This window comes from Clinocottus analis, unplaced genomic scaffold (assembly GCF_023055335.1).
Source record: "Clinocottus analis isolate CAN_PGR_092001 unplaced genomic scaffold, fCliAna1.0.p SCAF_1, whole genome shotgun sequence".
Taxonomy (NCBI): domain Eukaryota; kingdom Metazoa; phylum Chordata; class Actinopteri; order Perciformes; family Cottidae; genus Clinocottus; species Clinocottus analis.
This window is the reverse complement of record NW_027175820.1, coordinates 21,982,774-22,054,862: the sequence shown is the minus strand read 5'-3', so window position 1 is coordinate 22,054,862 and position 72,089 is coordinate 21,982,774. Positions and strand designations below refer to the sequence as shown.

General features: G+C 42.4%; 4 protein-coding genes across 6 annotated transcripts in view; 3 read left to right on the top strand and 1 right to left on the bottom strand.

Moving 5' to 3' along the window:
* cln6a (CLN6 transmembrane ER protein a) overlaps positions 1 to 3,128 on the top strand; it is a 7,716-nt gene extending 4,588 nt beyond the window's left edge. For 2 of the 3 annotated variants that reach the window (XM_068571222.1, XM_068571239.1), the window contains exons 5-8: positions 1,046 to 1,101; positions 1,599 to 1,745; positions 2,599 to 2,884; positions 2,974 to 3,128. In XM_068571222.1, coding sequence (XP_068427323.1) covers positions 1,046 to 1,101; positions 1,599 to 1,745; positions 2,599 to 2,869 — 474 coding nt within the window. In that variant the 3' untranslated portion in view covers positions 2,870 to 2,884; positions 2,974 to 3,128. The remainder of the gene's footprint in view (positions 1 to 1,045; positions 1,102 to 1,598; positions 1,746 to 2,598; positions 2,885 to 2,973) is intronic. The other variant, XM_068571231.1, reaches the window with a different exon arrangement.
* A 2,679-nt stretch (positions 3,129 to 5,807) lies between these two features.
* Positions 5,808 to 9,715, top strand: LOC137784364 (calmodulin-like protein 4). Its single transcript, XM_068574944.1, has 2 exons — positions 5,808 to 6,087; positions 9,258 to 9,715. Exons 1-2 carry the CDS (start codon positions 5,937 to 5,939, stop codon positions 9,353 to 9,355), a joined length of 249 nt encoding a protein of 82 aa, XP_068431045.1. The 5' UTR covers positions 5,808 to 5,936; the 3' UTR covers positions 9,356 to 9,715.
* A 2,460-nt stretch (positions 9,716 to 12,175) lies between these two features.
* Positions 12,176 to 67,786, bottom strand: LOC137782101 (A disintegrin and metalloproteinase with thrombospondin motifs 7). Its single transcript, XM_068571209.1, has 24 exons — positions 67,349 to 67,786; positions 64,424 to 64,791; positions 58,132 to 58,315; positions 56,942 to 57,141; positions 54,070 to 54,153; positions 53,529 to 53,653; positions 52,211 to 52,360; positions 50,351 to 50,494; positions 42,559 to 42,703; positions 35,932 to 36,024; positions 35,120 to 35,265; positions 34,642 to 34,811; positions 34,398 to 34,531; positions 33,310 to 33,430; positions 32,970 to 33,214; positions 32,470 to 32,608; positions 29,809 to 29,935; positions 28,314 to 28,527; positions 25,600 to 27,381; positions 25,107 to 25,253; positions 24,220 to 24,393; positions 23,564 to 23,710; positions 22,331 to 22,493; positions 12,176 to 13,137 (listed from the first exon to the last, which is right to left on the bottom strand). The coding sequence occupies exons 1-24, from the start codon at positions 67,467 to 67,469 to the stop codon at positions 12,992 to 12,994; spliced, it is 5,469 nt and encodes a 1,822-aa protein (XP_068427310.1). The 5' UTR covers positions 67,470 to 67,786; the 3' UTR covers positions 12,176 to 12,991.
* A 1,006-nt stretch (positions 67,787 to 68,792) lies between these two features.
* Positions 68,793 to 70,440, top strand: LOC137784071 (relaxin-3 receptor 1-like). The gene has a single exon (XM_068574505.1). The coding sequence runs from the start codon at positions 68,830 to 68,832 to the stop codon at positions 69,976 to 69,978; it is 1,149 nt and encodes a 382-aa protein (XP_068430606.1). The 5' UTR covers positions 68,793 to 68,829; the 3' UTR covers positions 69,979 to 70,440.
* Positions 70,441 to 72,089: the final 1,649 nt, after the last annotated feature.

The following is a 72,089-nucleotide window of genomic DNA, read 5'->3' as shown; positions in this document are numbered from 1 at the left end:
CTCTGCTTGATACGTTCCTTGTGCATAGTCTTTGTCAGGGCACTGCACACAGGAAGTTATGTAAATGCGCGCTAACCCATTGACATCATGTCAACACATGTATTGGGTGTTTGTGCATTGGTCATAATATTTGGTAAATCACTTTTAGTTTAAGTTTGTCAGGTCAAGGAATTGTAAACGTCCTACTGTGCCTCTTTTGAGGCTTTATCAAAGACATAGAGATGATGTAATAATGTATTATTGTGATACCTACACTAATCCCATATGATCCAAACTCTCTGTAGACTTGTGGAGCTTTAAGAAGTTTGTCTCCTCCACAGATAATACTGTTAGATTTCTTAAGCACTGATCCATGTGCAATAGCAATGAATATTTGCAGAGTGCATCTATTTTTTTTAAAGTGGATTAAGCACCACATCATAAAACTGCATGCAAGTGTTTCGCTTGGCTCATTCAAAAGGAATCAATACAAGAAGTTTAAATTCATACTGTGTTATCACACACAGAGCTTTTCACACTGAACTGATACTGTCGATGCAGAAAGATTTGACACAGCATTTAAAAAATAAATACATTTTCAAATCATATAGTGAACAGCAAAATGTGCTCAAAGCCTAAAGGGTTTATGTGAACGCTTTCAAATGAGAAAGTAGTGCAAAAAGCAGGTGGTTACAAACAACTTATTGTCGGAGACGATCAATATATTCCACGAAGGTCAAATGGGCTTGGTGTTAACTATAGATGGATGACAAATTTTAAGGACAAAAAAACAATCTTCAACTGCCCACGCATAATATATTATTACTGTGAAGACATGTTATGTGTCTCTTTCCATCTATTCAGGCCTTTTTTCCTCTCTTCCTCATCTGTGGATGTGTTTCCTTCTTAATAGCCACAATAAAGTGTAATGCTACTTGAACAGTAGGTGGCACTGTGGCATTGGACAAAGATACAGAACAGCCTACAGTACATTAAAGTGCCATTAAAACACAGCTGTTAATCTTGTAATGAGAACATATAATTAGTTGTTGTCCTTCCTCCACAGATTGACTCTTTTGAGCTGCTGTATTATTATGACGAATACCTTGGACACCTGATGTGGTATGTTTTGTTGTCTTTTGAAAAAGCATTGACGCAAAAAAAAAACCAATGAAAGGCTGAGACAATAATATCGGTCTAATAATGTTGTCAGTGTGCTGGAATTTGTGGCTATTTTCCGTCTTTATAGACATAACATAATTTTGGATGAGCAGACTGAGCAGGTCTGTTGTGACCGTTTAGACCAGCTTTGTGAAGCCGAGGGTGCCGCCTGGATAATGAATCCAGGGAGAATGCAGGAAAAGAGAGGCAGAATCAGAGAAACTTTGACAAAATGGGGCTACATTAGCAGCAAGAGGAGGAGACTTATCTCCCTCAATTTATTTTTCATTGGCCATTTGCCTGATATCTGACAGAATTGACCGACTCTGCCTCGGTGGACTCAAGGTCTGGACCTCAGCAAATGAGCTTTTTTTTAATCTTTATGTTTCTATCAGCTGAATCTTAGGATAGAGCCATTCAAATTGAATTCTGATGAAATCAATTAACATGTGTGTCAGGATGGAGTGTTTGTCTTATTCCAGGTATATTCCGTTCTTCGCCATCCTCTTCCTCTACTTCACCGGCTGCTTCACCAGACTAAGAGAGCACAGGAGGCTGCCTGTCTCTGGCCGTCTGTTGCTGGGACCCAGCGCTATCTACTATTGGTCAGTCGCCTTTTCACGTCTTTGAAACCCTTCTGAGTCCGTCAAGCATGAATATATGGTTTTGTTAAAGGCTACCTTTTGTAGAAGGCTGAAAAATAGGAAATTGGAACGGTGACATGAAATCTGACAGTGGTATGCAGTACCTCAAGAGCAATAGTTTTCAACAAAAGGTTAGCTTTGGCATGAATAAATACAAATATATGACGCATATCATACTATCTATCGATCAATCGATGTATCGATCGATCTATCTTGAACCTTGTTTATTTGCCAGGTCTGGCTCACATGAGGAATTTGTCTTGGTGGGTGGTGCATACATTAGACAAACAACAATCAACACAGTGCAAGAAATAGAAACATAATACATTCACAATAGAATATAAAATATGCACAGATAACCAGATATAGCGAGAGAAGCGTTAAGACACAGCCTTTCCTCTTTTTGTCAGATGATTGTCAGTAAACAGAGTTTGCAAAAATGTTGTTTACATAATGACAAAAAAGAAAGTTTGACAAAAAACAATTATGTCGTCTTGTTTACTGAATGGAACAATTTGTGTTGTTGGACACTGTGTTTTAGCACCAAATGGCTTCCTTTGTGGGGATGAAAACTATAATTTCCATCTTCATTTAGTTCACAAATTTAAACTGGAGCTGCTCTCCTTAAAAAAGGCATGTTTCTTATTGAAATGTAACTTCTATTGTAATAAGTGAAGTAAACATTTGCATTGTGCAACAGATGTCAAACATTTTCTGAAAACATACACGGCCGCATTGTGTGCTGATTGCAAAGTTTTGTAATTTAAAAGTTGGTGTTTCTCTCTGAGTTCTCTTGGGCTTTAATTTCTTCTAGGTACCTGGTGACCGAAGGACAAATCACTCAAATCTTCCTCGTCACCTTCCTTTCCATGGTAGTCACCGTGCTCTACCAATACCGTAAAGGCCTCAGTCTGGACAGCAATGGCCTGTTCCTGTTCTGCAGTTTCTCCACCACTGTTCTCCTGGTTGTACTGTGGGTGGTTTATCTATGGAACGATCCGGTATTGCGCAACAGGTACCCCGGATTCCTCTATGTGCCAGAACCTTGGTCCTACTATATCTTATACGTCAAGCGGAGCAACTGAGTTACATCAGTTCAGGTCTGTTCAGCTCTTTGTCTGAAGAAAACATATTCCCTGATTCAGAGTCCACATGTGAGCTGACTGATGCATATCTCTTCTTTCTTCAGCGGACTTTCCGTGACAGAGGCCGCAGCCGCACTCCGACGACGGTGGCGATCAATGAAGGTTGTTGATGCGGGCCAACTTCTCTGTAAAAACACAAGGTTTCTGCTGCCTTCAGCCATAAATTCAGGAGGGGATTTGTCCCCTCAGTTTTGTTCTATATTGTTTCAAAGACTTTTAACAGGTTAGAATTGTGATGTTCGCTCTGAATTTGGACAATCAGTCGGATCTGTAAAAAAACGTTTGGATCTTGTGACATATGAGACTAAGAAAGATCAATTTAAGGACATGCACCATGTGAGTGCGATGTCGAGAGATACTTATATGGGACCCGGAGGACAAGGGGGGCCTCAACATTGGGTAAAAATGCAGCAGTTAATTCAGGGCCCTTTTTAACGTTTCAGTTTCAATTTAGCTATAGTTATGGATTACAAAAAAAAAACAGTACTCCCACCCAGTACAGACTCAAGGTGAATACATCTATGGTGCATTCAAACTGTTACCTTAAACTCTCAGCACTCCATCAGTTGAAGATTTGACGATTGAATGCTTTGAGGTAGAGCTTCAACAACTCACTCTGTAAAAACCTCAAGGTTGTTTATTAGATGTGCTGTGTGTTACAGCTGCTGCTCTCCGGCTTCCATGAAAGAAAAGAAGAATGAAAAATGAAAAATACAATGAAGTTACACAACTTTTGTCAAGCGAGAGTCACGAACTTAGATAAAAAGAACAGCTATCATTTTACCAACAGCTTGAAAGTAGTAAAAAAAAACATGAATTAGATACAAACCCCCTAAAAACAATCAAGTCAAGTTCTGTACAAAAGATAAAAGAGCCAAATACAATAAGACAAAGGCAAAAACAAGGTGAGAGTGCTTGAAAAAAAGTATTAATCTCAGAAAGACAAGCGTATTAAAAAACCGAATAGACTAGAAAACTAAAGCTAAAACTTTGGAGAAAAAAATAATAATAAATCGTCTCAGGTATTTATTTCACACTTTTACAGATTTAGTGCAATTTATATTGTCAATAATTTTGGCATCGGAGCTCTGAACTATTACATTTTCCTTTTGTGGTCATAGTTCATTGACAACATATTGTTCTTTTATGGCTTTATTCTTTTATAACATGTGTAAGTTATGAACAATGTTGACAAGGAAAAGAAGCTTTTATTCAAAAACTCAAGGAAAAAAGCAAATATTTCTGAGATACAAATGAAGTAATCTCTTTGTGAACTGAATTTAACTGATAAGTTGTTACTTTGCTGATTGAGTTATTGTTCTTAATGTAAAATTTGAAATTGCTACTGTAATTGTTTTGTACAGTATTGTTCCTTTGCTTAACATCACTTTGTTCCTCATTGGTTAAATTTATCTTAATTAAAATGTTGAAATTGACCTCAAATTTCTGGCTATATTTTCTATTTGACTATGAATGCACTTTAAATCAATTATCTTTACAAAGAGTTTATAACTAATTTTCCATAACATGTAAACACAACATTCAAAGTTATAGCCCCTCCTCCACGATTCAACGGCACTAGTCGCACACAGAGCGTTGTCACACTCACAACCGACACCCGGTCTCTATCTTTATAGACCCACAAATGTCCCAAACGCACACAAAAAAAAAAGAAAATCATTCACTACCGTGTTTTTTTTAAGTAGAATCTTATTCATTCTGCTGTTAAAATTACTTAAAATCTTGCTATCCATGCGGTTCCAAACTACCTCATTTCATTATCAGACACTGTCGTGTCATACGGTGATAATTGGCCCCTCGCTACTCGCTGCGGTGGTGGGCTGGAAAGGGAAAGGACAATGCAGCCCTGTGGATCCGGTATCTGCGTTTCCACAGCAACACATACTACATTACGTGGAGGCGTTCAGGTGGTGGACTTTAAACCGAGGTGGAGGGACAGGTGACGCAGACCACAGGGAACTCTTCTTCCTGAAAAGAAACGCTGCAACCGCAAAAATGGTGAGAGAAAGCAAATCCTTTTCATTCGAACTTTCCTTTCATGCACTTTCTGATGAAACGGTATTTATTCTGACCTCACCTGCCAACCGTCTGTTGTCACCCGCAGGCTAAATTCTTCACACCAGTTCAAATCAACGGTAAGAGTATTCCACAGCACCGCAAACTGTTTTAATATTATTATAAACTTGTGTTTGAAAGGCTCTATTTGCCATTCTATCCCTTCCACAAGTAGCGCACTTGTATCTTTTAATAAGCTGTCCGTGTTGATAAAGAAATACGGAAGCACTTGAGGAACAAAGGCCGACCTCCTGCACTCTTATGAGTTCCTGTAGTGTTCACTTCACATATTTCCAAGCGCTAAGAATGACACTTGCCTAATAATACGGTGAAATAAACTACGCTGATCCTCTCCAATACTTGTTTTCATGTCTCTTCCAGAATTCAAAGAGTGCTTCTCCTTGTACGACAAGAAACAAAAGGGCAAGATTGTTGTCAAAGACCTGATCACAGTCATGCGCTGCCTAGGTACAAGCCCCACGTTCGGAGAGATCGAAAGACATCTACAAGTTCACAAAGTCGGTAAAGTACAACACAGTGAATCTGCTGTTTGTGGCCCAGTCAGGGTGACGGTGTTTTTTTTTTACTCTGTTTTATTGTCAATTAGTATGGTTACTTTGGGCGGGGCTTTATGTCCATATGTTACTATCATTGGGTTATTGTGAAATATTGAGTTCAAGGCTTTGATATGGAAATTATACATTACGCATAAAGGTAAGTGACAAAGATCTTCTCTTTCAATTCTATAGCGCCAACAAAGATGAACTCTATTCTTAGACCCTTGAAACAAATATGACAAAACTCCACACACTGAAACCTTACATTTATTGCACATGTTAAATATAATATGATATAATGCATCCTTATATGTTTTATTTTACATTCACATGTAGAAAAGGCCGGTGAGCTGGACTTCTCTACGTTTCTGACGATGATGCACAGGCAGATGCAGCAGGAAGACCCCAAGGCTGAAATCCTGGAGGCCTTGAGGATGACGGACAGACAAAAGAAAGGATACATCCAGGCCTCCGAGCTCCGGACCAAGCTCACCATGCTGGGGGAGAAGCTCACACACAAAGAAGGTAAAGCAAATACTGATTCTAGCACATGAGACTGGAGAAAAGACTGGAGGATGCTGGTGGTAAAGTCAAAGTTGTTCTGTTCGACGTTAAAGTGCACTCTGTAAATGTTTGGACGGATTGCTGCAAGAATGCGTCGAAAAATCCAGAGATGAGTCGGCATTTTGGCACGTCTGTTTCCCTCATATCAGTGGATACATTTCTCAAATGTTTTTTTGGTTAGATGCCTGAAATGAGGGCTGAGGTTTTAACGCTCTGTTCTTCGGCATGAATTACGGGCTTAGATACCCAACTGCTGAATCGTTCTGCTTTGATGGGTCTTATAAAAAGGGAGGTGGTAACAAGTGTCTAACGGAGACTACAAGGCGGCCGCACTTGAACTGTCGTCTGGCTTTAGCTGAGTTAGTGTTGGTGATTTGAAATATAATCTTCTTCAATAATTGGGAAGTAGTGCGATGCTAACTTCCAGTTGAATGTATCAAAGCTAACAACCAATGAACCTTGTTTAAATTTGTAGCACTTTCTATCCTACACTGGTGATCCTTCGAAAAATACCCTTCAGATTGAATGTCAGACTTTTAAGTTTCGTTTAAAATTCAGTGGAGAGCCAAAACAACGCATGACATATGTCTGTCCTAATACTTTATAACTGCAGTGAATGTCAAACTTCATCTGGGATTTTTTAAAGAGGGTTCAGGGGATTCAGAATTTGCATCCGAGAGAAATTGTAACTGATGTTTATACTTAAGTGACACAAACCAATAGATATTTCAGTCAAAAGAACGGGTTGTGGTCCGGCCTGCTCCTTTCCTCTCATGCATTGTAAACCCCACAAAGTCAACGATCCACTGTAACTATAATCCACAATTCTTCCCTATTCAAAGCTTTTCTTATGACCGGTCTATGTAATACCGCTTTTCTCTTATATTCAACCTTACTATGTTAGTTGGTTCAGGTGTATCCTCTTGAATGAATATATATATATACTACCGTTCAAAGGTTTGGGGTCACCCAGACAAATTTTCAGTTTCTTTGCAAGTTCTGGCATGGAATAGCTTCACTTCTAAGGCCACATTTACACATAGCCGGGTATTCACAAAAACGAATATTTCTGCCCCTCCGTTTTCAAAAATAATGTTGTATCCACAAAATAGTTTTCCAAAACATTTCTGTTTACATGAACTACGTGACAACGCCACCGAGCGCCATCATAACTATGCCAAACCTGTACAGAGGACGCTCATATATGACGTGATGCATTTTTAGTCGCATTTGATAGATTTTCATAGAACTCCACTTTGGCCAGAGTTTTTAGAAATGATCGTTTTCCGTGATAAAACCTCCGCTTTCGTGTAAATGAAAAGCCAAACCGTATGAATGCGTTTCCCCCCCCGTGTACACGAGGCCTAAGAACAAGAACAGACTGGCGAGTTTCACATGAAAGTTCTCTTTTTCTGGCCATTTTGAGAGTATAATGAAACCCACAAATGTGATGCTCCAGATACTCAACAAGCTCAAAGGAAAGCCAGTTTTATAGCTTCTCTCACTAGCTGTGCTAACATAATTGCACAAGTTGTTTTTTCTTCACAATTAGTCTTCTCAGGCGATTAGCAAACACAATGTACCACTAGAACACTGGAGTGATAGCTGCTGGAAATGAGCCTCTATACACCGACGTAGATATTTCATTAAAAACCAGATGTTTCCGCCTAGAACAGTCTTTTACCACATTAACAATGCATAGAGGGTATTTCTTATGTAATGTTATCCTCATTTAATATTAGTGCTTTTCTTTAAGTAATCCCAAACTTTTCAACGGTAGTGTATGTATATATATATATATATATATATATATATATATATATATATATATATATATATATATATATATATACTGAATTTGCTCTCAGACTGTGTTGGAAAGCAGCAGTTTCTTCTTTTAATGATTTAGTTCACTCTTTTATTATTGAATCTAACTGAAGGACTCAGTGGATTCTGTACTTCTAACATGTTGACGTTCATAGAGCCAAAGCATCAAAGGGTCTCCATATTTAAATACTTTCCGGCTTCAAAGCAACATGGAGATGGAATTCAAAGTGTCGGTGAACCGCGTCTGGACGGGTGCTGTGCACAGAGAGCAGTTCATATTCAAATGAAGCTCCGCTGCTTCTTCATGGGGAGAGACATCCATCAAGTGGTTGTGTTCCCTTATTACTGAAGCAGATAGCGAAGCCGCTGTACTCTTCAATTCCCGAACGGTGGGATTATAAGCAACTCACTGTTGCTGCTCTAATGCAGTTTGAGTATTCAGGATTTTTTTGTTTTTGTTGGCGTTAAAAATAATTTAGATTTCAACGATCTAGTACAGAAAGGATAAACTGCAATCAAAATCAATTGAAATAAGATTTAAAAAAATTGATATTTATAGGATGTATACATCCTTTCATGTGTCCACCTTTCAGTTGGACACATGTTGTTGATAAAAAACAATCAGTGGGGGAAGAAGTATTCATGCCTTTAACTCAGGTGGCAAATGAACAGTGTAAAATACTACATTATAAGTAATAGTCCTGCATTCAAGGTGTAAACTCAAAAGTAACACAAAGCACAGAATAATCAACAGTAAAATGTACTTCAGGGTATCGACAGTAAATGTACATATACAGGAATAACCCACGACTAACGATGCTAATAACGCTAACGCCTACACACATCGAGATAGATCGATTTCAGTCCCTGCTTGGGCTCTCTCTCTCTCTCTCTCTCTCTCTCTCTCTCTCTCTCTCTCTCTCTCTCTCTCTCTCTCTCTCTCTCTCTCTCTCTCTCTATATATATATATATATATATATATATATATATATATATATATATATATATATATATATATATATATATATATATATATATATATATATATATATATATATATATATATATATAACTCCGGGAACAACAAACGCACTCAGTCCCAGTCAGCCACTGAGTTGTAGTTGTTGGCTGCGCCACTCTGTGAAGGAGTTGTCAGACAGTCCAAACCTCCCACAGGAAAAGAGCAGCGGCGTTTCCACCCCCCTGGGAGTTGAGAATAATCGCGCAGACAAATGGGTTTTCAGGCAGCGCTCTGTTGTTGGTTCCACCCGCAAAGCTGTTTTTATTCTTTCTTCTTCTTCCAGTGGATGATCTCTTCAAAGAGGCAAACGTCAAGCCAAACGGGACCATCAACTATGAAGAGTTCACGCAGATGGTGACGCTGCCACCTGTCGATTACTGACTTTCAAAATTGACTTTGCACACATTCAAACTGGATGATTTTCAGAAATCACATGATGTTGAAACTGAAAATTCTGTTTTTCTTCTTCCCCTTTGTTCTTCTTTCCCATGATTATTCCACGATTCTTTAATTAAACCTCTTTCAGAAGGTTTCCTCTGACTGGACACACTGTGAAGCAATATCTGATGATTTGGCTTATTATCTATTGATGGGATCAAATTAAATTCTCACACTTTTTGTCAAGCCTAACCCTCCACCCAATCAATGTCCAGTTTGATATTTGGTGCATAAACTTCTGCACGCTTGTGAGCGATATATTAAACCCTGAATGTCTTGATGAAGCTTTTCTTCAGTCAACTGTCAACACATCAGCATTAAACTGCATCATCCTGTTAAACTTGTCTGATTAAAGCTGTGTTTGAATATTTTTTTTCTGTTGAAATTGTTCTTAATTTAAACAACTGCATTTTAAACTGTCATCACATGTTAAACTGTCATCATATTAATTTCTCTTTGACGGTTTTCAGCTGTTTCTGTCATCTCAAGTCACAGATGCTTACTGTCAGGCATTTTACATTTATAAACATGCTTTCAAATAAGTGACTTGTAATTTGCACTTTTTTATTTTGCAGTATAAAGCACAGTATATAAATACCCGTAATGTTATAATCACACATCAATGATTAATACATGAATACTATTTATTTTCTAAAACATGTACTTGTTGTACCGTTCATTCATATGAACTTTACAGTGGGATTGTGTTGAGAGATTGTCATAAGCCAATGGATTTCTTTTGAAAAAAACGTGTTTAGTAGCTTTGCTAGCCGTTTGGCTAGCGTCTTGATTTTGTGCTTGGAAATGGACAATCTTTAAATGTACAATCTTTGAAAACAGAAAAGGGAACATACAGCCGTCCAACAAACTAAATTGAGAGGAAGAACAAGTAAAAAGCTTGCACAATATGTTTGTAAATGGAAGTCCTTTGAAAGTTTACTCAGTGGCTCATGGAGCGGCAAAAGTTAGACTTCCGAGTATAAAAACACTCCCTGAGGCCCAAAGAGTGAATGACCTGTCAGACTGTTCAATACACAGAGGCATCTGAGGAGCTGTCACTGCAAAGTGGAAAAGGCCAGGCACTTAAAAAAAAAGGAAGAAAAAAAACTTGGTAAGTGATTGCATGAAATATCTGTCAATCAATCTCTTGCTGAAGCCAATTAGGAGAAGAGCTAAAACATCTTTTCCCTTGAGAAAGGGCCTTAAGTGCTCTTCCTTGCACGCTTGTTCTGCTATAGCTGATGCTATTTAGGCATCTATGTGCGCCTCTTTAGGAGACTTTGTCGTTTAGAGCGAACAAATACCTCCCCTGTGCCCCTTCAACATCTAACCCATCTCTTAGCTGCCAGTATAGCTCCCCGCAGGACGCTGATTGGTCCCTTCCCCGGCTCACCGGGCACACACACCTTACTTGAAGCCCGGCACCTGAAGCGTCCTCTCTGATTGAGCTTGATGTTAATCATCATCATCATCATCATCATCATCATGTAGCTTGGCTCCATCTTCGACCTCAGCAGTCCATACAATGCTCATTGATTTAGTCACATAACGCTCCCGACAGGGGACAGATTGTAATGTGCAGCATTGACGTGGAAGATTCTAAGGCACTTATTTTATAAAAAAAGTCTGCACAAAAACCTTGTCCAATGGGGTTTATTGTATTTGTTAATTGAAAGCGTTAGGGCTGTTGAATGAATGACGTTAGCAAGAAGCTCGTGTAGCTGCTTTAGGGTGAGTACCCAAGGAGGGAGGGGCCTATCGTATGAATCCTGAGAATTTGATTGAATGGGATTTTGAGACATCCGACTAAAGAAAGCAAATGAACATTACTTACATTTCATGTTTCTAGCACCAGCCTGTAAAATACTTTGAAATAAAAAAAAAACACTTTACAACAAAAATGTCCCTTTACATGTATACATTATATATAAAGCAGGTGGAATATATTTTGAATATGCATTGAAAGTCAATTATGAATCTGCATTATTCCAACTGTGTGAGATGGAACTACACTCCGACTGCATGTGATTTCCTGTGTACGTTAAAATGGGTTGCTTTCATCAAAAGCTTCATAAAGAGGCATACTGACCTCCCTCTCTTGCAGCTAAGAAGCGTTTCTGTCAGGCTGCAGCGCTCCTTTAAGAACTCTACACCGTTATCCCAGCTTACAGTATGTAACAAAAGCGTCACATTTATTTTGTCCCCCACTCTTTTCTACCCTCAAAGGAATACTTCACCCACCGAGTGACCCGTGTGTTACTCCGGTGTCCCGTTGAATTCAACATAAAGACGCACGAGAGGGAATAATGGCAGCAGCTTCGTGAGCTGAACTACACTGACAATGAGCTGCTTTTCAATTCCTGCTGAAAAGACTCTGAATTGCAGCTTCTATCTGTACGAGCAGAAAGGATGACACCAACAACCACAGTCGCAAAAGTATGACACATTACATTTAAATCAAATTTCTTAAATCCTTAATACACCGCTTTTCTGAAATGCTGAATTTAACATTTCAATCAAGTGGTTATTACAAAACGTTGCAAAATGATCCAATATTCAAGTAGATAAGGCACCGGGCCTGTCGATATATCGCGGCCCTGAACTGTTTGGAGCCCGTGTGGCCTCCAGCACCAAGTATTTCCTGCAGCCCCACCTTTCACATTTCCATTTTACGTCGTGATTAAAACATAATTTGTGTGGTGAAGCCAAAGTGTGACACTAGATTTTTCATGAGGTTCTGCAAACTGACCGTTTCCTAAATCCCTTTTTCTGAACAGTGAACGTCCAACAATAGCTAGAGTTGAGATATTTTTTTAACTGCTATATTTCAGCTAGTGTTAGGTGAGCTAAAGCTGGTCCAATTTGCCAGCAACAGGTTAACAGACAGGAAAACGAGAGGCTGCTTTCATCTTCGGCGTTTCAACAATTACTGCAATTTAAATGGTAAATCTGTGAGATCAAAAAGCTTGACAGATGGAGCAACATTAACGACGGGGGCGAGGCAGGGACTTCGCTAACGATCAATTATTTATGAATGTCACGTGAAGCATTCATGCACCACTTATGTTCTTGCTTCATAACATTTTGTACCACATTATACATGCAGAAAAAAAACAAACACATTGCAAATTGTATAGGCTTCCCTGTCTGTTTTAATCTGTTCCATTTCTGCTGCTGACAATAAAATGAAAGCATTGTACCAACCATACAGAGTACATAATGAGTGGTTCATCTACATGTGTAATAGTGCGTTAGTAAGCTGGCTACATTGGTAGAAAAGCCCTTATGTAGCACCACATCTTTTACAAAGATGAATGAAATGAAACGACATTCTGGTCAAACTGTATCATATAAAAAAACAACAACCCGCAAACAAATATTTACATTCTGCTGAGAGAGAGAGAGAGAGAGGTACTGCTTTGATATTTTATCAGACCTGTGTATGAATACCAGCAGCACAAACATGCAGAGTTCTGTCGTGGTGGAGAAATGAGTCAACGGCTCAGGTTGTTGACTTTGAAACGGTGGCTTGTTCTTCTTCAGAGTTCCCGTGGATGACGTCGGTTGCTTTGTCGCAGCTCAGCGGCGAGTCGCGCTGCCGGAGCGGGAGCGCTGGCTGCAGGTTCTGCAGCACTGGGCTCGCACGTTGGGCAAGTGGCAGCGGCCGAGCCAGCGGAGCGTCTGGCAGAAACGAAACGTGAGCCGGTCGCGGGCGCAAACCGCACCTGTGCGGGAGAGAGCGCGAAAGAGAGAGAGCGCGAAAGAGAGAGAGAGAGAGAGCGCGAAAGAGAGAGAGAGAGAGAGAGAGAGAGAAGTTACTGACAGACTTCACAGGCACAATGTGATGAATAAGTGTCGCTGTTTTTCGCTGTTGTTTTGTTCACTGCTGAGAGGGAGAAGAGGAGGGAGGTTAACAAAAAAAAAAAAATCTGAAACACTGCTTATTGGACTGGGGAAAAAAGAAAATCAATACGGAATAAGCGTTGTGAAGAAAAGTGATGCACACGGCTGGGACACACCCGCTGTTGCCATGGTTTGTGGCTGATGAAGTTATTGAAGTCGGCTTTCTGTCATTGTGACTGGAGGACTCTACATGTTACAATATTAAGCAAAGGGCTAGATCAACAGCAGATTGTCTGTAATTGAATCATAATCCTGCAGTCACAATGTTTAAATCATTTGCGGTCATTTTACCACATTAACTGATGCAAGCCCACTTCAATAGCATCAAAATCCACAAATGGGTACAAGCATTATGTGTCACACACTTTTCAGAACCGCTGCATGTTCGTCTGACATCACATTGCTGAAGATGTTTGTTTTTTCTTCATCCGTTTGTGTCTATCTGCATGCGTTTTCTTCATCTGCAGGGCGTCGAGCTCTCCGGGTCATCCTCTTTAATAGTTTTGAGTTCAACACATCAAATGGTTAGTTTCCAAAGTCTTTCCACTCGTGACGCTCTACCGGTTCCAATCCTGACCCTCTTCAGAGGACCATCTGCCAGACATGGCTGACACATAAACTGTATTAAAATTATTCATTGTTTCCGCTATCAGTTACATTAGTTCAGTCACAGTGGGCCACTGACTGACTTTTAGCTTCACGGCACCCCCGTGCAACATTGCCCTTGAACAAAAGGCTCCCATTATGTTCTACGCAGTGAGGTATACAGATTGAACTGCAGCAAAGAGACAGCAGAGGCTACTTTGACGCACAAAATGTCCTGTTTGTGTAACTGTCCCTTCACTGCGGCTCAGTGTGAAATCCCTTCTTTTTGTTTCCCCTGGTAGATGCATTCATGTTTTGTCCGACTCAAGCTGCTTAAGCCTCTTATTAGTTTAATTATGCGTCAAAACGTCAAAAGAAAAGTTTGCACAGAGCAAGAAATCTGGACGTAGTTCCTCATCGCTTGCAGTGGAATTGCGTTACAGAAAAGGACGTCTCGGGAGCACAAAGTGTTGCTGTGCACATGCAGCTGTTCAACAGAAAGTTTGACACACAATAGTCCACACGCTTTGCGTCCGAAGCCATTATAAAGAGCTCGCGGCGTCTAATCTCATTTATTTTGAAGAGGTTGTCGCTTTCCCACAAATGAGCATCGAATGGACAATAAAACAGGACAACTCATTAAAATGTACAGCTACTATTATGACAGGAAAAAGAAAAGGCATCTGTACATTTGTGTACACAGGGGTGTATCCGCGGACCAGTGCACACGTTCTGACTGTCTGCTGTCCGGTCGTTTAAATCGCAGCAGTTTGCAGCAGCAGCATGAAATTGAAAAAGCACTCCAGACAAAAGATTTGAGCGTGGGCTGTTATTGAACCGTCACGCTTCCTCATCACGCTCACTGTTTCAGCGCCTGATATTGTTTTTGTGTTTAGCTGCTTGTCTTCTCGTTCAGGAGCAGCTGAGTGGGCAGGAATCAGATGTGTTTCAGGGGTTAAAAGCTTTACCACCTGTCCTTGTTCCAACACGCATTTCTCTGGAGTCACTGTCAAAGTTTAGAAAAACAAAACAATAATGAAATAAAAAAGACATCAACCCACAATTTCCTGCTGGACTCTCAGCTGATGGCCTTCACATACTTCCTTGGATAGGCCTATTATAAGTCAGCCATAACCCTTCTGCTAATTGCAGCATTACGTGTGTGCTTTTCAACACATTTTAGGAGAGAAATATCTCTCAAAGTTGTCCCAGACCCGCAAACTTCCCAGCTAAAAGGTCCTTCAAATCAAGCTGCATCTTTACTCTTTGTATAAACAATCTGCATTTGAAGTGTGGCTTCATTGTGCCTGTCGGATTTTCAACCACTGTGCCGCGGCACACCAGCGTGCCGTGAGAGAGAGTCGGGTGTGCTGTGGCAAAATGTCCAATTTCACTTAATCGGTCCAAAGTAATATTATTTAGTTGCCGCAAATAATGTGCCATTGTTGAGCGTCCGAGCCTGCAATATAGTGGCTGGCCGAGTTATTAAATAGTCTTTCATACGAGTAGGTAGCGCAATAATGACCTACCGCTTATGCTGTATTACGCTACAACGTGACATTTTCTAACTTTTTTGTGTCGTTAGTGTGACTCAAGATCTTTTTATTGTAGGAAATGCTTGAAAAACACTGTATTGGATCATTTAAATGCCAGTACATTGGGATCCGATCCATCGAGCTGTCCTGGCTCGCCTTGGGTTTGGATCTCAGTGAGCTGTGGACAGCGTGTGGTCTCCATCCAGACACTTTATCAAACGTAGCCGTCCTCACAGTCTCGCCGTAGTTTCGTGGTAAAATATCATTCAACGATTCTTTTCAGGCAACAATTGCCGACAAGAAGCCGCATGCCGTCAGCTCAAACTCGATAATTTGTCCAATATCACTTTGTGCAAATTGAGAACGTCATCGACGAGTCATCAAAATCCTGCTTATGAAAGAATCTGCGTTAAAATATCTTTGCAGCTCACACCAAGACGACGGTGCAAAAGCTTTAAAAGCACTTCCACCGAAGACGCTGCTGGTTCCCGGAACGATGGATTTGATGATCATTGAATGGGTCGCAGCTTCTGGGAGTCAGTGGATAACTTAGATAAGGAGACACTTTGTGTAATATATGATGAAAAATGCACCAGTGTTTCATTCCAGGTTTGTATTTAAGAAAGACAAATCAATCTTTTCAAAGAAACTGCAGTGCCGCGTGCGAGAACCCAAATCAATGGCAAGTCACAACACGGCACGGTATACTGGGTCTACACACTGAACCCACTGTCACTGTGTGAAAGCAACTCTCTGGGAAGCACACTGCAGAATTTCCAATATCACCCGGATCAGAGGAATTCTATGACATCAATGGGGTACAAAGGCCACAGCTGCCACTCAATACACAGCATTTCTGTGTTCTACACCCCCCCCGCCCCTCCCTCCCATTTGCTATCTGACTCGTTCACCAACACGCACCAGGTCGAGCAGCAACAGCGAGAGGCAATGGGACTGCCGCAGTGTTGTGATTTCCTTTCACAATTTCAGATTACAGAACGTTTTGTTTGGGTGAAACCTGTTCACGGGTATATCGCTTCAGCCTCCTCTCTCTATACATCTTCAAAGCATCTCAAGGCCCAAAGGTGACAGTGGGGTTCGCCATAGCACTATAAAAGAACGAGCCAGGGAACAAATGAGCTGAATAAGGACGAGTGAAGGGCTTTTGAATGACCTGCAGCAGCTAACAGAGAGAATGGAAATGCACGAGTACAAAAGATGTATTCTCCATATGAGCAGTGTGTATAAAACACTATCAGACATGACCCTTATGTCTTCACCTGCCAATGTAGGTACCCAAGATAGGACAGGAAGAGGTGATTGTTGAACGGTCACTGCACAGCAACAGTATTGCTCTTAAATTATACACATATTCTGCCACATACTGATGAATATTAATGTGTTTTTATTACTTACAAGGACAATAACTGAAACTAATGGTGAACACAATACTTCCTGATTGTCACATTTGAACTTGTGCTTATTTAGACATCCAACAGTAATAAAAGAACATTATTATAATCATAATTTCAACTTATACAGCGCTTTTCTAGATACGCAAAGACGCTTTACATTACGGACAGAAGACACTGACAAACGGAACAGAACAAAAATGGGAAGACAAAAGCAAACAAAGCAACGAAACAGGACATTTTAGGTAACAGAGAAAGGAAGGAAAGCAAACCGGAGAGGCTGCGCGGGGCATAGCGGAGGGTAGAGGTGCAGGCGAGTTGGAAGAGGTGTGTTTTGAGGGCTTGCTTGAACGACGGTCCGGGGGAGGTGAGCAGCCGGGCGGCAGAGTTTCGGACATATTGAAGTTTATTGAGGATTTTGTTGGGTGAGCCGTAGAGGACGCGTCACATTACATGTCACTGAGCTGACGCTTTTATCCAAAGTGACTTACAATAACTGCACCGTGAGTACGAAGTCAGAACAACAAAGTCAAACTACAAAGTGCTCTCAGTAAGAGCCCTCTAAGTGCTGCCAAAGTGCTGCTGCTACTGTCTTTATCCAAGGTTTAGTCGAAGAAGACGAGTTTTTCGTTTGCGACGAAAGATGTAGACACTTTCTGCCGTCCTGATGTCAACGGGGAGCTCGTTCCACCATCCAGGAGTCGGGACAGCAAACAGTCGTGACTTTCTTGCGTGATTAGCTCGCAGTGACGCAGCTACAAGCTGATTGGCTGAAGCTGAGCAGTAGTCAGAGTCTGGATGTTATGTGGGCATGGACGAGAATTTCGGTGGTGGCAGAGGACAGCGGAGGGTCGGAGGCGTGCCATGCTCCTGAGGTGAAAGAAGGCAGTTTTCGGCGATGTGGCTGGCGCGGGGAGAGGAAAGAGACGGTGGGCTCGCGGATGAAGCCGAAGTTGCGGACCTGGAGGTTGGAGGGGGGGTGACAATGAAGCCGTCCATATTCAGAGAGAAGGTCCTCGGCGCAGCGGGTGGAGGAGTTAGGGCCGATAATGAGTATTTCAGATTTGTTGGAGTTGAGTTTGAGAACGTTTTGCTGCATCCATGATTTTATTTCAGTGAGACGGGTGGCGAGAGTGGAGTGGGGGACAGAGGCGATGGCCTTGGAGGAGAGGTAGAGTTGGGTGTCGTCAGCGTAACAGTGGAAATTGAGAGCGTGACGACGGATGATTCGTCCAAGGGGAAGGATGTAGATGATGAAGAGGAGGGGACCAAGGACGGGACCTTGGGGGACACGATTATTCATTTGGAGTCAAAGACCTGGTCAAAGAAAATCCATTAGTGGCTCTACTTTTAGCTGTTTTTGATCTCCACCTGAACTCCTAAAGGAAATATCTGATCCTTTATCTGCCAAATGTCTCTCTGTGTTCACTAACGAGTCACTGACTGTATTCGTCTGTCATTCGGTTCTATACAGAAAGTGTGCAGTTGGGTTTTTAGAGCTTTTTCAATGGAAACGAAGGCCCGCTGTGGCCGGAAACCAACGCCATGAGAGCATGTGGCAGCATCGAATGTCGCTGCTTCAAAGTGTTGGATCTATAATGTCCAGTGAAAGAAGTAGACATGTTGCTGCTCTGTCACCTCAGCATATGTGAAGTCTAATGTTTGGTTGAGTTCACAGGACAGCTGCTGGATCAAAGCTTCACCTTTTGCTCTCGCCTCCAAAACCCCACCTGGGTGACCGCTGCATCATTAGTGAAACATATCGGATGCTTCAGAGGAGCATGTAGGCTGTGAATCTATAGAGGGTGAGTCCACCTAAACCTAAACCTTTCCTGATGTTATTAGACACATTTTTGGTACTATATTGTGATATTTTAGACCAATATAAACTCAATATACTTAAAAGGTAGGCAAAATAAGCATTCAACACCTCCCCACCATTATATGCTCTGAAGCCTGAGAGAAAATGCTAAATAAATTGAGGACATAATTCATTCATTTGTGCGCAACTCGGAATTCAAAATGATGCTGTGTGTTTTTTGGCCACATATCGACATGCGTGTATCATCTACTGCTTTTTAAACCAAGTTCAGCTTTAAGCACAAAGACATATGACACACACAAACAGATTCATTTTTAGAGATTTTTTATATGGATTCTGAGAGCGAGTCTCAACGATCGACCACTTCATCTTTTCCACTGCGCACAAAAGCAACACAATGTGGCCCATTAGCCCCGGAGAAACCTCCCGCTGCCGTGCACAAGGAAGAACTGTTGAGAACAAACAGATGGGCCAAGAAGCTACACAACTTTAAAGCACCGCTCCTTTATGCTCTCTTCTTAGTGAGAAACTGGGCTGAATTTTATTCATATAATTGATTTTTGTCCAAATAATTGGGTGAAATTAGGTGAAAGGAGGGATTAGGCTATGAGAAGAGGAACTAAATAATAGAACAAATCAAATGAAAAGGAGGATTAATGTATTAAAATAGGATGAAAAGCACACTACAGTTAATGCCTTGATTACAGAGCTCAGGACCCGCTGCAGATGAAGTTGTATGTGTGATACATAGAGAGCAAAATAGGTCACGAAAGGCTCAGTGTGTCTTTTTGTTCTGATAAATACATGCTCCAAAAGGCACATGCACCGTCCCCGTGGAGGGTGGACTCACATTGATATTTCATTATCCTTCCACTGCTGAGAAAGCCAACCTCGGCTTCCTAGTGGGATTTTAATGACCTGCAGCCCCAAAGACAGAAAGAGTGTCTTGGGGTCCACACAGCTGCACACAAGGTCTCACACATGTCGCACTGGTTTCACAGCAAACTGATGAAAGTCACAGCTTCTGTGTGCAGCTTTTCAACATGAGCTTGAGACGAGGCTCTCACAAAAGCATGGAGGAATCACAAAAAGGCTTCATTCTCAGCCATTGATTCAGCAGCTGTATGGGGTTGGTCCATATTTTCCTTGCGGGGTACAGTATACACATGACCGTCCTTCATCATCACGGTCCACATAGAAATGCCCTTTCAGTAAAGTAGTACTGATATACAGTTTGATTACAGGCATTTATTGATGGCATATAAAGAAATCCACAAGTTTAACGGAGATAACAGCTAAATATAGTCGTTATGTAATAGATACACTACCTTCTTTATTTTTCCTACAACCAGTTCAAAAGCAGAATGTCTCATGTGAGGCGGTGTGAAGCGTCACCACGAGACAAAGCACACATCTTTGGAGCGAACGTACCGACTCACATCTGAAATGAAGGCACAGAAAAATAAACCTAGGAGCCAAATATGATCCGAATCCTAACGCACAAATTAATATGATGCGAATGCTAACACATGAATAAATATGATCCAAATGCTAGCACATGAATAAACTGATCAGCAGTGATGTGAACAGAGAGGAGATGTGAGCTCAGACAAGTGGTTTAATAACTGCAGGTAAAGTCCATGCACACACATTTCTCTTTTTAGATGACAATGATAATATCTTGTATCTTGGCTCTTTTGATTGAAATCTCTTGACGCCTGAATAAACCTAGCGGTGTGTGAATTTAAAGCTGCAGGAGTCACATTATTCAAACGAATTTGGTTTTAAATCCAGCCTTTATTTTTACTTGGAAAAAGAGAAGATAATGTATTTGTTATTAGAGTATGTATTATTTATAATTAATCCAGTTAAATTGGAAATCTGGTAGAATAAATATTGTTTAGATTTTATTCAATTTAACGTATTATTTAATTTGACAGTCAGCTGTTACATTAATGCTCTATGTAGTTGGCTATTTCAATATACCTCAATACATATGGCACAAAATCCTTAAATTTAACATTATACGGAAATCCTCTCTAACTGGACCTCGCTGAATTTTACGCTCCATGACATGAAGAAGCTGCTCTCAGAAAGATGGGATGTCATATATCTGACATGAAACAGAAATACCGTTTAATTGCTGTGGCCTGCATCAGAAGGTTGAATGAAAACATTGTAAAAGATATTTATTTAAACGCAGAATATGAACAAAGCTGCAAAAGGGATGCATTTTTTCTAAGCTTGTCATTGTCAAGTGAAGTTATATAAAGATGTTAAATAAGTTATATAACCTTATTGTTCCACTCTGCAATAAAAAAAAGATGTTGAACAGTAAGCCGTGAGGAGCATTCAATGTCGACTAGAAGCTCTTCTCTGCACACAACATTCGCTTTGAAGTAAAAACAATGAATGAATGAAAAGTACTTTATTAATCTCCAAGGAGAAATTTTTTAAATACACCTCTAGTGCAAAAATATTCGCCTTTTCAGATAAAACCTTTGAAATTTGTAAAATATGAGACCGTCAAGCCACGTATGCAGTGTTTCACGCTAAGGAAGACATGCAACACACAGTCGTCCTGGTGTGAATAGTTGCTTTGATTACAAATGTCTTCGATCCAAGTTGCTTGGGATTTTTTTCTTCTTTTTTTTTTCTACACTCCCTGGTTAACAAAGAAGACGTTTGAGGCTACTGTTGTCAGCTTTTCCGCTGGTCTTGTCATGTGGCATGATTAGAGGAAGAGCTGGTGGATTCCCACTGACATCAATGCTGCTGTTGATGTACCGCAACGCAAACTGCTGCATATGGTGAAGGAATCTGGTGCCATCAAACGGTTACATATAACGAGAGGAAGGTTTTCTTCTGTGACTATAAAGGATTAAAGATGAAGTCAGAAATCGAGCCCATAACTTTGTACATTCTGTGTGTTTCCTTCAGTTAATCTTGTCTGAATGCTCAAGAATCAAAACCATTATTTATGCTGGAGGTCTTGGTTATTGCTCTACGTTGACATTTCACTCAATATCCCCACCGGCGTGCATAAATAGTCAAAACAACAGAGCTTTTTACCCACAGCTCATTAAGATCAAACCTTTTTATCCTGTGTAAAGTGCATATTAAGATGCCATGCAAGATGTAATGGATGCAAGAGCGGCCGACGAGGCTATCGGCCTAAACGCTTCGCCCGCACGACAACACGGCTATTATCGCTAACGATGGGCGCAACGACTCCCCTCTCGCTCGCCAACCCTTCACAGGCTCTGTCACTAACATCCGCCCACATGCCAAGCAGCTCTAATCACACTTCAGTCACAGGGGCCGTAATTTTAACAGTGTGTCAAAGCAGAAAAAAATGACTTACAGCATTTGCAGTGTGAAATGGAAGAACTCACCAGAAACATATGATTAGTATTACAGAAGGAAACGCCACAACAATATGTTCCTGTTTTCATATTTGTGAACACGTTTTACAATTTTCAGAGTCAACATTGCTTTTTTTGAGCGTGTGTGACTCATCATTGTACATTTTTAGTCAAAATATAGCACAACACTCCACAAAATAGGACCGACAGCCCGCGGCCGTGTCAGCAGGTCTGCGAGGCTCAACTGCTGCACGCTGATGTGCAGCAGGTATCATTTTCACTGTCGATTCACTCACCAGAGGGGGCGCTCTCGCACTCCTGCAGGTTACACTTCTGGGTGCTCTCAGGGTGCAGCTCATGGTCACATTGAGCTGGATCCACCTCTTCGTCCGTCTCAGCCTTTGTGTTCACACATTTGATGAGTCGATGCTCCACTCCGCCGCCGCAGGAAGCCGAACACTGCAGAGAAACGTTCAGCGACGGGTTCAAATGTCCTGCATGCAACACATTTTAATGCCTGCTAGTACAAAAATGTCATTCATGTCTGACAGTCATCATAGTTTTGGATTGCCAAAATATGTCTTTTAAATCCCTGAAGGCAGATGAGCCTCAGGAGGGGAGGGGGGGGGGCAAAAGGCAATATTTCTGGGGATCCGGTGTCAACCGGCTGATATCCAGATTAAGAATTAGAGACTGATCGGGCTACTTGGTGTCAGCCAAATTCAGCAACACTGAATATTTTGACATATTTCAAGTATTAAGAAGACAGTTTGATTGCAATTGCTTCTGTGTTGAAACATGTTCAATGATTATCAGGTAATCGTGTTACACATGAGGCCTTGGGCATGTCTTTTGATTGACTGAGTGCAGAGTAAAGACTTTTAGACTCCTAGCGGTGGTGTTTTGTCTCTGCAGACATAGTTCAAGGTCTAAAAATAATTAAAGACCTGTCTTTGTTGACTGGAGTCATGCGTAGCAGACAGAAGGACGACCGGAAATTTGGAAAATGGTCATAATTCCCATCGTGCGTCACGCATGAAACATCTGCACGCAGCTGTTTGACTGTGTGTAAACCACAGGGAGCATAAATGATAATGTGGGAGAAAGAATCCCAAATCAGTTAAGTTACATATTATCATCTTTGTGTAGTGGACTTGGACATAATTCACTAAGGTCTAGTAGTGGGATGGCTGACAATACGGGTGACTGCCCCTTTAAGAGCAGGTATCGCAGCCGTGGTAATGAACGGGTGTTGAGGGGTTAAAGGTGACTGGCTGTCAGTGTCACGGGAGAAATGTTTGGTGCTACACACCTGTGCAGGCAAAGAGAGAAGTCGTGTGTGCCGCATTCATTCCTACGCTCCTTACACATTAGTCACATTAGTGGCGGCAGTATTTTAATAATGCAAATGTACATTTGTACATTTGCATTATTAAAATACTGCCGCCACTAATGTGACAAACGGTAAGAATACTATAGAATTTCAATACGAACTGTGTGTGTGTGTGTGTGTGTGTGTGTGTGTGTACCTGTCCCCACGATCCAGTAAGCCACTGAGCACATGGCTGGCTATTACACGATTGGATGTTGCTGGGCTGCAGGTCCTCGTCACATCGTTCTTCCTCTGGACAGGTTACCATTCGCTGCTGCTCACCTCCCCCACACAACTCAGAGCACTGAACAACACGCACACAATGACAGAAATGATTCGATCCATGCGTTTGTGTGTGTGCATTCTGCCTTGACCAGGTTGATTGTTGAGCATGGAGGAGTCGGGCTGCATGATGATGGAGTGGTTTAAAAGTCCACTTGTTGGAGAGGTGAAATACTGGTGAGAAGTGGATTTCCATTAAGCTCTGATGCTAGAAGGTTAATAGCTACCAGGAAGATAGGAAGACATGCTTTGACAAATATATCAAAATGGATACACTGCACACTATGGTATGCTTTGAAAGATGAGTGCAGCAATATATAAAGAACATTTAATCCTTTTCGAACATGGCATCTCGTTTGTACAGTGTTACAAATGTTCTGACAGCTTTTTATTACTTTTGCCACCATTTCATTTGAAAAACCAACAAAAGGCATGCTTCCAGCGGAATTCCACCTTTCGAGCAGAAAACCAGAGAATGTGTGAAACTTTTTTCCCCACAATGACTCTCATTGTTCGCTTTAAATTACTCACCTGCCCCCAGGAGGACGTGTACCAGTCCAGGCATGGCTGAAGGTTACAAGTCATTCGGGTGTGAGGCCTGGAGGACATGGCCCGGCAGTGGAAAGGTCGCAGGGGCCTTTGATCCCGCAAGTCGAAACACTGAACCTCTCGTGATTTAAAGCCACCCTCGCAATTCTTGGAACACTGCGAGGAAGATGTGACAGGATTGTTACTCAAACAACAGGACCTGCTGGAGCTTGCGTGTACACGTAGTGTGTGTATAGTAGCAGTAGAGTGTCTGAGGCAACAGGTTGTAATGGGTTTCTTCACTTATATCAGTGGTTCTCAAACTGCGGGGCGTGACCCTCGAGTGGGGCGCGGAGGTATTACAGGTGGGGCGCGAGGGGAGATGCAGATTCTTAAATTTTTTATTTTTTTTTAAAGAATTCTTTGTTAATCCCACAGTAGGGGAATTATTCTCTGCATTTTACCCATCATCCTTAGTAATTAAGGAAGTTTGCGCTGCTGTGAAGCACTGTGGCTTCAGTGTCTTGCTCAAGGGCACTTCAACATGAAACTATGGGGAGAAAACAGGGATCCAACCGGCTTCCTTGGTCATCTTTTTGCCAAATATTAGTTGTTTTTTTTTGCACATACATAACTTTATTTGCATTGTTTTAACAAAGTGAGTGCACATGTTATTAGTTGTTGTCAGATGGAGCAATCTGGTTTACTTGAAAGGGATTTTTTTTAAACTATTAATTTAAAAAAGCATGGCTGGAGGAGTCTCACTTCAAAATGGGGCGAGACAGAAAAAGTTTGCGAACCACTAGCATAGGAGAACAATAAAGTTATCTATCCATCTATCTATCTATCCATCTATCTATCCATCCATCCATCCATCCAAATGGTCTCACCTTAGTCCATTCCTCTACTTTCCATGTGGAGCAGGGTCTCAGGTAGCATCGCTGGGCTGGCGCGGGCCTCTTGGCGGGATCGCAGTCAGAGCCACGACTACAAGCCAAAGTCCTCCAGATGGCACCCAGACCACAGCTGGTGGAGCACTACCAAAAGATGTAGTAACACATGAGCACACTACAGGGTTGGATGCACAAACAGCTCCAGCGTGCGTCAGACACCTCGCTGATAACGATGCAAAACGCATGAGATGTTTGTCTAACGTGGCGTGAAAATGGCATACAAATGAATGGCGAGAATTGACATGAGTAGCACAAGCTTCAGGTCAAACGGTGTCTCCAAAGAATACAAAATGTGTGCAGGGGCCAAAACTAGACGCTGTGTCTGCATAATAAAAGCAGACGTAGGGAAAAAAATAATAATGATACACAGCTGCGCCTCGTCCCACAGTGTAAGTGGAACACCAGAAAGTCTGGATTAATGCAGACTCACAGCGCTCCAGTTGCCGGTGACCCAGAAGGCGGCGGCGGTAGGGACTGAAGTTGGGGCGGACGTCGGCGCCGGAAGCGGCCACAGAATGGGTGGATGGCTTGGTAAAATGGGCCCGGCAGGTGTCGGTGCTTCCGTGTGCTGAGGTGCGGTCGCCGCGTTCGTCGGAGGCTGGTACGAGGAGGGATCGGCGCTGCCGCCGCCGCCGCTGCTCCTCGCCATCGGGAGGACGGCTATTTCGTTGTAGTCAAAATCAGCCGAATCGGACGCCGGCGCTTGAGGTGCGTGATGCGTTCCAGTTCCTCCAGCGAACGGGGGTTGTGTCGGTATCTGTTTCCCTGCAGCTGGCAGCTGATCAGCTGCAGCAGGCGTAGCGGCTCCCTCCAGGTTTGTGGGAGGTATGATTTCTGTTCCAGTCGATGGCGTGGAGTCATCGGAGGCCTCTCGGTTACCTGAGATGTGCGGAAAGGGAACACGGAGAGGGGCGGAGGCCTCGGAGGCAGGCGGTGAGGTCGTACCGAAGTCAAGTTCTGTATCCCACGAATGACCCTCAATAGTGGTGTAAACTGTATCAAAAGGAGTCTGATCCAAGTCCAGATCCTCCAATGTGGAGGCGGTTGTCGATTGACTGGTTGTTTGAGGTATTTCTGAAGCACTTTCATCCAGCTGGAATTCAGACTGAACCTGAATTATAGTCGCTGGCGTAGGAGAGCCAACAGGCGCTGGAGTCTCCACTTCTTCCTGGTCTGCAGAGACATCCGGACCGAGCATCAATTTTTCATCGTAGCTGTAATCATCATCTTCCCCCTCGGTCTCCCGAGCACTTAGTGTTTTAATGAAAGTGCCATTGATATCGGTCCGGTGTGCGGGAGTGGAAGCGCCGGTGACATCCTCAGTGAAAATGTCATCGTTATTATCTGCCTGCTCTCCATATTGCTCCCATTTCACATTGTGTGTAGTCGGCTCCTCTGTTGTGGAAACCAGACTAGGCATCGTGCTCAGCTTTTCAGGCCACGACACATCCTCCCCGCGTTTCTCTTGCCGTGTTTGCGCAGGAGATGTGGACACCAGCGGTGGACGGGTGGCAGACACCGGCAGAAGATAATCCTCAGACAGAAGGTCATTCAAATCTTCTAAATTCGTTTGCATCGACTCGTTTATTGCTGCATTCACGTTGTCCTTTGCATCGTCCGGATTGTTTTCCTGTGGCTCTTCAGTTTTCAAAGTGTAGGCGGTGGCCTTTGGAAACGTAAAAATGTCTGCGGGAGCTTTTGTGGTGTCACTTTCTTCCGCTCTGCGGGATGTCTCGGCCTCCGGCGGAGCATCCACTCCGTGACCGCCCCCTGAATCTTTTCCGTCGCCGTCAAAGTCATCCGACAAGTCTTCGTGGAAGTTGATGAAATTGTAGTCGTAGTAAAAATCATCAACCGGAACACTGTTCTCCGGAGACCGGTCGACATTTTCAAGGTTATTGTGGTAGTGAAAATCTCCCTCGACAATGTTGTTGAGGTGATTACTATTACTTCTCGGCTGGGCTCTGGTGGGGCTGTATTTGGGGGGAGGTTTGACTTCAGGTATGGAGATGATCTCATTGAGCACTTCTTTGCTGGACCAGCCACTTCCGGACCAGTCGACGCCTCCAAAGTTATCCACCACGTGTGGACAGTCCTGGACGGAGCAGGGAGACACGGCGAGGGGCTTCTTCTGAGGGTCGCAGTCCACGCCGGTGTTTCTGGAGCAGGTGGCGTTACGCCGACGCACTCCGCCTCCACAAGTCAGCGAACACTGCACAGGAGAAAATACACAAACACCAGATTAGGCCGAGCTATTACTTTTTAAAATTGAGGGTAGAAGTTCATCAAGATTTGCTAAATTGGATTCTTACAGCACGAGCTCCTTGTGCATAAATCATCTGAGACGGAGACTGAAACAAACATATTGGCACGCTCTCATTTGCTTATTAGCACCAAACATAACATGTCAATACACATGCTTCAGTTTGAGGAAACATTGATAAAGAGCGTATGGAAGCCCATTTCCGCCACACAAAAAAATAAAAAATTAGGACCAAAAAAAAAGTGATGAAATATGTGTTGAAATATGTGAAAAAATGTGTTTGTTTTTTTTCATTTTCGTCAAAAAAAAAAGTTGATTATTATTTTTTTTGTCCTACACTTTTTTTTATTTTGGTCCTATTTTTTTAAAAACATTTTTTTGGTCCTAATTTTTATTTTTTTTGGTCCTAATTCTTTTTTTTTTGTGGCGGAAATGCGCTTCCATAAAAGTGTGTTGGTCATGATGAAAAAGAAATACAATCAACGTGACCTCTGTGTAGTTACTTTGGACCCAATCTGAAGCAACACAATATGCTGGCTCTCAGCAATGTGTTGTGTCTGTCTGTCAGTCAAGTCTTTCACTTTTGTATTTGGACAAGCTTGAGATGGAAAATTGTCCAATGAGAATGAAGAAATGCAGACTACAAAAGACCTAGATAATCACAGCATGAACAACTTTCTCTCTGGTCACTAAAACATCAAATTTCTCCTTGGAGATTAATAAAGTACTTTTCATTCATTTCATTCATTCACAGAAATACCATTTCAGAAACTTTTAAAGTGTCTGTAAAAACTCATCAAGAGCAATTTGCACGTGCCTTACATTTTCGAGCAGCACAGTTGCAGACGCACCAGAACCCCCCGACTCCATTTCAGACTCACCTTGGACCAGCTGCCCGTGGTCCAGTCTGCTGGGCAGGGGATGTGTGTGTTGCAGGAGGAGAGGGACTCAGGTTCGGTGATGTGTTTACAGTCACTGGGCTGCAGGGCTTCCTGCTCCTCAGCACTCACCGCCTGGATGCACAGCACTGTCCTTTTAGCCAGACCCAAGCTCCCACAGCTCGCCGAGCATTTGTGCCACTCCCCGACCCACCATCTACACACACAGACGCAACAAAAAAGAGCAAATATTTACAATTTATTGGCACAATTGTGAAGGAAAAGGACAATATATTGCAGCTGTGCTGTGAGCTCAGTGAGTTTAATTTCTCTCGAGCACACAACGTCCATGCTGGGTTTTTTTGAGGTGTCGAAAAAACATTACTGAATAAAAAGGGGAGAGTCCACACCTCCCTGCATTTGCTCGGGAAGCTATAGGCGTGTGTCTGGTTTTAAGAGCACGATGAGCCGCATATGTCTCACGTCTTGCTTAATATTAATGGTGAGATTTCTGCCAGTCAAAACCTTCAGTCCATGTCTCACGATGTTAGCTACTTAGACCACATTCCAGCAAAAAAAAAAAGCAAAAATGATTACATTGCTGGCTTTTTACGGTGGTAATATAAAAAAAGGTGTGAATCAGTTACGCTCTATCTATCTACTGATTAATGGCAATGCCCTTTATTATGCAAAGAACTCCCAACAAGACAAATATGATGCTGACTAATTGTAGCGTCCAGAGAATCAGTGGGCGGTGACTCCTACGTCATCTGGAGAAAGGAACATCTGGGTGCTGCTGATCCATTTAAACATCCTCGCTTGAGATCAATTTGAGCCGTTTCATTACTGGTGCTGCCAGAACGTTAACAAGCTGCAAGAAAATGTGTGGGAGGAAGACTGACTGTCAGAGGAGTGGAGTGAAAACTGCCAGCAGTGGTTTCTCCTCATGTTTTCTCTGAGCAATGTGCACTTTGAAAGGCTACATCATTTAATCAAATTTAGTCTGATTAGGATTACATTTGGCAGATCTCGGCACACATTTGCATTTTGCTCACGGTTACCACTGGGAAAATCTCCCGAGAGTTTATTCATTTTATCGTCATCAAGCACTTTTTTGGCAATCTGCAATGGCAAACCCTCCCTCCCCCCATTGAAGAGTGAACTTTGGCATTTTGATCGTTGTAGGCCGTGTTAAGATCTTATTAAAGTAGCACAATGGCACCTGACCTTCCATGTATCTGACATTTGAAGCAATCAAAGTGAAGCAGACAGGCAAGTTGCGAAACTGCAAATGCGAAGCCCGAGTTGAAAGAAACAAAGAAACATGTAATATTGTTATCAAAGCAGCTATCACATGGACATGAACGATTATTAGATATATATATTTTACATTATTCTGTCCCAATAAACAAATCATAATAGCCAATGCCGTTGTGTTCTTATCTGTGTGCATACTGCTGGTGTCATTTTGTATATAATCTCCCGAGGGTAAACTCACACGGCTGGACATGGAGCCTTGCTGCAGCTGGTTCGGTTATCGTCGGGCCGCGTTAGAGGATCACAGAAGTGCTCCTCCACGATCCCGGTTGTCTTTTCCACACAGTGAACAATCTGCCTCTGAACACCTGGGAAAAAGCAGTGAGAGGGGAGATAAACCTTTGTTACGCACAAACACATTTCGTCGCATCCAATTCATCTTAGTCACAATACTCCTAATAATAGCCTTGTACCTAGAAGGCACCAGGTAGAATACAAATATACAGGCATATATAAACACATTTTTATTTTTCACAGCACAAATCAATCTCCTGTCGAGGCAGCGTTGCATGAAGGGACTCTAAAAGCTGCGAAAGATTCACAATAGCTCTTTCCAGAATACCCTTTTCTATTATTGCCACTTCCATCCCATCAGAGCAGGTGACACCTCTCACCGCCGTAAGGCCTCTTCTGGAGTCAATTTACACCTTCTTGAAGGACTAGACCGCTACGTCACATCGAAGCCCAAATGGAGACGGAAGGAAGTAAGTGCAGGTTCACAGTAGCTGCAACGAGGTACATGTATACACATCTGCATACTTGACCATCAAACAGGAGCTCTCAACTGCTCCTCACAAGAGTCTAGGACCAACGGTAAGTGACTTATGAGTACTGGTGTGTGTGTGTGTGTGTGTGTGTGTGTGTGTGTGTGTGTGTGTCTCTGCTTGGAGAGAAGTCCACGACAAACAGTGCATGGTGCATGAAGCCGATAGATGTTATGCTCCTTTTTAAAATGAACATACAATATAATGAAATCGTCAAATTCATGAAATTTTACCTACGCATTTGAACTATCCAGAGCATTTCGGAGCAGCGGGCGACTGTAAAGTGCACAGGGAACACTGTGGGTTCAGCGTCTGGCTCAAGGACCCTTTGAACATGAGGACAGGAGTGGGCCAGCTATCAAACCACCAATCTTGTGGTTTAAGACTACGGGCTCTTGCTTCAAAGACTGCTGTCACTATAAGCCTATTTTCTCAATTGCTATGAACAGAAACACACACTTTCATACCCACAAATTTGATCTGCACACCAAATTTCAGCCTCCTTCGACGGAAACTGTGGGAACTTTCGTAGACCGACTGACAGCGACAGACTATTCTGTGATGAACTAACATTGTTTTTGGAATAATCTGATATCATAAAAAGAAAGAAAGTGGGGATGCTTTTTCCTGTACAGTAACAATTAAAGTACGAAAGCCAGTGTAGACACTAAACAGAGTTGCTGGCTTCAAAACATAAATACAGTATATATACACACACACACACTCAGACTTAATCTTTTTTATGTAACGCTTGTTTCAAAAGCTTTCCTGTTCACCACTTAGGACAAGCTTTCAAAGCCTTTATTCGTCACACACACTGTGAAGCTGCTAATTGATCTTCAAGGCCCGTCACGCAGATGAGAACCAGCAGCTCCTCTGGTGAATCAGGGAAAACAAATCCTCCCACATCGATAAATAACTTCTCACAGATTTGTAGAACGCGCGAAAAAAATAATATACGCCTTGTAAAGCTTCTTTCATCTTTAAAACGGACACGTGGTTTCTGCTCAGTAGAGTTTGTACTGCCCCGTTATCCAATTATCTAATCTCAACTTGCTTATCAATGAAATGTACATCTGAGCAATACTGGAATTGCATATGAAGCTGTTCACAAAAAGAAAGATCAGAGCGTTCACATTCAGCCGTCAATGATTGCTTTTCTTCGTAAACACTTTAATACAACACAGATTTCTGTGAGCAGTTGTCTGTCAAGCTTTGTATACCGAGTACACAATTTAAAGATAAAGGGTTTGACCCGCCGAGTGAGACAATGTGTAACAGCTGAACCTTTTTGATGTGCCCAACCATCACAAACAGGATGCGCGCCAGCGGGTGTGTGAGGCGTAAAGCTGGATGGAGAAATGAGCAGCAACAGTCGCGGAGGGATTTCTTCTGCTCGGATTGTTACTGGTGACCACAAACGCCGGCGTGAACGCGCCAAGAAGCAGACCTCAAATTAGTTGTAGTTCCCCAAAATGATCAAGTTATCCGGCATAATTATACACCCTTTTGTTAATCTCCAGCCCACATTTCATCTGGGCGTCCTGGCATTCCCTTGATGGGTAATTCAAGGCAAGACAGAGCACAAACAGAAGTATGTATAAACAATACATTCACACACACACAGACACACAAATAAAATATTATAATATGACAAATATGTTAGAAACACATGCATTAATAGTTTCCTATTTAATAGGAGTAGCCAGTCCATCGCTGGCCCACAGAATCAACCCCACAACACACATATTACAACATATTATGTGTATTTATTGGTTTATATACACGGTAAACTGAGCATCTCTCATAATGTGGTAATGCACAAGTCTAATGGCTTCTGTAATAAAACATTGCTGATGGCAGCAGCTAAAAGCAGTTACTGTACTTTCCGTGGACACTTTGTCCTCGAATGTTCTGTAATCTCATGATGGTACATTTTTTTTCGTTTGTTGAACCTCTCCTCCCACATTCAGAGGTAGGAACCAATAGTTTACCAGCCAGTCTCTCTCTTTCTCTCTCTCTGCCTCAGTTAACTTACAAACGTATGTATAGCAAGCATCTGGAGTTGGTTCTCTTACCTGTTCCACAGGTCACACTGCATTCAGTCCATGAACCATATTTCCAGAAGAAAACGGACGCAGAGCTGTTGTTTTCTGAGACGTTTCGACTAATCGTGTACTCGTACCGCACTCCTGGATTGCTCTCCTGAAAGAGAAGCTGTAGCACACAAGACGGCATCAAAAAACTAGAATTACCACCAACATGTCATCGCTTCATCATTTGATGCTATTGTTTTGTCACAATTAGCACATGAATTCTTGAGTTATGGCCAAGAAGTGGTTTCTGAAGTCAGGGTGACTTTAGAATTTGAAATCACTTCAACCTCGAGACCGAGTGAAGGTTTGTGCCAAAATTCAAGCAAATTCCTCGGCGGCGTTTCTGAGACATCTCAAGAATGATACGCACTTCGAATCTATAACTGTCGCATATTTCCTGTTTGTGATCTGGCGTGCTAGGGTTGGCTTTCTGGTCACAGTATTCTAAACTCAAAACGTGAAAATCCAGACGTTAGCCCGACCTGAATCCACAGGGGCTCCATGGTGGGCCCCGGAGACGTCAGGTGCTCCAGTTGTCCCGTCCTCTTGTAGGTGAACACGGTCCCGGCTGCCTTGTACTCGCCGTTCCACTGAATCGTCCAGCCTCCATTCAGAAAATACTTCTCCAGGTTGTCACTTCGGAGCGCCAAGAAATTCCCGGCTTCGGCCACTTCCTCGATGCGGATGTCCCAGGCTGCCTCGGGGATCAGCCCGATGTCGACATAGCCTAGAATGCAGCACATCGTCATAAAGTGAACTCAAAGTGGTGAAGACGGAGCAGAGTTGTCGGCTTTAACCGAACGGAGAGATTGAGGAACCTACCGAGTCCTTCAGTCTCGTCGAACGTTCGCCTCACAGTTGTGCAGGTGGAGCCGTTGCCGTGACACACCCCGCAGCGATCCTCCACAGCGTTGGAGTCGATCACGTAGTCGCAGCCTAAATTCTACAACACACATGCATCAGATGAACCCCACGGCGCGTTAGTCGTTACCCAACAAAGGTGCAGTTAGATAACAGGCACAAAAGCTGCACTGAGGGAACTGAATATCATGAAGACATTTGTCATCATGAAGTCTTCATGAACCCTTCAGGATTGGTTCATTCGCCTCACCTCACCTCATCTACCCCGGACTTGTTCAGATGAGACAGGAGATGGAAGTGGAAATCCAAGTAATCCTTAATATTGTTCCTTGCTGCTTTATTGTGATTGTCACAACCTTCACTGAGTTAAAGGTGCAATATGGGATCGAAATATAGAAAAGGTTAGTCCTAAAAGATCATAATTCAAAATATAGTCGGCCGAGGACACAGTTAGCATCTAGCGACCCTAAATAGCACCCTCCTGTCACTCAAAGTGGCCACGCCTTAGTAAGCCGTAGTATAGTTTAAACAGGTGAATTACATATTGATTCAGTGTGGCATCACTCCACTATATCTTTACCTATTGTGGCAAATAGTGTTATATTATTTCTTTCAATTTTGGAAATGCTGATTTGGCGAGCGACCCCTTCAAAACCCAAATGGTTTCCAGGTAAAAAAAAAAGGTGGAAGACATGTGGTTTCCTGTCATAAATGTCACAAAATGTCATGAAATCAGAGCCAGAGAGTCTGTAATTGCTGTCCACTCAGTATCAAAAACAACGTCGGTATCAGTGACTGGCATTCTGGCGTCCGGGTGATAGGCAAGAGCCGCGAGATAACAGACGCCGTGTTTTTCTATCAAAAAAGCTCATATTCATGCAGAATGTCAACTGCGCAACACTCGCAGTGTGGCAGAGAAAACAAACCAACTGTACCGCGTCACGAAACAAAGCAGAGTCACGGAAAAGAGGAACACCAGGGCGGAAAAATAAAGTGAAAGAAACCCATTTTCCAAAGGATGTGTGGAACGGGCGGCACGGTGTCGATACCTTACAGATGCCGTTCACGCACACGTCTCTGCTTTTGTTGCCTTCGTAGCACGGCGTCCCATCAGCGACGGTCTCCTGCATCTTATCGGAGAACTGCTCGTCCAGCGGGCGGCAGTGCAGCTCACAAGGGCTGACTGGGAGACGCGAAAGCAGGAGACACAAAGTTGTGATGAATGCTGCGCGACGAGCGAAAGGTCGCCGTTTTAAATGCCGCCACAGCCTCAGCGACGTTCACCCTGCTCACCTCTGTTGAGGACCGCTTCCCACTTGTAGAACCGGCCCTTGTACGGCACGGTGTCGAAGTGAGCACACTGGAGGTCTCTGAAGGTGGGCAGGTCTCGAGCACACGGCGTGGTGTTGCAGATCCTGTACCTCCGTCTCGCTCCCAAACAATACTTCCCTCTGTGCTTCGGACTGTTGGATCGTCAAAGACAGTGTTTTTCTGCTCTGCTCTTTGACTTTCAAACATTTGCGATACGGTCGGAAAATCGTCTCGTGAAGAGGAGACGTTTCAGATCTGCAGTTTTCATTGGTTTCAGTCAACAAATCAATCAAATAGACAAACAAATCCGTCCCTGATTCTGTGATATCAAAGTGTCTTCACTCATCTAAGTCTCAGTACAGTGAAACAAGCTCATAGTTAAGCCTCATTATTCGCAGATAAAGGATTACAACACTAATTTAATTGTGAAACAATAGTGAAAAACAAGAGTGAAACGTACACCGGGTCGTCACAGTCTCTTTGGGCGCTGCGCACTCCGACCCCACACGTCCTCGAGCAGGCCGACCACTCGCTCCACGACGCCCAGCCGCCGTTCACACTCTCTGGCTGGTATCCAAGTGCCACACACTCGCCACCGAAACACCACTAGGAAAAACAAACAAACAGCGGCGCTTAAATGAAATTTACCCAATTAAATACATTTAGACAAACTGCGAGCTTCATTTCCAGATCAGATTCAACTTTATTGTTATTGCACAACGTACAAGAAAATGGAGTTTGCAAAAGAAGCAGTTAAGGTGCAGTGTGATGATAATATGATAGACAGTATAGACAGTATATTATGCAGTAATATGATAGGCAGTATCTTCAGTATCTTCTTGTTATTTTAAGGTTTGCCTTCTTCCATGTTGTCGAGAATAAATACTAAACCGTTTGCACTCTGATACATTACATGTATATTTTCTGAACACTGAGACAAAATTGTTTGCGTTGTTTTGTTTAGCTGAAATGCGCGGCACGGTGGTTTGTGTCGCTACATTATTCATTCATTTCAATTTATTTTGTATAGTTCGAATTCACAAATTTGCCCCGGAGGGCTTCTGCCGACCCGCCGCCGTGAGGCGTCCGGTTCTTTACCGTCAAACGCACAACAACAGTCAAGACCTTGACGGTAATGAGATTCAACACTGCCTCCCACGATAAACCCCTTTCCCTTGAGAGAGCCTGAACACGGATGGCGTTCAACAACAACATCACAATGATCAATGACAATCTCATTCCTTTTCCATGCTCATGCGATGGGAGACTCACCTTGGCCTCCCCACAACTGGTCCCGTCCACAGCGCCGTCCAGCTTGGAGTGGCAGGTCGTTCCCACAGTGCACCACAGAGTGCTGCATACGTCCTGGCAAAGCAAAGAGAGATTTGTGTCTTACTACAGCAACACGTCCGCCTATGTACTGATGCGGGATGGATAGGAAACAAAATAATGTTTGAAATGCAGATTTGGTGTGAAAACTATCAGCCTGGATGCTGAAGATGTTTGTCCTGTTTCGACTCTTTGGTCGATTTGCATTCACGTTCCTTCGCTTTAGTGTTCGGGGGCGACTGTGGCTCAGTGGTGAGCAGGATCGTCTTTCAATCAGAGGATGGGCGGTTCGATGTGACCTTGAGCAAGACACTTAACCCTAAATTGCTCCGGTCGCTGCGTCTACGGTGTATGAATTGTGTATGAATGGTTGATAATACTGATGTGGCACCTTGCATGGTGGCTCCTTCCATCAGTGTGTGAAAGGGTGAATGATGTCATGCAGGGTTAAAGCGCTTTACGAGTGTGTCGAGCTCTCAGTGCCACTGGGAAAAGCAACAATATTATTATTCGCAATAATAATGAATCGAACGACCAATAAGAAGCAGTTCTTTCCCACAGCGGTAAAGAAGACTGATAACACCCAAAAGGTCAAATGTTTGTAAAGAAGTTCCTCGGCAGATTGCTCCAATTATCCGAGCCCCTTCCTGTTGCTGTTGCTTGACATTTGTGTTGAATGCGTTTGCATTTGGCGCCCAATCGTTATACCCGCAGATTAGGACGTGTTTTGGCGATTTGGACCTTTAGAAGGCAACAATTTACAGGGATCTGTGAGAAATATTTATCTTATTTTCCAATTAATAATCCCCAACTGTCTCCTGACTGATGACACCAGAAGAAAGAGTGGGAAAGACTGTGTTGATTCTTTCAGATGCTCAAACCAACTGAGTCTGGAGCAACTTCAACAATCCATTGAACCAAGGACACAAAAACAATCAAGACATACCAGCGTACAGTACGCCCATGAATGTGTACTACACAGCTATTGTCCATGTAACCTTCTGACAAATGCACTAATAGCACAACAGCAGCACGTTATAGAAGGCCACAATTCCTATCTAGTCATCTGTTGTTGTGAATTGGACAGTACACAAGTGTGTGCTGAAGGACAGAGACACGCCGTTCTGTTTCATTTCTGTTCAGCAGCCATGAAAGAAAATTCCCTCTTTATACGGTTGCACAACAACATCAAAAAGTTCAAGATAAGAAATGACAAACTCTCAATAAAAAAGTGGAATACAATGCAAAAGTTAACAATTCCTTTCGCTTCTAAAACGCTGAAGAAACTCGTGCTTTCAACACAAAAGTTCTAGTGCATGAAGCATTTTGTACACTTTAATGTTGAAACAAAATCAAAGGCGTCACATCTGTTCCATCAAGCTGTGCAGCAGAGACGGCTGAAGCGCACCTCTGTTTGAGTGAGCTTTCAGCTATTAACACGGACATACTCATCATGAAAGTGAGCGTCAGCGGTTCCTGAACTCTGGTTTGTGCTCCGTGTGATTATGATGAAAGAAAGCTCGTTAAAAGGCAAGAATGTTTTATTCACGTGAAGATGATTAATGAATTGGGGATGTGATTTAAACAGGTTATATAAAATGCATTGATTATCTCATCTCCTTAATGATAATTAAGGAGATTACCGGACATGAAATCGTTTTAAAATTTGTCAACATGAAAATCTAAATGTCTCGGTAGAGTATTTTTACGCCTCTCAGCGAGATTTTGTTCACTCCTGGCGCCCTTTTGTATCGCATGGCATGCACATGAGGACTCACATGTATGTGCACTAGCACGGTATTGATGAGATACACACAACCGCCGACGGTATGAAACATGAAGGGAAAAGAAGAGGTTATGTCAATCAAATGACTTTATTATGTCCTCCGGCTTCATGACGGAAAACTAGCTCCTCATCTCGTATCCATCCCCTTCGAGCGTAATGATACACATCATTAATTCTGGACATGAACGTGGCGATGTTCACATACGGGAAAGCTCCGCAGGCTACATTAAAACGTACAGTATGCTATAAAAAGAAACAGCCATCACTCAAATATAAACTGAACAAAAGTGACTGGTATTTACTGCATTGGATTTTGTGTGAAATGTGTGAGTGTGTAAGCATCCACAGTTGTTTTTCGATCCTGGGCGGTGCTTGTAAAAAGTGCACACGCTGGAACAAATTATAGAGACACACTGTGTTGTTACTTTAAGGAAACTGGCGGAAAAATACATGTGTGTGGTCTCCGTCTGTGCAATTCTTTGCCGTTCCTGCTGCTCTGGCCTGTATAAATCATTCAGATCCGCTTGCAGGCATAATACACAGGAGCCCTACAAAGCTTTACGACAGACGCTTTGGATGAAGACGGGATTATATCAAATCTGCAACGCATCTACTCAAACACAAATCGCAGGAAAGACTCCCCGTAATTAGTCCGTCTATGCAAATCCTGTGTCAAACAAATGTGTGTGTGCATCGTTATGATCCTTCAGTCACGCCAAGTCCACTCGATTCTTCTGCAGCGAGTTTGAACAATGAGACGGCTTCATGCCTCGTTAGTCATCGGCTTGGTAACGTTCCCAAAATCTCAACCCGGGTGCTCTAATTTGACCCGCGTCACGGCGACCATGGGTCACGGCTACGCGGCGAGAGGAGCGTTTTTTTTGTTGGTTTTTTTTGGCCCGTGCAGGCAGTTTAAATCCAGCTCATGTCCTAAGAAAGTTTCCCGTGCTTAAAAAGGGATGGAAGTTCTGTCGGGCCGCGTTGAGCCGCTTACAGACACAGAACATATCAATTCTAAGCCGGTGGGCGGTTAGAAAAACACACGGGGCCCTTCAGGCTCCAGTGTGATCCCTCAGACCTGCTTGTCAGACGGTTTAATCGCTTCTGAAACCTCCTCCCTCAACAGCTTTCTAATGTCGGATTATAGAGGGGAGGGGGGGGGCGTGCCTGTTCATATTGTTGCACAACCAATTATTCATTAAGGTCACCTTTTTCCATTCTTTTTTGACACAACAACTTCTCTCACTTTTCATGCGAGCACAACACTACGAAGGTCTCCCAGGAGTGAAAAGGTGACCCCCGCTATCCCCACATTCAAACGACATTACGCCTACCTTCACTCTTCGACAGGCCGGCTTCCCAGTCGGCCTTCGACTGTCGCCTCCGAACAAAGAAGCCTTCCAACGAGGTCAAACAACGCGTTACGCAAACGAACAAACGCGTTTGTTCAGAATACAAGATTTTCTCCTTGATGATTGTATTGTCAAAAAAACTAACAATGTTACTTTTCAAAGTAATGTAATCTGGAATCTTCAGTCAGCGATGTTCATGACAACTGTGTTGTCCCTCCACAATAAAGTACACAGTATGTTTGAAATAAAGCCACAGGAATTTTAGCATTACATTTTAGCATTTACAAATCTAATAGTTGTGACCTAAGCCAGAGTTACTTATTTCACAGTGCTTGGGTTTAAAACTTAAGCCTTAACGGCGATACACACTCTTGCAACTGCAACTGTGGCTGGCCACGCAGTTGCGTCAACGCACTCGTGTTGGTTTATGGTTCCCGCCTTTTTCATACTCCAGAACAGTAGGCGGCGCAACGACCGCTTAGAGTCGACCTGCACACCGACATTCACCGATATCTCCCTCCAGGAATTCACCGCCATCTGCGTGTCCTTATACTCCGTCAGACGGGTTATATAAACGCTCATATTTGCAGGACCTCTTCAGCCAAACGTTCTTCAACGGGATCCATTGTTTGTGTTTCTGCTTTGGCTTTTAAAAACGGCGGTATTATGCTACGAAACCGGAAATGCGAGACTCAGAAAGGACGTGGTTAGCAGACCAATCGCAGTCTTGCGCGCCGCGAACGGCTCGCGTAGCTTTGACGGACAGTCCGAAATTTGGGGCGACACACGCAAGATGGCTGACGGGACGACGCAAGGGGCCCATGCGGGTCTTGCGTGTTTGCATATCTGCGTAAAACCTGAGCATAAAGGACCCTTTAAACTCATCGATGTTCTACTCACACTGCACTTCTTGAATGATATAACTTTTGCAGCTGTAGAAATGCATACACAGCTTTCCTTTCAATCTGTTAATCCAATGCTTAATTTGGTTTTAATGCGGCCAGAGACACAGTGTTACAATCCCAACAAAAGGTCAGTGCTATTTCTTCCCCTCCAGTCTGGGTTATTTAAAATAAGATGGGCTACGTCTCAGTGGTGACACCCAGAGATGAGATTATTCCTGATAGATCGACATTTGAAAGATTACGCTCCGCTGTTGAGGTGTCATCTAAATTAACATTTTTATAAATTGCTGATGGCAGAATAGCACAGAGTGACCTAAAGTCCACTCTAGAATTGGTAAAATGATAGTAAGATGAGGCTCTATTCAACCAATTTATAAGTGCCAAGTATTTAAATGAAGTGACACTGATGAATGAGAATCTGTAGGTCACAGTCTGGCTCAAACCTTAGAGACATAATCGACAGTCAATTGACAGACTGCTGGACAGTCAATTATGTCTCAAAGGTTTGAGCCTCTACAATAGTACTGAAGGTTTTTTTTAATCCAGACTGGGACCTACAGATTCTCCTTCATGCGCTGGCTTCCTGTCAAACAAAGAATTGACTTTAAGATCCTGCTGCTGGTTTATGAAGCACTGAATGGTTTAGGGCCTAAATGTTTGTGATCTTAGGGCCTAAATATGTTTGTGAGCCTAAATATGTTTGTGATCGACCCCTCAGGTCGTCTGGTTCTGGTCTACTTTCTGTTCCAAGAGTCAGAGCTAAACACGGAGAGGCAGCGTTCAGCTTTTCTGCTCCACATATCTGGAACAAGGTCCCTGACAGCTGCAGGTCTGCTGATGCCCTCAGCTCCTTTAAATCCAGGTTGGAGACTTTTCTGTTTGCGGTTGCCTTTTATTGAACCAGACTCAATGCTGCATCTCACTACTGCCTTTTATTTCTTAAACTGCAGTGCAACTGTTATTCAATTTTCCTTTTTTGTGTGGCTGTTTTAATGTTTTCTTAACTGTTTTTAAATCTGCTTTTAATGGGTTGATGTGAAGCACTTTGAATGGCCTAGTTGTTGAAATGTGCTATACAAATAAACGGGCCTTGCCTTCATCAGCAGGTGTGCGCAGGTGTTCATAAAAAACCCACGATACAGCAAAGTGCAGAGGGTTGTGGAAGCTGCACAGTTGCTTGCTGTCCATCCAGAATAAAATAAAAATGCCCTCAATCCCAGATAATTAAAACAAATTTCAGGTTCATACTTTTACTTTGGGTTTCATGTTAACCTGCTTTAATGTTAAAAAAAAAAAACACTGCATGTTCCTCATAGTGTCTGAATAAACCTGTATTCACTGGCTCCATTTTACGCCCGTCTCTGTACAGAAGCCAGCGCAGTCTGATTGGCTTGCTAGAAATAATGGCATGTCTTTGCAAAGGTTTCTGAAGCCGTGGGTGGGATTCTCAGTCGGGAGGCTGCGTATTCTAATGAGCCTGCACGAGAGAGAGGACGCGGAGCCAAACCTGATCCAGGCAGCTCATAAAAAGCTGGCTGGGTTGTCTTATTTCATAATTTGTGGGTTGATAACATAAAGTATGCGCACTAGCAGTACAAAAGAAGGGAGTTTGGCATGCCATGTTCCATTTAAATAATCCATATTGAACATGTTGTGGACACAGAAGATTGAAGAAGTTTTAAGACTCATGATAGTGAAGTGACCTGTACCACAGACATGCGTCCTGATTTCCTTTATAATAATACATAAATATTATAAGGATACTGAAAATGTGGCTCCCTAAATAACTCTCCCAGTAACTGATTGCTTCCTCAGGATATCATTTTTTTTGTAACACTTGTTTCTAGTTAATTTGTTGCCTTATTAAAACAGCGTGACTGAAACAAATTCATTATTATTATTATTATTTTAATGAAAGAAGACCAACAATATGTTGGTTCCAGTAAGAATAATTTCCACTGGGAGCTGCTCATTTTTTATCATTACAGGTGTTTTGATATTTATATTACAGTTACTTCTTCATTTTTTTTGTCAGATCAGTTAAAAACAGTAAAGTGTGCTAACTCTTAGCTCTTTATAGTAATGATCAAAATACAATATTCAATCAATTAGAAACCAAATTAAGTTCAAGTAGGTTTAATTGTTTAATACTAAGTCCATTTGGTGTACTTTTTGTACTTGTTGATGTTGTTGTTGTGTTGTGGCGAATTAGAGTATGACACAATATGTCCTCTACACGCTGTACTGAAGTAGGTCTTTCAGGGAAGAACGAAGTAGACAGAGAACATAAAGAGACATTTTTCAATGAGAGCTTTTAGAGTAGAAGAGCAGGTCGAATCAGAAGCAAACAGATGCCGTTGCAAGGACATGAGACATTAAAACAAACCGAGACAGGCCAAATAGAAAGAGCCAAGGAGGAAAAAAAGATAGCAGAGAAAGGAAAGAACGAGAGTACCGGAGACACTCAATCTTTCCATACAACGCATATGGAGGTATGGATTTTATTTGAAATGCATTTTAGTCTTACGTCCATGTCGTCGCAGAGCACGGAGCCAGATCCATACTGCAGCCGACACTGATGGGCAGAGCTGTACAGAACCCCCGGCAGCACCGAGTCCAGAGACAGCTTGTCCTTTACGGGGGCATCATCAAGGCACCAGCCCCAACCGCGACTGTGAGGGACGAGAGGAGGAAGGGGGAGGATGATGACAAAAAGAGTCTGGTACAGGTCGCCGTTTAAAAAGTCTCTTTGTTATTTACACGCAAACAGACATACAGTTTTATTCTTCAAAATGATGTCAAGTTGACTTCCAACTATGAAAGCTGTCACACACACACTGCATTAGTTCTTCTGAAGCCTTTGAGATGGGCAGGTCCTCGCCAGGAAATATCCTGTACCCCCAGTGTAATGGACTTGGAGTTTCCGGCAGAGGCCTTAGGGTTTGCTCGCAATAAATGCTGACCGTGTTGCGTTAGTGTTTGCGGCTCCTGTCAGTGGACCAACACTTCAGCAACGACCTCTAAACGACCACTTTTGCACACAATTATTTCACTAATCATCCTTAGTATTAAATATGTGGAAGCGCAGCTCGAGTGCTGCATTTAAAAAAAAAAAATCGCCGCCAACCAGTTTTAACAGTTTACACCTACGTCACTCCCGAAATACTTCATCAATTGATCCTCATCGATATATGTGTGAAATTGTTATTGGTAGGGCCAAAAGTGTGTTGACCTTCGACCTTCGAAAATCGAACCAGTTCACCGTTTGAGCCGAATTTGAACAAATTCAGGCGTTTCTGAGAAGAGTGGACTGGACAACAAAACATACGGTAATGCCAACGTACGACTTCTTCAATCAAGTTAAACTACAAAGTGCCATCAGTACGTAACATTTAAGATACGACAGTGCTACTTTTCATATTCACGGTATAGTCGAAAAAGATGTGTTTTTGGTTTGAGGTGGAAGATGTAGAGACTTTCAAGACAAAAAGCGTCTTGAATTAAGTCATCACCAGAGTGAATACCGATTGCTCGGTTTAAATATTTATTTATAGCGCTTTTCTGAATATTTAAAGATGCTTTAAATAGGAATCATTCACACAGTGATGACAGGAGCTACCACGCAAGGTAGAATTAGCTAACTTTCATCCACTGTAGTCTGGACCAATCGACGAATCGACCCTGGCTAGCGGGGCCGAGGATCGAACCGTCGATTCTCTGATTGAAGGATGACCCCTGCTCACCACTGCTCCAGCATATTAAATGGCGTCAGTGACGAAAATCACAAGCTTCCCCTCTAACGCTCTCGTAAAGATTTCCTTTAAATCCCTGACAGTTGAAAATGTGGGATAAAGAGTCGATAAGTGGGTCAGATTGTCTGAGGCTTGGAGCGCAACACGTGCAGTGTCTCTCGAGCGGCCGCAGGAGGCTGGAGTCGCAGTTTGTGTTTCATTGTGAGAGGTTCGTCTCTCTCCTCATTGCGTATGCATTTCGTGGACGATCGCATAAATACGACGACGTAATGAACACCGATGATGGTGGTTAACTTTAGCAAAGGAAATCAAGTTCAATCAAAAGTACATTAAAAGTATCGGTCCAATTAAAACTTGCAGATTAAAAACAAGAAGTTTTAGAAGCAAAATGTATTATATATATAAAAAAAGAGGATAAAGTAGCTAAAGTATAGATGTATTATTCTTTTGTGATTTGTGAATATGCATTAATTAAAATGTATCCGTTCCCCTTTTTTAATAACTCATTACCAACAACCTTTTTTCCCTGTGTTTGAGTCGTTGTAGGAACTCCAAATTAGTGCGAATACTTGTGTTTCATCCCACATACTAATCAGACCCATTTTTGGAAAGATTAGGACCCAAAGAACCCGTAATTTGATTATTTTTTGTGTGTCCGAGAATAGGCGCAGCTTGGTGCGCTTAGTCCCCAAAAGGTTAAGGTTCAAGCTTTAAAGCACTGTCACCTCACAGCAAGAGCCCCCCGCCCCCCCCCCCGGGTACGTCTGTGTAATATCTGCGCGTTCTCCACCGTGGCAGCGTGGGTTCCCTCCGGGTTCTCCAGGTTCCTCCCACAGTCCAAAGACATGCAGCTCAGGTTAACTGGAGACTCTGAATTGCCCCGAAGGTGTGAACGCGATAACGCTGTGATGACCATCAACCTGTTCAGGGTGAACCCTGCCTCTGCCCAATGTCAGCTGGGACCGACTCCAGCGCCCCTGAATAGAATAAGTTTGGATAACGGATTGATTTGTGTCGAGGGCTCTCGAGTGAAGCGGCCATTAGTGCTGCAGCTGAGCCGCAAATCGTTTTACTCACAGTGACAACACGGGCGGTTTGACCCACTGGTTATTATGACATGAGCTTTGGGAGGAAATAAGTAGTGTCATTACCACTTGTAAAAGACTTCCAGAGGATTGAGTACAGCAAAGGGCATCGCTTCAAACTTTGCTCCGTGTCTCATTATAGCTTCCCATTACCGTCGCCAATTACACGTCATGCTGTCAGTCACTATAATGAGGATTTTGTTCAAATATATGATTTGCGTTTAATCTAGTGCTGGTCCTCTTTTTCAAAAACATTGTTGTTATATAGGTTGAAATTCTCAACCAGCAATCGATACATGAAATGCTTTGACAAAAACAGACAAAAATGATTAAAATGTGTGATCTGTGACGGTGGCAGGACTGTAATAAACCCAGCTGCGTGTCTACCTGCGCGCAGTCTGCCCGGCAGTCATTGCGTGTCACCAGAGTCTTCCTCGAGCTCCTAGATTGACAGCCATGAGTGCTTTGAATGGCCATGTTCATTGTTAACATTCATTATGATAATTGCGAAGGGAGGCCTGAAGGGACTGCTGTCAGATTTCTCCCTGGATTGTATGATTTTGGAGCTGGCTCTTTGGAAATGAGTGGGCAACACTGGGCTGGGTTGTTTGGTTGTATAATTTGAATAATTATAATATAGCGTACTCTTGAAGGTTTCTCCAGTGTTACTAACCCTCGCTTCAACATCACACGAGCCGAATGGGTACAATTAATGCCAAATCTCTGCATTGGGCCTTTGTGGCATGTTCTACTCTTTTCTCTCAACTCTTTCATCCTTCTAATACAAGCAAAAAAGTCAAATAAAATAATCTTGAACAAAAAAATAAATAAATATATTTCTTTTTTTTACACCACACTATGCCTCAAGGATACAGGATAACTCAATGAAAGGATATTGATTGTAATTATAACTTGCAGGGTGCATGTTCTACAAAAAGTGATAAGAAATAACAAAATCAAGTTGTTATTTCATTGTTAAGTGTCCGTGTTTATACAAGTAGAGATGAAAAGAAGGCAGCTAATCACATTCTTCTTATCTGGAAATGACAGAAATGAACAGCAAAACAAAGATTAAATAAATACACAATAACACCCTGGAGCACTAATTATTTTCTTAAGTCAAACAATGTTAAATCATTTCACTGTAATTGTTTACAAGAAGAACAAAGATTACAGTACAGATTAATCATTTGATATTTTTTTAAATTGTCACTACTGAAGTAGCATGTGCTAATTACATCAATTTGACCTTATAAGTCCTAGCTGACATAAATTATATATATATATATATATATATATATATATATATATATATATATATATATATATATATATATATATATATATATATATATATATATAAATACTATGAAGAATGAGCAGAATGAAGAATAGTGTGAGGATGTTTGTAGGCCCTTGTTGACCATGTCACTGTTGGAGATGTAAACCTTTCACATGTCTCCTCATTCATTTCCTGTTTGCCGTGTGTGTGATTGACGGGAGGCAATTATGGGCTCAGGCTGTTGCCTAGCAATGCAATCCCGATGAAACGGTCTATACATTAACTCCGAGCTCGGGCCAGGTGATGGTGTTGCTCTGCAACAGGGACCGCTTTACTCTTTCTGTGCTTTTTAACTGCGCCACCTGGAAGAAATCAAAACATTCAAGAACTAGTTAAAGCGGCGATAATTGTTTTATTGCCATTTGGAGGCAGCGCGACAAGCTGTCGACTTGACTTATTCTCATCTTATAGCCTGTTTACACATCTGGCAACACTGAAACATTGAGTTGGAGTTTTTTGAAAACATTACATTTCATTTAGCTGGCGCCTTCATCCAAAGCGACTTACATGTTGCTCTATACACCGTACACACAACAACGGGGAACAATTAGGGGTCAAGTGTCTTGCTCAAGGAGACAACGACACAGACTAGAGGAGCCGGGGATCGAACCACCGATCCTCTGATTGAAAGACGGGCATGCTAAAAAAAAACAGCCACAGTTGCCCCCTGTGTTCACTGCTCCGTAAGCCTTGTGGCGTGTATTAACTCGAGAGTAAAATGTCCGGCTTCTCACCTGCTCAACTCTCCACTATGTTCGCCTCGTTAGCCAGTTAGCTCGTCGCTAACTTAGTCTGTTTGTTGTGGAGCTCGTCGTGCCCAGTTTATCAGAGACGTTTCTATTGTAAACAACTGGCTGCTGCGACTGAGAGCAAGACTGTACATTTGTGGGCTGTAGAAAAAATAAGTAAGTAGCAGAAAGATGCTAAAAGGACTGATGGGGTCTGTGTAGTACACACTTTAAGTTCATTATTGCATCCAAGCTATTCCTTAATGTTTTATTTATTTATTTACAAATAACACAGTCTTTTCGCCCTTGTCCCTGTTTCAAGGTAATTTCTTTCCACCTTTAAATATATTCTCCTGTTGCCTGAGTTACCTGAATGAACCGCATTCTGTTCATTTATTTATCGACATTTTGCACAAACTACATGAATAAATTACTCTGAGTGGCTTTTTGCCTGCGGTGATTTTGGTGCAGTGGAGTGGTGAGAGTGAAATTAGGTGAGTGCACATAAATTATGTAAATAATTTGCATAAAGAGCTCCATATTGCGTGTTGCTGTCGTTGATAGTGGAGGAGTGCGCTAACAAACATAGCGGCGTGGAGGTGAGACTGATGGAGAGTTTAGTAAAATGTATTACAAGGAAAAGAAATGAAAGAAGAAGAAGAAGAAGAAGAAGAAGCTAATATTGATCTTGAGTTTTATATACTTTATAAATAATACATGTTCTAAAAAGTTCAACAAAGTCTCGCTAACTATAGCTAAACTAAAACTTGCTCAAGCCATTCATGAAAATAAATGCACTTGCAATATCAATTACATTTCCCCATTTCCTAATTATACACTATTACAGTCACACATCTAAAGGAAATGTTCTAGTCTTGTCTCAGTTAAGCTAAATAATTCAAATAAATAGAAACCGAGACTGATTGTTTGGCCCTTAACCACAAATCTGAGGAGACCTCACGCCAACTGTTGAACAGCAGCAATTAAAATGTTCTCCATCGCTGCCTCCTGACGGCAAATTAGGTTCTCCCGTGACCTTTGTCGAAGCCAGCTTTCCGGGAATGTTTATGTCAATTAATGAAAAATGTCCTGAATCTGCTCACTTCAAAAATAAACTGCATATATGAGCTGTGATGATATATACTATGTAATGTGTAAGATGTCTTCAGGCTCTTTGCGTCTATGGTTCTTCTAAGCAGCAATTAAATTGACTTGAAAAGATTTTCTTTTTGTTGCCACTTTGTCCTTTACGGCCTTTCAGGAATTCTGCTCTGGACGCTTAACGGCGTCTCCGTTTATGAGTAGCTCATCTTTGTGGTATTATCTAAATCACTCAGCTCAGTGTGACCCTTCACATTCCACATAAAACAACACCTACGGACCAAACCTCTGAAGCAGCGCGGAGAAGCTGAGGCCTGCGGGACAACTGACTGAAGCCACACACAATAGGAGCCTTGTCCTGCAGTCAGTGGAAGAGATTTTTGTTTTGTTTTTTTGAAACCAGGAAAGGGGGGGTTCGCTGGCATTTAGAGCAATGAGACGGGAAGACAAATATCAGTGAAATGATCAATTCACATTTAGTGGTTTTGGAGTGGCGGGCTGATGTGGAGGTCAAAAGACATGGACGCACACGCCAGCTGGGCGGGGGAAGGGCGGGAAGTAGGCTTTATCTCTCACAGTAAATGGGCTAGTCTTTATTTTTCATCAGCTGGACCCTTGTGAATGCTTTTTACTTTAATGTAAAGCTATTATACATCCGGGGGAAAGTCCTGTGTTGAGCTAGCCATCAACCCACAGCTCCTCCAAACAGACGGACCATGATTAGAAATGCATTTGTCGTACGTCATCATTGAGGGAGAAGATAAGTTTCCATTAAAACATAAATGAAAATGCAGTTTGAATTGATTGGTTGAATGGGAAGAGGGTTTTTTTTTAGACACAGGTTTAAATTGTCATTTCCATTCATTCAAAATGTCTCAAAGAGCAGACTTATTACCAGTAATAAACTCATAACTGCATCAGGAAACATCGCTAAGAGTCGACAATCACACTTACATGCTCGCAGTTACAACATTGTCATGCTGATGTTTAGCATGTTCACCAAATGTAATATCTGCCAATCAGCACCAAACAACACAGAGAACAGCTGAGGTTGCTTTTGTTTAGGCATTTAGACACAAACTAAAATAATTTGTGGGAAAAAACATCATTTTGACATCATAATGGTGCGAAATGAAAGGATATTGTGCGGGGAACAGTAATTACTGCACCAAAACGAATGACAATCCATCCAATAGTCAACAATATTTTTTTTTTTTAAATCTACATAAGGGTGAGAAGACAAGTCAAAGCAATTAGGATTAATAATATAGTCTTTTCAAATGCACTGACACAAAGTATTAACGAAAACATGGGTGGGAAATGGTGCTTTTAAGTGCAGAGAAAGCCCTTTTGTCTCCTTTTTAATTACCATCGCCCAGACACACAAACACATAAACCAGTGGCCTTTGTAAAGCAACCTCCCACAAGACTAAATATCGCCCCACAGGCTCTTTTTTTTTCCACAGTCAAGAAGCCACAATACTGTCAAGCAGCTGAACACCCACTAAATGAATTCCAGATGCTTGGAGCTGAAAAACTGGGGCAACTCCAGTGAAATATCTCAGACGTTTAACAAATAATCTGTTGAAGAATCACAAGTCTGAGACAGTAGCAGCTGACATGTCCTTCATTATCAGCTCTTTCCAACCGTGCTGCTACAAATACTTTTAGTCTGCATGACGCCCGAATGGAGCACACTACCTTTTTTTTTTAGGTCTGAATGCGTTCACATCATCAGTAATTGTGTTACTGCGTGTTTATTAGACAAGTTAAACACCGTGTTGTGTTCGCCCTCCGGTTAGGATATGGGAATTATTTAACTGAGCTTGATTCATTTTATCGTCCCAGACATTTTAATGACTACATTAATAAACTTCAACTCGGATAAGCACACCCTTTTAAAGAGTGATTGCTTTATAAACATCACTCACTATACTAGCTAATAAGTCATGTCAAGTTACAGCTTCATGCTAGCTTCCATACTAATTTATTGTATGTGACTTGGACAAATCTCATTGATAAAAAACCCCAACTAAAATACAGTGAATGTGTTGGCCTGAAAGATTAAATATCATCTAGACACCATGACCACATATACAAAATGCAAACATGTATGTACACCACATACTAATGAGCTCTTTTTTTCATGCTAGCATAAAGTGTATATATGTATTGGATGACCTTCGACAGCTAAAAAGCACATGCATGAATCTAAAAGGTAGTGGGCGCAGGAAAGCTGCACCGCTGTGAACACACTCAATAATTTATACAAAGTAATTATACAGGATCATAAAGGATGTGTGGCACTCACTCCAGGAAGCGGGTGATATACTCGCGACTGCAGCGTGACCACCTGGGCTGGGAGGTGCCGTACAGGAGCTGTGGAGACATGACGAAAGGTCGTTTCCCAATTGGTTCACAGTCATTACCGTTGCCATCATGCTGAATCCCAAAGCTGTGACATAAAAGCACATCCCACAGAGAGGGCAATTAATGTGAGTCGGCACAACATACACACACTTCAAGGTAAAGCTACGACAAGCCAAGACATGCATCTGGATATGAACTGCCATTATTGTATTTATATGACAATATTTAACATTTGTATATTTGGCTGGCGGTGCAACAAACATAAACCTCTGCACAAAAAAAAAGAAAAATATTCAAACAAGCTGTAGATGCTTTTTTAAAGGGTAACTTCTGGGTTGTATTTTTCAACCTCCATTGTATTTTCCCTTGTTTATGTGTCTAAGTGACACATTTTTGTGAAGTGACATTTGACAATTGGTGGTTTTGTGTGTGTGTGTGTGTGTGTGTGCGCGTGTGTGTGTGTGTGTGGGCGTACGCTGCAAACAGCACGCAATAAACGCGCTGCAATGTAGTGTAATTGCTCAGGGCAACTCATCCTGAAGGGTCACTAAAAGTGCTCGGTTTTAACGCCAACAGGCTTGAATTTTTATTAGAAATATCCGACAACATTATGGATTAAACTCTACAGAGAAATACAAAAAAATTCTCAACTCTCTGCTGTTTCTCCCAGACAAAGAACAAACAAACACTAATATGTTCTCTGGGGCTGTTAGCGGCTAGTTAGCTAGCCTGTACGCTAATGATTTGTGTGTCGTACAGCGTAAATTGGGTCTAATTATGAGAAACATTTATAGGCAACAACTGTGCTCATAAATTCTGAAAACAAACTCAGTCTGCCAGTCCCCTGTTGGAGCTTTAGTGAATCAATTTCCCTCTTTAGCTTGATATTTACAATGGACTCTCGTCTAGCGAGGATTTAGTCGTGCGTTTAACACAAAACAACATGAACATACAATTAGAACGAGATGCCAATCAGACACGCACATAGGGAGGAGAATATAGTAAATAACTAAGTCGTTTTCGATCAAAAACAACAAACACAATGAAGCTATTAACTGGACACGGTTGTGAATGATCAAGGACACGGTGAGTTATTCTGGCGAGGATGGGAGTGTAACTCCAAACTACATGTAGACGTAAGACAATGGTGAACGTCTACATGTTCTCTGCCGCTCGGTCGATGGTTTGACGTCTGTATGTGAGTAATACAGCTTGTGTTACGCTGCACATTACAACACCATCAGTCAAACAACGTTCCTATTGTTTGGTGACAAATAATCTGACAGTTCTAATGAAGGAGACGCAATTATTACTCTATGTTCCAACCTTTTAATCTGTCTCGTAAGAATGACAATTGTTGAGCTTTTCTTTAAGTCTTTTAGTCCTTTTGACACTCATACATGCAGTGAGTCACATGGAAATGACAACTGCCTCTCGTCTATTCTTCTATTTTTCAAGGTTCACCCACACAGACCATCATGAATAGTTAAATAAAGGAAGGATGAAAGTGTTATCAGCTCACTAGTTGGTAGGGAATATTAATAATGGCTTTTTATTGGTTAAAGATACACTGCATTTAACGTAGAGTAACTGATAGCTTAGCAAACACTGTTCAACCCGAGCAGAATTGGTACCTTACATAATTAAACCGTAACGAAAGCTTGTTTTCTCTGTTAATTATTTAACAATGTGAACTTAAAGCAACATATAATGTGTGTGTGTGTGTGTGTGTGTGTGTGTGTGTGTGTGTGTGTGTGTGTGTGTGTGTGTGTGTGCGTGCGCTTGTGCAGTGAAACCTTACTTGTGTCCCAGCTCATGAGCGACAGTGAAGGCCAACGGGAGGCCGGTGTCCTCACTGATGCTGCAGCTGCGATGCGGCTGACACATCCCGGCCACGTGGGACAGACCCAGCGTCTCACACGGCGTGTTGACGGCTGCACAGATGTCCTTCCTGCGGAAAGTGGAACGTGTGGAGTGTTGGTTACATGTCGATGGATTCAGAGGGGGAGCTGTACTGTACGCCGTTTTTTCTCCTGCTTCCCGCAAAATGACAGGAGGCCACGGGCCAGTTAATAAACAACATTTAGCATGTTTATCAGATGAAATGAATTTTTTTTTTTTTTAGAAAAGTCAATTTTTTAAATTGTTTATTTTCAGAAGGCTTTATAGGATTTGGGACCCTTCTTAGAAGGAGGGGGGGTCCGCTGGATGCTCACACACAAGCTCGATTTTTATGTTTTTTATCTACTTTGGGACCTGATTTACATTTCATATTTGGGATTGTTCCTTGTTAACTAGGAAAAGGTCGGTGTAAGTTGAGTCCCACTAGGGCGGGTTAATCAATATGGGCAATTATTTACAAGCCAAAAGAATATTTCAAATGTAATAAACGACAAAATTCGCCCTGGTTTCGGGAACTTGTCTGATACAAATGATGTGAACATGAGTTTTTGAGTAAATGACTAAATATGAGGAGATTGGAGAGGTAAAAAGTGATCTCTTTACTGACGGTAAAGTTCTCTATAAGCTCTCAGAGAAGAAAGATCCACAGCAGAGCTGCTCATTCATACTGAAACTCATGCGTTCGCTGCTTTGGAAGAAGAAAATGTCAAGTGTTTGGTCTGGGAGAAATTGACTGTCCTCGACTGTCCTTTGTGCTGGAAACTGTGTGATGTTTTTTTCATGCTTTGAAGGATACAGGTGTGTAGCTGTAAACTGTGTGAATGACTCATATCGTCTGGGTTTTTATCAAAGTGACAGCTTATTCAGGAAATGCAAGGGAGTTCAAGAAGAAAACTCAAGTCAGGGGTGGATCATTCCACATACGTCTTTCTTACCTTCTTTTTAATGAACCTGCTGTTCATTTACTGGAGGTATTTGGTATTTCATTAGTATTCTGTTACCTGCTGGGATAACTACAGCTGGGGACCTGACAGCTGTTAGATATCAAGTGAAGAGTGTGTGTGTGTGTGATACATGTGCACGCAGCGTTGGTTCTTCTCTCTGCAACCACCTCAATCGGGTAAATCAATAACTGCATGATTACGAATTGACTCCCTTTGAAGACGTGATTGCGTGCAGTTACGTGCGAACAGCGGGTGAGCTCAGTTTCCATTTACCTGGTGAGCAGAACTGCTACGTCGTGGTGCAGTGGGTGCTCCTCTCCTTTCATGTTGAGTTTCTTCTGCCACTTACAGAAGCTGTTCAGGCTGTTGTCAGCATGGTGCGTAATCTTCAAGTCATCCTGTTATCCACATGAAGACAAAGAGACGAGCGCGTGAGGCAAACAGATAGCAGCTAGTGGAACACACGTTTTGATGTAATGAGATGTTCACAGAAAGAAGTACTGCTGCCAACAATGTAGAAGCATCCAATGACTTATTTTGAACTAGAATAACCCGAGTGCACTTTATTGTGGGTGTGATTTAGCGAACAGAAAGCTCTGTGTTTACAGGTTACATTCATAAAATACTTGCTGGTTTGCTGGAACAATTATTGATTGAATTGGGACTTGAGTGACAGCTCTGCTCTGCACGCCGCCATGTTATTAGTACGTACATATTCTGCTCAGTATGCCTTTGAGGTGTAAAACCTAATCCCCGTTGTTATTTCCCTATTAAAATAATCCACATTCCATTATCATAAACACATTATTTTTACCTCGTCCTGCTCCAGTAGGACGAGTCGAACAACCACAATGTTGATTGCGTTTCCAATACTGGCATCTCGGAACAGACCCGCCACCTGAAAAAGAGAAAAACTGCATGAAACATTTGGACCGCGCATGATTCCTAACTACCATAACATATATAAAGATAATCCTGAGACACTTTATGCAGTATTTATTCTGTCAATAAATACTTTATAAATATATATATGTATATATATATATTTATATATATTACATACTGTATTATTGTTGGATAATTAGTGCCATATAATTAGCCTTTATATAAACTACAAAACTTTCAAAAAGACAATGAATTGTTCCTTTTCAGGAACTTCTTGTTCAGTGTCAGTATATTTTGCTTTCTTTCATTTCCTTTTAAACATCAATTTACAAGTTGACCTGAGTCATTCAGGGTCAATTGTTGTTGTTTTTATTAATTAATGTCATTATTGTTTTGACAGTGACTCGTGGTCCTGAGCCGAGGTGGGACGTGACAATTCAGAGCTCTGCGTGCTTAAAGGCAGGAGGATGTGTTTTATTACTGGAGATACTGTTGTAGCGTGGAGAAATTTGCGAGAACCGTGAAACAAAAGGTCCAAGGTGAAAGGAACTCACAATGATGGGACGCAAGACTGAGCATCATTAACATTCAACCTTACAGGTCTCATTATATCCTCCAGGAAAAAGTCTTGTGAGACTGGTAACCTGAAACACACTTTGGATTCCAGGGCACAGGTGAAGTATGTTGGATTATTATTTTCATTCCACTACGACCGCTTGTGTTCACATTGTCGTATTAAGAGTGACAGCAATGAGCTTCTGAACAGTTTAACATCGTCAGGTCACATAAAACTGCACAGATACGCAACTGCAAATGTGACGATGCTAGAAAAAGAACGACTTGTGTAGCATATCATCACTTCTTTCTCTCCCTGCACTTTTTTTATTTACACTTAAATACATGCAGGCTTGTCCAAAACAATGCTAGATGTCTTTTTAATAGCCCCATTCTCTACAAGAATGAATGCACTGGTGTTCATTTGCGGAGTCATTCATTCACTAAGCATACTTCATAATGCACACGGCTCCAGCCTTCCAACTAGATTTTAAACAAAAGCCTTGTTTTAAAAGGCTTTCCCTGCTCAGCTGCTCTAATGCTGACAATTTAGATGCCAAGGAGTCGAAGAGAGACACTTATTCTGCAGTAAAACACAAGTGGATTTGTAAATAACGCTAAGTTTCGTTAGTACACAGAGTGCCGAAGGACTTCTGACACACATAAAGGAAACTTAATTCATCCAAATGTTTTGTCTCTCATAGTAGACACTTGGAGTGCACATCTTATTGCTGAATCAACTTTGCAACACATTTTTGCAGCAACATTCAATCTGTTTTCAGTCTGTCTTTGACATGTTATTTCTATTGTCTCTATCTCATGACTAAAAATAGAGCCGCAGCTATTTAAAGCAACAATGTGCTGTTGATGTGACATGTTTCCTCTCAAGCCACGCGCTGCACATTTGCTCAGAGTTGAAGGGGTAAACGGTGCCTTTTTGGGTTTCTTTCTTTTTGTCCACGTGGCGCTTGTTCGGTAACGGCTGTAATAAATATCCCAAAGAAAATACAATTCATAACCATGTGAAGGGAAGTTGGGAGCGATTCGTTCCTGCTGAGATTGATTATCCACAGAGTGCAGCTGCACAAAGAACAGCAGAACACCAAAACATGAACCTCTTGTGAAGCTGACAACTTCAAGATGGCGTCATTGACGAGACAATGGAGAAGCTGGTGGCAGAGGAAGGTGATGCCAGAGTTATTGTTTGGAGGTCCTAAGAGGTGGTTTCCCTTGATCCAGAGCGAGATTGTTTTCACAAAACTGAATCATTTGGAGCTTTAAAGTTCAAAGCTGGAATCTAGAGGACCCCAAAAAAACCCCAGAGAGGATGTGAGGAATAATGGCCGCTTCCTCTGTGTATTATTGTCTGTTAATGCGCAGGCTTCTCTGTCAGTGAATTCCCTTTCCTGATATTCTGTCCTCTGATAGCACCTCCAGTAGCTGCGGTGAGACCAGACATGACTTTATTTTGGAAATCCCCTCTTATGTGCTCATCAATGACAGACAAGTCAGTTTACTTAACCCCGGACCAGGTGGCAGTAATAACATGTTACCTGATACAAGGATGGGAAAACGGAAACAGCACTTCCTGTAACTCTGCATTCAAAATATCTGGCAGGATTTATTCCTATGAAACCGTTCCGTAATGTGAACAGTGTGATTAAGCTACTCATCATAATAATATTGACTAATAATGACCAAATTGAACCTGATTGAGATTTAACAGCTTATTACAAGTAACCCGCATTCTTGTACAGAGAGATTTTGAATGCTGCCGTGTATTATATGTCCTCATTATCTCACATAAATTGTGTAAGTTTGTAGCATTTAGAAAATACAAACCCTGAAATCTGAAGACAATAATAAACTTTTGCAGAAGACGCATTCATTCATGTGTATCATCGTTTTTTAGAAGGTCCCTGGAAACCAGGAAAACAGATAGTCTGCTATGTACCTCCTAGCGCCTCTAAAGCTCACTAATTAACAGCCTTTACATTGTTTATTTAGTCTCCACTGGTTGCCTGGCAGTCAACACATAATACCACCATGTCACACTCATAAAACCACAGTGTTTTGATTTTACAGTCCAGTTTGTGGACAGAATCAATCAAACATTATGCTAATTGGTACCTTGGCTAAGCTAACTGGCGGCTAACGAGGGGATTCAATGGGTTGAAATTGTGAATGAAATCAAACAATGTGGATTTTAACGCCTGGAAATGTTGACGTCATCGTCACATACTTACAATGTTCATGACAGCCAGGACGTAACTTTCCACTGCTTTGCTCCCGTGATGCTCCACCATTTTAGGGTCGGCCACCACCAGCGTTTCCACCCACTTCTCTTTGCTGACTGAGCGTTGGCGAATTCTCTTCCTTCGTCTCTGCTGCCGGTGCTCCCACCGCTCCCGCTGCCTCTCTATGTCCTCGAAACGTTGATGGGAATCTGAATATTTAATTACAGTTACACGTTATTACAGTCGCTGTCAGGATTTGTTATCAATTGAACTTAAAATGGTGCTCCTCCTTGTTTTTGAAGGAATAACACAAGCAGAAACAACATCCGTTGTCGTTTCTCATGGAAACGAATGATGGAATAATCCAACTAAAACCACATAGAAATCTTCACACTAATAACTTTATGTAGCTTTAATATATTTATCATTAATCTCAACGCTAATAACTGTCTGTAGCTTTAAGATATTTCCCCTTAATCTGAGCAATAACTGTCTGGAGCCTGGAGACATGTCTCATGAGTCGTCCTCTACCTGCCTCTGCTTTGGTTTATGCTTTACCTTGTTATTGTCTGATAGTATTTTAGTTCATATGTACATATATAGTTATGTATTTTTTGTAACAGCACATTGCTGTAAAAGAGCATGAGCGTTCAGCTTGGTGTGAGACCATGTGTGCATAATCACATGTGTCATAATCTATCCATCCATCTGTCCATCCATCTATGGAACGCTGATTCTTTGTACTTCTATTTCTTTCTGTGAATCATTGACATCAGCAGGAGTCGAAATAAGTACGAAATAATAAATAATGAATCCAATTTACAATGCCTGATTGTTTCTTTGAACACTGGAACATTGATGTCAGGAAGAGAAAGAAAAGGCTGTGGTTTTTTTTATACTGATTTATGTGTCAAATTCTTAATTATTCACCAACTCAAAAGCACATTTTCTCTCCGGGAGGCCCAAATTATTTTCAAGGTCAGACTTTGAAGTAGTGGAATCATGAGCTCTGCCCCGCTGATTATTTCCCGCAGACGGACTAAAGAGACGAGGACAACAGCACGTCGTCGTCCATCAGCTCCGTCCTTATGAAGTGCTCTAACTTACCATCCGACTGCATCGTATCAACGGAGGAATAACAAGTATCTGTAAAGCTTGCCACAAACTTTTGTTTGTGCGCATGTGTGTGGTGAACTTACTTGTGATTCCACAGGTACCGTTGAGAGGTTGTTTCCCTGAGACGGGCTGCACCACCGGACGCCAGGAGGGAGGGGACGCTTGGCGTTTGAAGATGGCGTGGGACTGCGGCGCCGAGGCGTCGACGCTCGACTTCTCCAGAGGACGAATGAAGAACTCTTCACCGGACAACTTGAACAGTCCCGTCTGAAGAAAAACAAAAGCCAGCGTGTCAGTTCAGTTGTATTTGTGTATTTCATTTCATCTTCTGCCACAACAGATATGAATAGTGGCCATAAGGTGACACAGCACCTTACTATTACTATTTATAGTGTCACAGGTAACCAAACAGTACATTATTGACGATACAGTACTGCCTCGAGTGCCTTATTACTTAATTGTTCTTTTTTGTTGTTTTAAGTGATTAATCAATTAAATAACCGTCAGATTAATACACAAATGAAAAATGATTGACAGCCATCCATCAATATGTATTCCAAAACGAGCTTTATAATACATTATTATTGACCGCAAAACAGTTTTTCATTAATTACCATGTCATTATAAGTTATATCTAAATAGAACCTCTGCAGTATTATTAGATATAAAAATGGGGTGTGCTGGTCCCTTAGTGTCCTTATGTATTGTTCTTCTTTATTGTTGATTATTTTCATATTGAGTGACTGTTACATCAACTCATCACATCCTGTAGATGCTTTTGAGCCTTCGAGGGTGTTGGATCCAAATATGAATCATTGTTTGTGTTATAAGTAATATGTGTTAGAAGGCCAGTGACTTCTCATTGAACTCTCCTCTCATGGCAGCATCTACACACCAACGAAGAAGCTCCTGATGAGTCATGAGACAGCAAATGTCTCTGTTTGCCTGAACATATGGGCGCCTGTCTTTCTATCTCGGCCAGGAGTGGACTGATGATCAGATGACTGTGAAGAGACCATAACGACATCATGTGGGCCTTTGTGTATTGATAAACATATGTATTTAAGGTGATAGTGTCGGCCGGGCTCGGCGCGCAGTTTGGGAGATGCAATTTTCTTGTCACGTTATCCTTCTGACTCTGTTCCTTCTTCGAAGAATAAATGTTCCTGTTTTTTTACTCCAAGGCGTCGAGTGAATTTTTCTAACAGATGGAAAGGAAGTGTCCTTTATCTGTGAAGTGGTTGCAGTTACTGTTTTTAATACTGACAATTATACTAAACTGGGAAATCCTTCAATGTTTTGGAACAATATGTACAACATTTCGTCTTTAAAAGCTGAAAAGTGAACACTGATTTGTCTCCAGCACAAAACGTGGGAGCTTCCACAGTAACAGTACAAACTGCCTGGTGTCTTCTTTTTTTTTTTTTTTTTTTTTGGGCCGTCTCCATCCAGGGTGCGACTGACACAGGAGAAAGATCAAATGTCACATAAATTACTGCGCCCTAAGCCACGTTGGCACGGTGCCAAAACAAAAATTCCAGCAGCCCCACTCTTTTTTCTTCTTCTTCTGTTGACCAGCCTTTGCCCTTTATTAAATTCAGGTCCACCTTCTGCTCCCTGCAGCTGCAGAGGGGCTCGCTGGCTCTGACAGCCGGGAGGATGTGCAGCAGCACATGGGGAAAGTGGAGTAGGGCAAGACCGCTGTGTCGCAACATGGTTTCTTCTGTGCTTACTCTATTTTGAGTGCAAAATGCAGCGCACCATGAGCAGTGTTGAGCGCGAGCGCTAAGTTCAGCTCGCACAGATTCAAAAGATCACGTTCAGCGTTCAGCGTTCACAGAAAATGAGCTCCTTCATTCCTACAGTTTTTTCTTTTAAACAGATGCGATGGCATTTAATTAGTCTTTTATTTTACATACATACTGTGTGTGTGTGTGTGTGTGTGTGGTTAAGTGATGAGCTCAAGAGTTCAAATGTCTTTAAGACTTTACCATATTCCTGCTATAATACTCCCTCCCACACATTTACTTTATTGTGTCTTAAATTGATTATTTTCTAGCTCTTTATTTGAACTGAACCATTTTATGTCTAAGATTCTCATTTGACTTGTGCGTGATTTTCCTTTTATATACAAAGTCCCTAATATTCAAAGAGCATTGTTGAAGGAAGTTTGTTATGGCATTGTTATGTTTGTGTTTGTTTTCGTGACTCCAGTTGACTCGTGATTTTATCCTCAATATAAAGGAGAAATGCAAGCAAGACATTCACTGCTGTTGTAACCTCTCTGCACTATACATTGATGTAACTATACATTGTTGTAATGTAAAGGTTCAGTATTTACACCGAGTTGTGTAGACCGCTTTCCTTCATGTGCCTCTCTGCTCAGTAAATAACATCTTTGTCTGTTTGTGCTGTGAATCTCTGTAAATATCAAGTAGTCTCTGCCTCACCGGCAACAGCAAAACCTCTGAAACATTTATTACACCAGTAACTCAATGACTTCTGACATTACAGTATTTCAAGGAAACTATTCTAATATTTCCATGGAAAAATTGGGACGAAAAAAAAATGCTTTTATCAAGAAAAAAATAGGGAAGATATCCATTTTGATATTTAAAGTTCAGCCACAGAGTCACTTTTGTCTGAACAAATTACCCAGGCTTTGGTTGACACGTTGATATTTCCTTTATATTGTAAAACCCGCCTTTGTGCACCACCACACACATACATGTGCATGTGTGGACCAAAAAGAGCCGCCGTGCCACAGCGTGTCAGGTAACGAGCTCTTTGACGAATGCCGTAGTAGATCTACAATTCTTCAACGTTAAGGACTTTTAAAATGTCGCGGAAGTACTAACTGAAGATGCTCGAACACGATGCGACGTGTGCAAATTAAAATCAAGCAATTCATAAGTAATCAAGTGGCAAGAGAGACAAATGATACAAGCGTTTCATATGAAAAAGAATATAGCGCATTAGCATGTTTCACTATGCAGACACATATTCCGGAAAAAAAGGGATTCTGGCTGATTTTTCTCAACAGATTAGATCCTAACCTGGATTCCTAACCTCCTCAGTAATCATACACAGAGGGTTGGGTGCTGTTTCACTGAGAGCAGACCGAATGCTCTACACACACAGGGGCGTGTGCTGTGTCTTACAATGCTTCTTTAGTTGTACACAGATACGCCAGTAAACACTAGTTGTTTAAGAAAACAACTCTTTTTTTATGCTCACTGTCTCGAATGCCAGAACCGAAATGGGAAAAAGGGCTTTTGTGCACTCGGCCCCCCCCCTCAACATGGAATATGTTGCAGAACGTTTTAAAGCCTGAAGAACTTAAGGAAGTTACCACTGACCGCTTTCAAATCAAAGACATTGAGGCAGGTTCCCGAAAATGTAAATGTTTCTTAAATCGACTGTTTTAACTTGTCTTGTTCGATGTTTTCTGTCTCTAACTGTGTGTTTTCACGCTGCTGCCCGTCTTGGCTAGGTCTCCCTCGAAAAAGAGATTTTTAATCTCACTGGGACTTTCCTGGTTAAGTAAAGGTTTAAAAAAAAAAAAAAATGCTAGTGTAGTTCTGTGGTTGTTGCGATAACTCATGCTCCTGCCGGAAAAATAATAGACTTATATGTTTTGTATGTTTTTGTGAGATCACTTTGACCTTTACTGCAAGTGGCGTTCCTGAGAATGGGACAGATGTGGGGTCACGGTGACCTTTGACCTGAAAATCCAATCAGCTCTTTCTTGAGTCCAGGTGGATGTTTGTGCCACATTTGAAGTAATTCCTGTCACGGCATTTATGAGATATCATATGAAGGAGGATAGAAGTACGTAGTGTACGTCGGACAACCCAAGAACACACACAAACATTGTGAAAAGAATTGGCAGGCCTCTCTCTTCTCATCTGTCGTCAGTGTTCATCACTCCTCCCCCACAAAGACACACATGTAATATTTGATTCATCACAGACCAACAGCACTGCTGGTCTCAGGGTTACCAAAAGGCTTTGGATAAACACATCCATAAACAATGAACCCAAATGTATAGACGAGAAATCAAGGAGTCTTTTAGGACCAAACAGAAGATCATAACCGGCCACAGACGTCACCTGATCGTCACTGGCGCTGAAGCCAAAAAAGCCCCAAAACCGAGCAAGCAGCGGAGCCGGCTGCTGCACGGAGCTGGCACAGCCGCGCCAATGTGGAAACCATGTGTCCGCTGATAAATGTGTTGTAAAAAAGAAAGGAAGACATTTAGAAAATGAATGCCTGCAAAGGATTAACTATTCAGAATCAAACGAAATGCCTTTGAAGTTTATTTTAATGTTGAAGTTTGGTCTTTTCTAAAAACGTGTGAACTGGTGGGATGAGTGCTTGTAGTTTAAAGTGTCTACATCAAGAGTCCACTACATTTAAGGAACTCGTGGAGGTTTTTTTTACCTTGATTTTTCCCTCTTGTTTCCATTTTGTTTGGCACGTGCACATGCGTCCTATAGTACTCGGTTCTGCCAAAGGTTTCCCACTATTCCTCAGACCGGGGAGTCGATTGATTAAAGCCAACATGGACATAACCAATGCCGGGTTTAAAGTACCTTTACAAATAAAGGACACATGTTGAGAGAAGAAGGAAACATATTCAACACGATTGTTAGAACCAAAGGATTCATCTAAGGAGTTTTGGTGAGAAACATCTAATATATAATTTTTTGTTTCTCCGCAGGAAACCTCCACCTTTACCTGCTCATTACAGCAGCCAGCTCCTCCAGTGAGTCATGCTGAGCTTTAGAGATGCAGACAAGGTCAAGATGTCCGCTGACTCTTCAGCCACACGTTAGAGTTGGTCAGACGTGTGATCCACAGAACGCTAATTGCATATCAACCAAGTCTGAAGTAATGTGGCGATTCCAACTTCTCAAAGCAGCTTTTGTTTTGAGATTGTTGTGTGAAAGCATCTGTAGCGAGTAACAGAAGGATGCAGCCTTCGATACCTCCGTTGGTGGAAATGGTTTTGGTGAGCCAAGACGCGTTTTAACAGCGGTGAGCTGGAGAAAATCTCTAAACACTTTTGAGCTTGTAGCAAAGGGAATATAGAAGCAGGAGGCCGTGTCTGGTTCTGACAGCCGAGATGAAAAACATCAAAGTGGGTCATGGATCACGGGGGAAGAAAATGATTAAAAAAAGGTGAGAAAACAATTGCCTCTCTCCAGGTTTTAAAAGGGATGAAGCTCCGGTGACATGTATCGAGCGTGGGCTTTACACATGGATTGTGTCATCCCTGTGCCCGTTTAGTTGATTATTCCCAGGAGGTCAACGAGAATGACCGTGAAAACATGAAAGTGACTCCACGTGCTCTAGATCGCAACCCGGCGAAGCTTCGTTCAGACGCCGGAGAGTTTGCGCGACGGATTCGAGACCTAAAAAAACTGTCGCTCTGGAGCCGGAGACAGAGGAGTGTTTAACTCGAGCGACTCACGTCGTATTCACACGACAATCCAATCACACAAAGACAACCTCCTCTGGTGCGCCACAATGCCGCCGCGTTGAATCAGAAATCCTGTTTACTGTGATGGAGAAAGGTGAGGATGAATGGCAAAAACAATATTCTCAGGGAATTATTAAATGACTAAAATGGCCTTTTCTTTTCTTACGGGCTGAAGGCAACGTTTGTTTGCTTTAATTGGAGTGTGCGCGTCTGGCGCTCGATAAAATTCCCCTGCGGGGTCGACTCCACAGCTGAATAAGGTCAAACGTACAGAGAACTAACGGAGGGCCGTCTCAGTCGGGGGATTCGGTGCACTTGAAGCAAAAACATATTACTTTGCAGATAAATCTAGAATAAATAATGCACCACGTTCAGAGTGGCAACTTAATTGATTTATTGAAGTAGGATTGTATGGAGGAGGGGGGGGGGTGTCACATGCACGAACATGTGCACAGAGAAGCTACTCTATATCTTTACATAGTTGTTTAATGCTATATTAATGCTCTGAATATATACATACATATATATATCTATATATAGATATATAGATATATATATACATACACAACACTGTAAACATGTTGTGAATATTAATTCATCATGATAGGAGACAAATGACTCTCTGTGGGAATGAAATGAATGAGGGCCGTGGTGCGTTTGTGCTACAAGGACATCTGTTTGATATTCATGGACTAGCTGAATATGGAGCAGTTTTTCCTGCACCTTTTAGATCATAAAAAATAGCTTGTTGTCGATGTACAATATCATGAACGCACCTGTGATCGCGGACCAGCCATTTAAAAAGGAGCTCACACACAGACGGGGGTACACCCCAATGCATTTGGATACAACCCTCCAAATGGAGTTCAAGCTTCTTAAACGTTACTCACCAGTCCATCACAGGTACTTATGGCGGCACTTCCTTTACCGGCGGCCTCGCCCCGCACCTCACCTAAGAAATAACACCGGGAGGATCCGGCAGGGCGGATCTGGGCGCCGTCCAGGCCGCCGTACCTCCTCTCCGTCAGGAAGCCCGGAGCCAGCAGGTGTGGGTTGAGGGTGAGGTTGAAGCGCAAACTGCGGCCGCCGTGCCACAGCTGGTAGAAAACTCGGTCTACGTCCGCCGGGCTCTCGGAGGCTTCCCGCCGCTGTACGCGCCGAGCGTGGTGAGACAGGAAGTTGGACAGGAAGTGACCTCTGGCATCCACTCGAGTGGGGTGAACCACTTCATGCGGAGGCAGATCCTGCAGAAAGGTCTCTGTCGAAGCCGTGGTGGGAAGAGAAGATGAGTTCATAAATCAAAAGAGGAGAGGGGGGGGGGGGTCAATAATTAAAAACAAACCCATATGGGTGCCTCATCTCTCTTTTTTTTTTTAAAATACAGCTGTGTTATGTATAGAGGGACCGATAGAGGAACACTGGATACTTGTCTACTCGCCTCCTCCGACTTTCCACTCTCTCGAGGAGCCGGTTTGATAAAGTTGGGGAAATTCATGACCCTGATCAAAATAACCCCGCTTGATTTCCTGTACTGATAAGTATCTGAATTAGCAGCACAACATTCATGTATGGGTGAAGAAGACGTGCGGGATTAGAAGCTCTTCTCAAACGGTAGTGCGCGTTTGTCCCATGAGATACGTTCAAATGTTTCCAGTTTATTGCCCATTTATCTGTTATTAAGCCTTATTACATATCTTTTTCATTCAGTTTATTACATTAAGTGATTATAGACTCATGACCAAAGACTTGTTGCAATCTATTTAGTTTTTGCTTCTACTCTTGGTGAACATCCAAGGCCATAAGTGGCCTTGCAGGACGTAAAGACTTTCAAACATGGAGGTTTCCTCGCTCTTCATTCAATGAAACATTCTGAGCAGCTGGTTGCCAAACACATTTATATCATTTATATCCCATATTTACGCAGATGATCCCGCGCAAAGAGCGTGACCCTGTTCTGTACCTCATCACGTGAACTCTCTCTTGTTTGCCTCTCACTCATTTTCTATTGAATGACATTGAACTGACGATGGCACAACGATGGCTCAGAGGGTCCTTCACAGATATGACGGCATACGAGATATAATATGACAACCTCCGAGTGAAAATCACCTCAAAAGAACACCTTGAAAGTTAAAGTATTAAAGCTTATTGCATCTTCATATTGCTTCTTAGTCCTGCATGAATGTTACTGTTCATACATCCAAACACATACACATACAAACGTTGTATCAACAAAGCTGCAGCTGCAGGATTTTAGTCCTTTTGGTTTCCTCTATGCAAAAACATCTGGTCACTTTTAAAAACATCAAAGATACTTTTAATTATCTGCCGTATGGACATTGATTGTTTAAAGTGGCCCTAAATAAGTCGTGTATGCTTTAACTTATGTAACTTAAGTAAATGTTGATTACGCAATGTAACGGCTGCAGAGTGACAACACCCTCTGTGTTGAGGTTGGTTCCCTGTAAGCTTTTTCTATGAATCCTGACTACCACCTGGTACAATCTACCGAGGAAATGAAGCCTCCATTAACGGACAACAAAGGAAGCGCATTCACCAAAAGTTAAAAAAGGTCAGAAGTTGCCGGTTTCCACTTTAAAAATGAGTCAAACTTCTACTCAGCAAAATAATCCTGGAAACAATTTCATGGATTCAGAAAAGCACCGCTGCAGGTCAGTCGGCATGTCTTTCATTGTGTGTATTTAAAAGAGCTTTGGTTGTATTTACTTTACAGAAGGCTATGCGGCCTCGGTGGATGTGCCATCTACTTCCAAAGGGTTTATCAGAACACATGATGGAGTTCATCCATATGTAATAATTCCATGTATAGCCTCTTAATGAACAAAATACACACTTCCACTTGCTAGTGTGACTCCGCTGTGCTCCTCGATGCAGGTCGACAAGCAATGAGTTTGCCCTGAGGAAAGGAAAAGGGAGTGAAATGAAATCGATCAGACTTTTCCACAATAAGACAGTGTGAAGAAAACACCAGTAGATGTGCAAGCAGCTGGGCTTGGAAGAAGAGCTGGTTAACAATGTGAAGGGAAACCAAGTTGTGCATATAGAAGGTGAAAAATGACCATTGGTACTCGGATATATCTGCAGCAGTGACAGTTATCATCTGAAATCATTACTGCTTAAGAGGGGAATCCCCTCAGTGAAGCATCCTGGTCTACAACGGTTTACTTTGTTCTTCCTCTGAAGGGCCGCAGCAGGTTTACACAGGTTTAGCATCCAAACTCTGTTCTGCCTGTACCTGCTATTCAAGGAGAACTGTGTCTCTTAGCATCTAAACTACAAACTAAAGGGAAGAACATGTTGGGAGACAATACAGGCTTGACTCTCTCATGCCATGACACCCACTGGGCTTCTAAAGTGACACACTTTGCAAAGCAGAATGGAAACCGGCTCGATTGTGGGAATGACGATGCATCCTGTGGCTATACCCAAAGACCAATTCTCTGTTTCCTGACCTTCACCGGAGAGGTCAGAGGGCAGCAGTCAGATGCTCTGGGAGTCAGAGCCGTATGGCTCAGGAGCAGCAGATACACGGAGACTGAGCCTCTGATGAGTCAATGGAAAGGAAGTCTCTGCAGCTCCCCCAGGCGAAGCTGCAAAACCTTGGTTTTAATTGCTATGGTCTGAAGAAAACTTTGTAAACACAAGTCACAGCTGGCCTCCACAGCGAGGAACTGCTGGCCTGGTTCTGAGCTCAATTAGATGCGCTGTGAAACCAGCCAGCAGCCAAACGCACCAGAGGACGTGGCGATATCCCGAATCCAAAGCCTCCCGTGTTTCGTTGCTGGCTTACTGACCTGGTTCATGTGGTAACCCGAAAGTGTTGCGGCTTCCCAGGACAGTCAGAAGGGCGATGAAGAGGTGAATGGGAGAGACGACGCGTCCGAACGCGTGGACCCCGCAGTCCAAACGGGTCATGTTGTCAAAGACGGCAGATTCAACTTTGGGAACATTTAATAAAGCTGTTTCTAGAACAGCGCGTCGGTTGCCAATTCAAACCCCCTTTTCCATCCGGGCTGGCTGCGCTCTTGGCCCGGGCACTGGAGCCGTGACAGTCCCAACAAACTTCTCCAACTCAGGCCCGGACATCGTCCGCGTCCACGCGCTGTCTTTGTTGCATCCTCGCTCTTTCCACACTCGCGTGCGCGTCGGTGTTCACGTCTGCTTTGTCCTCCATCAGCCTGCGACCGACACAGCCAAGCCAAGTGACAGTTGAAGCAAGTTTTTTTTTTGGTTTCCCCCTGCAAACTCTCGCAGAGCCACCCCCACAGATGGGTGGACTCAAGACAATGGGCCATCTCTGCGCGGGTCTGCGGGCTTAAAGGGGAATGCGACTCCAAGAAATACGATATCGCGCTTCAATCCCATTGGCAGATTCCACTACTGAGGTTATTTGGGTTTTTTCAGAGGGTCACATGAGGACCAGACGAGATAGTGTTGCGTTCACTTGGAGTCAGATAAGTGATGACAGCTCCGGGGGCTTTGGGTCCGAGCTTTTTTTTTTTAAAGCTTCTAGTTGTGTTGAAAGCATTTCAGTGAGGTTCCTGATCTAAAAAGCAACAAAAATAAACTGTGCGATCACGTTTATAATTGTTTTAAAAGTAAGTGGCATAAAGTCTGTTGTGAAAAGAAGAAGCATGCGTTCATCTTTGTTTGACTTTGCCGTCATCAGTTTGAGTCAGCGCCCCCTCTAGCGGCAGCACGGAGGTACTGTGGACCACTGATGCACGGGGGATACTTTGTGCACGTGTCTCAGAAGCTGTCCATCAAGTCAGAGAACACGCATCGGTTATTATAAGCATGTAAATGAATAACAGTGGTTTTGATGACGCAACAATGGAGGATGGTTTAACTTCTTCAGGTCTTAATTCCTGTATTTGACTTGAATCTGCTTGATGAGAAGTTGTCATTTATCAGCATATTATGACGGGTCTAATGACGGGATATGCTGTATATATATATATATATATATATATATATATATATATATATATATATATATATATATATATATATATATATATATATATATTCATAAAAACGTCCTCTAGTGTTTTAGAGTTGCTTTATTATCTCTTCTGGGACTGTGGCTTTTCTGCTCCTGTCAGGTCTTGTGCGACCAATCGCGGCTCAGCAGCGGAGCGACACACCTGTATATAAGCAGACTCCAATGGATGGAATGGGGAGAGAGAGCTCGCGCCCGTGCTGGGTTCACGTCTATCCGGTGCGCGCTTTTGCAGAACGCCTGGTGTGATCCCCGGGGTCCCGATCATTAAACATGGATGATGTATTCAACCACAGCGGAGCATTTAACCGGACTTCACCTGGTGACGGGGCATTCAGTTTCGAGGACATCGACGTGAGCGCGGACGGCACTCCCATCCTGAGGATACTCATCTCCGTGGTGTACTCTGTGGTTTGCGCGGTGGGTTTAGTGGGCAATCTGCTCGTGTTTTTCCTCATGAGGCTCCGACAAGGTCGCAAGAAGTCCACCATCAATGTGTTCATCATCAACTTGGCGGTGACGGACTTCCAGTTCGTGCTCACTCTGCCCTTCTGGGCCGTGGACACCGTGCTGGACTTCAGCTGGCCGTTTGGAGACGCCATGTGCAAAATCATCCTCTCGGTCACCGTGATGAACATGTACGCCAGCGTGTTTTTCCTCACCGCCATGAGCGTGACCCGCTACTGGTCCGTGGCCTCTGCCCTGAAGAAGCAAGCGCACAGGAGGTCACGGTGCGTAAAGTGGGTGTGCGCGGTGCTGTGGGTGGCGGCCACCGCGGCCACGGCGCCGACGTCCATCTTCTCCGCCGTGACCGTGGTCGCCGGAGAGAAACTCTGCCTCCTCAAGTTCCCCGAGGGGCACGACTGGCTCGCGCTCTACCACATCCAGAAGATATTGATAGCCTTCATCATCCCGATGCTCATAGTGTGCGTCAACTATCTGATGCTGCTGCGCTTCGTGAGGCGGCGGAGCATGAGCGGCAGCAACCCGAAACGGAGATCCAGAGTCACCAAGTCCGTCGCTATCGTGGTTTTGTCCTTCTTCTTCTGCTGGATGCCAAACCACGCCATCACATTATGGGGCGTCTTGGTCAAATTCAACGCGGTCGACTGGGATAAGTCCTATTACATGGTGCACACGTATGTGTTCCCGGTCACCGTGTGCTTGGCGCACACCAACAGCTGCTTGAACCCGGTGATTTACTGTCTGATGAGGCCAGAGATCAGGAAGATGCTCAGTGGGTTGTTTTGGAGAGTCTCCACGCCATCCATATCCAACAAGGGCGGCGCGACGCGCTGTTTTACGCACGGGGAAACCCAGGTAGTCGTGCCTCTCCAGGTTTTGGACAATGGCCAGTCCTCGTTGTCCATCATAGACCGTAAAGGCTTAACAAGCTCCAGCATGATCCCGTACAGCCGATGACTTCCGCCTGGTGAATCGTAGCTGCTTTTCTTCTCGTGGTTGTCCACCTGTAACCGTCATGACTCGTGCGTAATGCTTTCGTATTCCGACATTGAATATGTTTTACTACAGCGTGCACTTCATCAAGTGGTTGTCATGATGACATGAACAATGTATAACGAGTGTAATGTGGCGTTTATTGAATTCTGGACTCCTCGACACGAGAACTCTCTGCAAAACATGGGATGACAATATGAAGAAGGACCTCAAGTCAATTTGGAGATTATGACATATTTGCAGTGTTTTCTGCTCTTACAATGACTTTTCCAACTGTCTATAGCTTTCACATATAAGTGGATTTAACTGGGCTTCTTCAATCCTGAGGCATCGTCCAAGAAGATTGGCAGGCAGCCTATATTCTGTTGTGTGTATGAAAATGACCTCAAACATCAAAGCTGTGTTCAACCACTACTGTATGAACAAAAGAAGAGCATATAGCCTACAGTAGGCATGATTGTATATGTCCAATTAAAATGGAAGCAGTCTCTGTCTCTATGTGTCTCTCCTCACAGACAGACAGTTCTAAACACCTGTGTGTGTATGTGTGTGTGTGTGTGTGTGTGTCACTCACACAGATATGTACAAACACTCACGCCCCCACACACACGCCCACACATTACCAATCACAATATGAACAGATTTATTTCGAAAGGTCATTCTTTTGACTTTCAACAATAAAAAAACAACAACTCTTGTCTTTGTTGAGTTTGACATTTGAGCAGTGTGCAGATAACGTGGGGGCGGGTACGGCACACCCACTGCTGCACACATCAATAAAATGCTGCAGCTCCCGACACTTTTTACTCCTGCGCTGAATTATTTTTCGACACAGGAGGCGGCTGCAGAGAAGTCAGCTGTCACTTGGTTCAGTGGCTCTTCAGGGGATTGAGGAAAGTGAACGTCACAGCAGAGCCCAGGGAGGCTCCTGGTTGCAGGCGTCTGCTGATAGGTTTGTGTGCCAAGGAGTATTTATTTTCTCTCTCCTCTTTGTGCTCCGAGGCCTCTTCGTTTTGGGTGGCCTGTCCGGTGATGATCAATCACATCGTGTGCAAAAGGCTAACTTTTCCCTGAAGCACCAAGTGTTGGGAATATATGAGTACCAGTCCCATTTTGTTCATCTATCTGAGCTTCTCGGGCTCAGATAGATAGATTTATATATCCTGAAATCCAGATGCATTTATGATCCTTGATCAGAAGGGGGAAAAAAATCCCCTAAAGGCCTTTTTGGATGATCAGAAAGAAAGAAAGCTGAGGAGGAAAGTGCAGAATACAAATGACGTGTTGTTAATTGGCTTATATTAGGAATATTTTTGTAATACAGATACTTATTTTAAGTAGAAAAGATGGATGGATGGGTCAAATTGGATTTGGATCAAATCCAAATCCAAAGTTTTCACATCAAAATTCAGTTTTCTGGTGGCTCAAAGGTCCAATCACATGTTCTCTGGTTCACTTCATAAATATTCAGTGTGATTTTAAGTATTAAAGAGTTAATATAGGTCTAGTTAATAGATAAAGGTTTCGCGTCTTTGAGTTGCTCGAACAATGTCCACGCCAAATATTTTAACTGTATATAAGTTTAAGGTTTAGCAAAATACATCAGACTCTTGGACGCAGTTCACTTTTTTTGTGCTTTTAGTTGTCATTGTAGCCTGGCTGCTTTGGCAGGAAGATGAACCTTAAACATGAGCTGTGTCATATTAATATTTAGATAGTTTTACCCCAACAACATATACGACTACCGACCAGAATAAACCAGTGTGAGAAACCATCACAGCAACATGTTAACTTCCTTCTTCAAACATTGTTAGTTTTGTCATTAATGTCACCTGAAGAAGAAGAAAAACATTATGTTGAGTGACAGAGCACCTTCAAACCCTGATAAATTAATCATTTATTCTATTTCATATGGAAACTGCATCAGCACTAAAACCGAAACATGAAGAGAAGTCCTGAAAAATTGGAATTATATAAGAAACCATGAGTTAGACACACACACACACACACACACACACACACACACACACACACACACACACACACACACACATACACACACACACACACACACA

Coding starts and splice junctions, on each gene's coding strand:
- LOC137782101 (XM_068571209.1), bottom strand. CDS start 67,469: ATGACCCGTTTGGACTGCGGGGTCCACGCGTTCGGACGCGTCGTCTCT. Junction 33,431..34,397: donor GCGTGAACGGCATCTGTAAG/GTATCGACACCG, acceptor TGTGTGTTGTAG/AATTTAGGCTGCGACTACGT. Junction 25,254..25,599: donor TCACCGGCAACTGGAGCGCT/GTGAGTCTGCAT, acceptor ATCTTTTGGTAG/TGCTCCACCAGCTGTGGTCT.
- LOC137784364 (XM_068574944.1), top strand. CDS start 5,937: ATGATGCACAGGCAGATGCAGCAGGAAGACCCCAAGGCTGAAATCCTG. Junction 6,088..9,257: donor GAAGCTCACACACAAAGAAG/GTAAAGCAAATA, acceptor TTCTTCTTCCAG/TGGATGATCTCTTCAAAGAG.
- LOC137784071 (XM_068574505.1), top strand. CDS start 68,830: ATGGATGATGTATTCAACCACAGCGGAGCATTTAACCGGACTTCACCT.